Raw genomic sequence first — 72,089 nt, forward strand, 5'->3', positions numbered from 1 at the left:
CAAAACCAGATCAAAGACACTGCATCCCAAGCAATCCACACCCTTTCAGAGAGACAATCTCTTCTCCAACCTGGATATCTTCGCTCTCTTCTCTTCTCTTCCTCCTCCCTCTCCCTCTCTCTGCCACCACCCCCAAGGTTAAGCTGGTACACTTCTTCCACTCTACCCGGTTCACGTTCGTGCTCTTAACTCCCCCCTGAAGACTTCACTTTTTATCTCCCCATTCCCTCCCAGTTAATACTGGCATTGTCATTCCTCCCCCACCCAAAAGCAATGTTTTCAGCTTCTCCTCAAAGCACTGCTCCCAGCGGTGTCCCCTTTTCCTCCCCACTTCATTACCATCCATTTGCCCCTTCCCTCTATTGCCATCTCTTGACATCTTCACTGCCATCAATTTCTCCTTCATTTTCTGTCCTCTTTCACTGCCCTTCCCCATCGGCATTCATTATGTCTGCTCCACCTTGCCATTGTGTCATCAGGGATTCCCACTTGTAATATACAGGTGGAAATCCAGGCCAGTAGCTCTGGGTGCTGCACAAAGAGGAAGAGTGGGGCCTGTGCTGTGCAATTAGCCACTGGACTTGGATCAGAATGGGATAGGGGAAGAGGGGGAGCCAGTTGTGCTACTTTGTCTCAACAAACATGGACTTGCTCCTCAAATACGCTGACTGTTGCCTCCCTATCTCTGTAACCTTCGCCCGCCCCACAACTCTCAGAGAACTCTGCGTTCCTCCAATTCTGGCCTCTTGTTCATCCCCGATTTCCTTCACCCCACCATGCCATCAGCCAACTAGGCTCTAAGCTCTGGAATTCCCTCCCTAAACCTCTCTAACTCTTTCTTCCTTTAAGACGCTCCTTAAAACCTACCTCTTTGACCAAGCATTTAGTCACCTGTCCTAATGTCTCCTTTAGCTCGGTGTCGATTTTTGTCTGATTACACTCCTGTGAAGCAACTCGGGATGTTTTACTACGTTAAAGGCAGTATATAAATGAAAGTTGTTGTTGTTGGCATGTACGGTGATGGCAGAATCATGACTACCAACCAATGGACTGGACTAAAAACAGAAAATGCTGGAGAAACTCAGCAGGTCAGGCAGCATCTGTGAAGAGAGAAACAGAGTTAACGTTTCAGGTCGATGACCTTTCGTCAGAACACTGAATGGACTGGACTAACCTGGGAACAGTCTCACAACCCTTGGAAAACAAGCGTGCATGGTGGCCCTGCACATCCTTATCCTTTAACAGATTAAACTGCCCAAGACAGCTTTACTCCTCTAAAGCAAACTAAACCCAATCAATAATACTTCAAACTGCATTAATCCCAGATCAGCAGAAGGTGACCAAGGACTGCATGGACATTGAAAGCAAGGGTTGCCAACTCTGCTTGGACACAATCCTTTGTCTCTTTACTGGGCCTATTACCATCTTGTCTCGCCTTGAATATCTCCTCACCCCTCCCAAACCTTCCCTTTTGTTCTTTCATTCCCTCCCCCATTTCCCAGCCCCCAAACTTGCTTCTTAATCTGTTTCATTTCCTGCCTTTTTTCTCAGTTCTGACGAAGGGTCTTCGACCTGAAACGTTGACTCGGTTTCTCTCTCCACGGATGTTGCCCTGGCCTGCTGAGTTTATCCAGCGTTTTCTGTTTTTAGTCCAGTCCATTGGTTGGTAGTCATGATTCGCCATCACCGTACATGCCAACAGCTTGGACACAATCCTGCAGGTTTCATCACACGATCTCCAACCGCCACTTCCAGTCAAAGTCTCCCCTCCTCAATGTCCCAATATTGTTACAACTGCAGAAAAAAAAGTGGCCGAAAGATTTTTGTTTCAAACGCCAATGTTTTTTCATGATTTTTCTCCCGGGGTGGGGTTGGCTCGCAGCAGCTGTCCTGGGAGATTAGTCTTTGATCCCTGGAGAATCCAGGGCAATCGTGTGGAGAGTTGGCAACCCTGCTTTCTCGACCATTCAGTCCGTAAGGGTGACCCCGAGCTTCCGGTCGCCTGTCACTTTAATTCACCGCCCCATTCCCACTCAGACCTCACTGTACTCGGGCTCTTGCATTGTTCCACGGAGGCTCACCGTAAACTCGAGGAACAGCACCTCATCTTCCGATTAGGCACTTTACAGCCTTCCGGACTCAATATCGAGTTCAACAATTTCAGATCATAACCTCGGCCCCCATTACATTTTTACTTATTTTTTATCCACACTTTTGTTTTGGCCCTTCCCCCTTTTTTCCTCTCCCACATGGCAGCTGTCTCCCATTCTGCCAGCATATTTCACACCTAAACTAGAGCTGTCTTTTGTCTCCACTAGTCCTATCACCATCTCGTCTGGTTTTGAATACCTCTTAATGTCTCTTCACTTCTTTTGTTTTCTCCCAGCCCGGGCTTTCGATCTATTTCATTTCCTTTCCAGTTTTGAAAAAGGGTTAGACCCAAAACGGATGTTGCCTGGCCTGCTGAGTTTTCGCAGCATTTTCTGTTGTTTTCCCGGCACTCACCCACTCACCGCTGCTGCCCCCGCCGCCGCCCGGGGAGGCCGAGCGCCCCCCAGACACCAGCTCCCGGCACTGCAGCCCTGGCGCGCCCCGCCGCCACCTCGCGCGCGCGCGCGCGCGCGGCGCTACAACAGTGTGCGCGCGGCCGCCCACTCACTGATTGACTGACCTGTGTGTCTCGCGCGCTCTCCTTCGGGCAGACCACGCTTACTTCCGGCAGACACACGCAACCAAAAAAAAAAATTACCTCCTTCCCAAACCACCCAAAAAGAAAGGATATCGCGTTTCACTGATTGACAACTGGGTTCTGGCCAATCACAACGACGCTTTCGCCCCGCCCCGCTCGCTGACTGTGATGACTGATTGACAACTGGGTTCTGGCCAATCAGAACGACGCTCCCGCTGACTGTGATGACTGATTGACAGCTGGGTTCTGGCCAATCACAACGACGCTCTCGCCCCGCCCCGCTCGCTGACAGTGATGATGATGACAGTGGGAGCGGCGCGCGTGCTGTGCCACGTGACTGCGCCTTTCGCCCGCCGCTTGTCCGCCCGGGGCCGCAGTGCCGATGGAATCGCGCCTGACTTCACAGCACACAGCTACTGAGGGGGAATGATTGGGCTTTATTTTAAACAAAAAAGGTCTCTTTTTTTAGAAATTTCTCAGCATAGCGCTTCAAAAACTCAAGATTGAGGTGGAGTGGGGAACCAGCCTCAATATAGCAAATCATCCATTCTCTCTCAACAGAAGCAGCAGTTTTATGACCTGCAAACTCATTTAAAAAAAACACTCCTTCAGTGGGGCAGCCCTCGGACTGAACAAGCCAGTATCATCCACCGCATAGGTTGGGATTGGCCAGGGGTTACATAGAAGATAGGAGCAGGAGTAGGCCATTCGGCCCCTCGAGCCTGCTCCGCCATTCAATGAGATCATGGCTGATCATCCAAATTCAGTACCCTGTCCCTGCTTTCTCCCCATACCCCTTGACCCCTTTAGCCTTAAGAAATATATCTAACTCCTTCTTAGAAATATTTAATGAATTGACCTCAACTGCCTTCTGTGGTAGAGAATTCCACAGGTTCACCACTAGGTGAAGAAATTCCTCATCTCTGTCCTAAATGCCTTATCCTTAGACTGTGACCCCTGGTTCTGGACTCCCTGACTATCGGGAACATCCTTCCTGCATCCAGTCTGTCCAGTCCTGTTATAATTTTATAAGTTTCAATGAGATCCCCTCTCATTCTTCTAAACTCCAGCGAATATCAGCCCAATCAACCCAATCTCTCCTCATACGTCATTCCTGCCATCCCAGGTATCAGCCTGGTGAATCATTGCTGCACTCCTTCCATGGCAAGAACATCCTTCCTCAGATAAGGCAACCAAAACTGCACACAATACTCAACAGAACAAACTTGAATTCAACCCCATCTGTGGATGCTATGTTGCATAGCATTACATATTTACAGCACAGAAACATAAGCCCAACAGGTCCATGCCGGTGTTTATGCTCCACACAAGCCTCCTCCCACCCTTCTTCATCTCACCCTATCTGCACATCCTTCTATTCCTTTCGCCCTCATGTTCTTATCTAGCTTCTCCTTAAAGGCATGTGTGCTAGTTGCCTCAACTACTCTTTGTGGTAGTGAGTTCCACATTCTAACCACTCTGGATAAAGAAGTTTCTCCTGAATTCCCTTTTGGATTTATTAGTGACTATCTTATATTTATGGCCCCTAGTTCTGGTTTCCCCCACAAGTGGAAACATCTTCTCTACGTCTACCCTATCAAACCCTTTCATAGTCTTAAAGACCTCTATCAGGTCACTCCTTAGTCTTCTCTGTTCTGGAGAAAAGAGCCCCAGCCCGTTCAATCGTTCCTGACAGGTATAACCTCTTAGTTCCGGTATCATTCTAGTAAATCTTTTTTGCACTTTCTTCAATGCCTCTATGTCCTTTTTATAATATGGAGACCAGAACTGTTCACAGTGTGCTCTAACCAAAGTTCTATACAAGCTTAATGTAACTTCTCTGCTTTTCAATTCTATCCCTCTAGAAATGAACCCCAGTGCTTTGCCTTTTTATGGCCTTATTAATCTGTTGCTACTTTTAGTGATGTGTGTATCTGTACCCCCAGATCCCTCTATTCCTCTACCCCATTTAGACACTTATTTTCCAAGGAGTATGCCCTTTTTATTCCTACCAAAATGTACCACCTCACACTTACCTATATTGAAGTTCATTTTCCAATTACACGCCCATTCTGCAAATTTATTAATGTCTTCTTGTATTTAGTTGCAGTCCTCCTCTGTATTAACTAGACCCCCCAATTTGGTGTCAGCTGCAAATTTTGAAATTCTTCTGATTCCCAAGTCCAAATCGTTTATGTAAATGGTGAACAACAGTTGTTCCAGCACTGATCCTTGTGGAAAACCATTTCCCACCTTTTGCCAGTCTGAGTAACTAATTTAACCCCTACTCTCTATTTTCTGTTTTGTAGCCAGCTCGCTATCCATATGTGAGATGAATTTGAGGCGGTCAATAGCCCACGGCACAGGTGCATAGCACAAGCATCCCTTCACTCACCAAGATTAGGAACTCATCCCCCAGAGAATTACAGCCACAAACCTGCACTCTACTCTTCATCTGTCCACAAGCAGAACATTCTGAAGGAGGAGGGTGAACAGCTAGAGGTCATGGTCCATATCGGTACCAACGACATAGATAGAAAGAGGGATGAGGTCCTGCAGGCAGATTTCAGGGAGCTAGGAAAGAGATTAAAAAGCAGGACCTCAAAGGTAGTAATCTCTGAATTACTCCCGGTGCCACGCACTGGTGAGTATAGAAAAAGGAGGATAGAGCAGATGAATGCGTGGCTGGAGAGATGGTGCAGGAGGGAGGGCTTTAGATTCCTGGGGCATTGGGACTGGTTCTGGGGGAGGTGGGACCTGTACAGGCCAGACGGGTTGCACCTCAACACGGCCGGAACCAATATCCTCACGGGGAGGTTTGCTAGTGCTGTTGGGGAGGGTTTAAACTAATTTGGCAGGGGGATGGGCACCAGGGTGTAACATTAGAAAGGAGAAATAAAGTGCTCAAAAGATTGGGAGAGGCAGAGAGCACTAAAGTAATAAATAGTAAGGTATTAGGTGGGGTCAAACTAAGAGAGAATACAGGATGGTCTAAGATGGGTTTACAGTGTATGTATGTGAACGCACAAAGCATAGTAAACAAGGTAAGTAAACTGCAGGCACAAATAGCCACATGGGAATATGATGTCGTGGCAATAACTGAGACCTAGCTCAAAAAAGGGCAGGATTAGGTATTAAATATTCCTGGTTATAACGTGTTCAAGAAAGATAGGGAAGGAAAGATAGGAGGTGGTGTGGCAGTATTGGTCAAGGCGAATGCTACAGTGCTGGAGAGGGAGGATATCCTGGAGGGGTCAAGGACAGAATCGATATGGCTAGAGTTAAGAAATAATAGAGGTGCCATTACACTACTAGATGTATTCTATAGACCACCAAATAGTGGGAAAGATATGGAGGAGCAAATTTGCAGAGAAATCACAGAGAGGTGCAAGAACTATAGAGCAGTAATAATGGGGGACTTCAACTATCCTAATATAGACTAGGTTCATAATAGTGTTAAGGGCAGTGAAGGGGAAGAATTTCTGAAGTGTGTTCAGGAGAACTTTCTTGATCAGTATGTTTCCAGCCCGAAGAGGGAGGAGACATTGCTGGATCTGGTTCTGGGGAATGAGGTAGGTCAAGTGGAGCAAGTATCAGTAGGTGAACATTTAGGGAACAGCGGTCATAGTATCATAAGGTTTAGATTAGCTATGGAAAAGGACAGGGGGCAATCTAGAGTAAAAATGTTTCAGTGGGACGAGAACGGATCTGGCCTGGATAAACTGAAATCAAAGATTAGCAGGCAAAACTGTAATGGAACAATGGGCTGCCTTTAAAGAGGAAATAGTTCAGATACAGTTGAGGTACATTCTCACTAGGGGGATGACGAAAGAGATAGAGAATATGATGAAGCAGAAAAAGAGCGCATATGACAGATGTCAGGTTGCAAATACATCTGAGAATCAGGCTATATAGAGAAAGGTCAGAGGAGAAGTGAAAAATAAAATAAGAGGGGCAAAGAAAGGTTACGAGAATATAATGGCAGCCAACATAAAAGGTAATCCAAAAGTCTTCTATAGTCATATAAATAGTAAAAGGGTAGTAAGAGGAGGGGTGGGGCTGATTAGGGACCAAAAAGGAGACATATGCATGGAGGCAGAGGGTATGGCTGAGGTACTAAATGAGTACTTTGCACCTGTCTGCACCAAGGAAGAGGATGCTGCCATAGACATAGTAAAGGAGGAGGTAGTGGAGATGCATGATAGGATAAAAATTGATAAAGAGGAGGTATTAGAAAGGCTGGCTGTACTTAATAGATAAATCACCAGGAGCGGATGGGATGCATCCTAGGATGTGGAGGTAATTGAGTGCGGAAATCGTGGAGGTACTGGCATAATATTCCAATCCTCCTTAGATATGGGGTGGTGCCAGAGGACTGGAGAATTGCAAATGTTACACCATTGTTCAAAAAAGGGTGTAAAGATACACCCAGCAACGACAGGCCAGTCAGTTAGACCTCGGTAGTGGGGAAGCTTTTAGAAACAGTAATCAGGGACAAAATTAACAGTCACTTGGACAAGTGTGGATTTGTTAAAGGCAAATCGTGTTTAACTAACTTGATTGAGTTCTTTGATAAGGTAACAGAGAGGGTTGATGAGGGTAATGCAGTTGATGTAGTGTACATGGATTTATAAAAGGCGTTTGACAAAATGCCACATAATAGGCTTGCCAGCAAAGTTGAAGCCCATGAAATAAAAGGGACAGTGGCAGCATGGATACGGAATTGGCTAAGTGACAGGAAACAGAGAGTAGTGGTGAACAGTTGTTTTTTGGATTGGAAGAAGGTATACAGTGGTGTTCCCCAGGAGTCGGTTCTAGGACCACTGCTTTTCTTGATATATATTAATGACTTGGACGTGGGTGTACAGGGCACAATTTCAAAATCTGCAGATGACACAAAACTTGGAAGTATAGTGAACAGTGAGGAGGAGAGTGATAGACTTCAGGAAGACAGACAGGCTGGTGAAATGGGTGGACATGTGGCAGATGAAATTTAACACAGAAAAGTGTGAAGTGATACATTTTGGTAGAAAGAATGAGGAGAGGACATATAAACTAAATGGTACAATCCTGAAGGGGGTGCACGAACTGAGAGACCTGGGTGTATTTGTGCACAAATCGTTGAAGGTGGCAGGGCATGTTTAGAAAGCAGTTAAAAAGGCTTACAGGAACCTGGCTTCATAAATAGAGGCATAGAGTACAAAAGTGTGGAAATTATGATGAACCTTTATAAAACACTGGTTTGGCCCCAACTGGAATACTGTGTCCAAATCTGGGCACCGCACTTTAGGAAGGATGTGAAGGCCTTAGAGAGGGTGCAGAAAAGATTTACGAGAATGATTCCAGGAATGAGGGACTTCAGTTACGTGGATAGACTGGAGAAGCTGGGGTTGTTCTTCCTGGAGCAGCGAAGATCGAGAGGAGATTTGTTAGAGGTGTTCAAAATCATGAGGGGTCTGGACAGAGTAGATAGAGAGAAACTGTTCCCAGTGGCAGAAGGGTCGAGAAGCAGAGGACACAGATTTAAGGTGATTGGCCAAAGATCCAAAGGTGACGTAAGAAAAAAAAATGTTACGCAGCGAGTGGTTAAGATCTGGAATGCAATGCCTGAAAGGGTGGTGCAGGCAAACTCAATTACGGCTTTCAAAAGGGAGTTGGCTAAGTATCTGAAGGAAAGAAATTTGCAGGGCTACGGGGAAAGGAATTAGCTGAAGTGCTCTTGCAGAGTGCCGGCACGGGCTCGACGGGCCGAATGGCCTTCTGTGCTGTAACCATTCTATGATTCTATGAAGCAGTGTCCACTCAGATGGAGGGCATCTGTTTCATCAATTGGGGTGATGAAAAACTACCTGCCTTTCACATCATCAAAGACATCCCAAAGCATTTCACAATGAATTACTTTTGTAGTGTAATCATTGTAATGTAGGCAAACTTGACAGCCAATTTCTGCACAGTGAGGTCCCACAAACAGCAACAGGATAAATGACCAGTTAATATTTGTTTATGGTATTAGTCGAGATAAATGTTGGTCAGGGCACCAGAACTCCCTGTACTTCAAATAGTGCCATGGGGATCTCTTACATCCACCTGAATAGGCAGGTAGGGTCTCAGTTTAATGTTTCATGCAAAAGACAGCACCTCCGACAGCACAGTATTCCCTCAGTACTGAAGCATCAGCTGAGATTATGTGCTCAAGTCCTGGCTTGATCTTCTGACTTAAGAGTATTAGCTGGTACTTAACAGTATATACCACATTTCACCTGAACATTTATTTATATATACACACACACATCAGAACCCCATTGTTTCAAATGTTTCTGTTGACTTTTTGGAGCTACCTTTAAACTGTAACAATAGCATCAACTGGATTGTTAGCTTCAGTTGGTGAGTAGGGCTTTTGGTGTTGGGGAGCTGAATCATTAGTGCGGCCTTTAACTTAAAAGTACTCCAGCATCAATTGTGCATGGTAATTCTCTTGCCTGAGTGCCAAGTCTCAGTAACCTTTCCAAGTTATTGCCCGATGTCATCAGTATTCACTGATTAAACAGTTACACTTCCATCCCTCACCAGGACGGCCTGAGGGCATTCTGCTTCTTACTTGAACAGAGGCCCAACCAGTCCTCATCCTCCACTTGGCTGAATTTGTTCTCGCATTGAACAACTTCTCCTTTGATTCCACTCACTTCCTCCAAATAAAAGGTGTTGCTATGAGAACCCGCATGGGTCCTAGTTATTCCTGCCTTCTCGTGGGATATGTGGAACATTCTTTGTTCCAATCACCCCAACACGCCCTCCCCTTCCCGCGGCACCTTCCCATGTAAGCTCAGGAGATGCAACACCTGCCCTTTTACCTCCTCCCTTCCCACTGTCCAGAGCCCCAAACACTCCTTCCAGGTGAAACAGCGATTTATTTTGTACTTCTTTCAATCTAGTATACTGTACTCGCTGCTCACGATGCGGTCTCCTCTACATTGGGGAGACCAAACGCAGATTGGGTGACCACTTTGCGGAACACCTTCAGTCCGCAAGCGTGATCCCGAGCTTCCGGTCACCTGTCACTTTAATTCTCCGCTCCACTCCGACACCTCTGCCTCAGTGTAAGCTCGAGGAACAGCACCTCATCTTTCGATTCGGCACTTTACAGCCTTCTGGAGTCAACATTGGCTTCAACAATTTCAGACCACAACCTCTGCCCCTATTTTTTCCAGATGACAGCTGTTGATGATGGTCATTCCCATGCACACCTTTTCTTTTGTTTCTTTACCTGTCCCATTACCATCTCCTTTCGCCTTGCACCATCATCCCTTTTGTCATTTAATCTCTCCTGCCTTCCACCCTATCACAGACCTTCCCTTTTGTTCTTTCTTCCCCTCCCCCTGCTTAAAACCTTTTACACCTCTAACAAAAGGTCATCGACCTGAAACATTAACTCGATTTCTCTCTCCACAGATGCTGCCTGACCTGCTGAGTGTTTCCAGCATTTTCTGTTTTTATTAGAGCAAAAGTATGTTGGTTAATTGTTTTTATAAAAGGTGCTGATAGTGAAAGAGTCCAAAGTAGCATACACATCCTGTTGTGTATGTACCTTTAAGAGAGAACTGCTTTTATGCTGTAGTACCGGCAGTGACCACACCTGTATATAAAGCCGTAGCAGGCTTCTGTACTTTCAGTCTTGAGACTACCCTACTCCAGTAAACACCTGTTGTTGTTGTTAAGTTACAGCCTCCGTGTAGTTATTGGAAAACATCATACGTTACGAATCACGGATTCAACAGTGGTGACGAGGTCAATTCGAATCTGCCTGCAACTCTGCATTTCCCTTCAGGGATTCGCTCCGGGAGGGCGGTGGAAGAAAGTCGAGGCCAGAAGTACGGGCGTCGACCACGAGCAACCGCCCAGTCATCCGGCAGAGAGTGAACATCGCAGGAGAGGCTGTTGAGAGCCGGGCTTGGTTCCCCAGCCACGACGATCCAGCAACAGACTGGCAACAGGTACAGCGCAGACCCTTCCCGGACAGCGGCGGCTGGAGCCGACCGACGGCATAGAAAAGCCAAGCAGCGTCGACGGGGTAAGAGAGAGGGTGAAGCGCATAGGGCGCGGCCGGGGGTTGAAAACCGAGCGGCGTCGAGGAAAAACAAAGAGAGAGAGAGAGAGGGTAAAGCAGCAGCCGGGTTCAGGACCGAGCGACGGCAACGGGAAAGGCACAGGAGAACGCGCAGAGCACAACCAGGGCTCAAGGGCTGAACCGCGTCCGCGGAGAGAAGGGTGAGCGCGGGAGGCGCCATTAAGCTGCGGAGAAGAAGGGAGAGCGCGGGAGACGCCATTTTTTTTTAGAAGTCGCAGTGGAGAAGAAGGGCGAGCGTGGGAAGGAAGGAAAGCGTGGGAGACGCCATTTTGTGCCAGCGGAGAAGAAGGGAGAGCGCAGGAGACGCCATTTTAGACAGTTAAATCACACACAGGGATGCCGAAGAGTGGCAGTATCACTGCATTCGACAATGAAGTCGAAGATTGGGTGACATATGTGGAACGCATTGAGGTGTACTGCAGGGCGAATGAAGTGCCAGATGCTAGGAAAGCACTGGTTTTGTTAAATTCCATGGGTGCAAAAACTTATGGCTTACTGCGAAACCTAATAACCCCAGAGAAGCCCGTGGATAAGAATTTCGAAAGCATAGTAGAAATCCTACGGGACCACTTAAACCCCACACCGCTGCTGATAGCAGAAAGATTTAAGTTCCACAAAAGGAACCAGCATAAAGACAAAAGTAATGCTGAGTACTTAACGGAACTTCGCAAGCTATCGAAACACTGCCAGTTTGGAGGGGGACTAGCAGATACGTTAAGGGACAAGTTTGTGTGTGGGCTTCAAAGTGAAGGAACCCAGAAACGGCTTCTATCAGAAAAGGATCTTACGCTGGACAAGGCTTTCAGCATGGCAGTGTCACACGAAGCAGCTGCAAGGGGCGCTGCAGAGATACAACGGAGACCACAAGAATATGGCACCAATGAAATGTCCTATGGAACAGGGAAGTGTTATCGCTGCGGCAGAACAACACACGACCAGAAGGATTGTTGGTTCAAGGACCAAGTGTGCAGACAGTGTGGAAAAGCAGGACACATAGCAAGAGTCTGCAGGTCTGGGAAGAAAACCAACAGCAAGAAATCTCCACAGGAGAAGTACAAAAAGGTACATAAGGTGATGGACAGTAGTTCAGACTAACAGAAAAGTGATACAGACTCCGGAAGCAAGGAGCTGGGTTGTCTGAAACTACATAAGGTAACCAAAATGGAGGATCACCAGACTATCTGGGTTACACTCAAGATAGACGGAGTCCAAGTGAAAATGGAATTGGACACAGGATCAGCCCTAACAGTCATAAACCAAAGGGACTACATGCGGCTATTTTCACATATACCCTTGAAAGCTACAGAGATTGTCTTGAAGACGTACACAGGGCAAAAAGTCTACCCCAAAGGAAAAATAAGGGTGAAAGTGATATACAAAGGCCAGGAAATACCTAAAATGGACTTATATGTATTGTCAGATGGAGGACCACCACTGCTAGGACGTGAATGGATCCGGAAGATACAATTAGATTGGCATTCCATACAGGCATTGAAGGTTGAGGCCAAAAAGGATGATGACGCCACACCTGGACGACTGTCAAAAATGCTAACTGACGCAAAAGAAGTGTTCCAGGAGGGACTCGGAACACAAAGGCATAACAGCAACGATTAAAATAGAGGAAAATGCAAGCCCAAAGTTTCTTAAGGCCAGACCAGTGCCTTATGCAATCAGACCAGCCGTCGAAGCAGAGCTGGAAGGTTTGGAACGTTCAGGAGTACTGTCCAAAGTGGACTGGAGCGAGTGGGCTACACCCATCGTTCCTGTAATGAAGAGGTCGTTGAGTAATACGCCTGGGGAACCAAAGAAGGTCCGCATCTGTGGGGATTTTAAGGTGACAGTGAGCCCAGTCCTTCACACGGTACAATATCCGCTTCCACGAATTGAGGATATTTTCGCCTCGTTATCTGGAGGTAAACGCTTTACCAAAATTGATCTAGCCCAGGCGTACTTGCAAATGGAGATAGAAGAAGCCTCGAAACAATACCTCACGATCAACACTCATAAAGGTCTCTACCAATACAATCGGCTGGTGTTTGGAGTAGCATCGGCTCCGGCTATTTGGCAAAGGGCGATGGATCAAGTCCTGCAAGGGATTCCAGGGACCCAGTGTTATTTGGACATCATGGTCACGGGCGAAAACGACAGTGATCACCTCGCCAACCTGGAGAAGGTGCTCACCAGATTAAAGGAATATGGGCTACGAGCTAATCACCCCAAGTGCGAGTTTTTCCAGAAGCAGATCTCGTATTGTGGCCACGTTATCGATGAAGAGGGGTTACATAAGTCCCCTGAAAAGATTGAGGCAGTAGTCAAGGCTCCAGCACCGGAAAATGTGTCACAACTGCGGTCGTTCCTCGGGCTGGTAAACTACTACCATAAGTTCTTACCAAATTTGTCTACGGTATTACACCCACTGAACACCCTACTGCAAACAGGGGTACCATGGAGGTGGAATGACGAACGTAAACGAGCTTTCCAGAAGTGCAAAGAATTGATCACATCAAAAGAGGTGTTGGCCCATTTCAACCCAGCACTACCAATTCGTTTGGCATGTGATGCATCACCCTATGGTATTGGAGCGGTGCTGTTGCACAAATTCCCAGACAGGTTGGAGAGGCCAGTAGCCTTTGCGTCTCGGTCACTAACCTCAGCCGAGCGCAACTACGCCCAAATTGACAGGGAGGCCCTCAGCCTAGTATGGGGAGTAAAAAAATTCAACCACTATCTGCATGGGCAGAAGTTCACCTTGCTGACTGACCACCAACCACTTGTCTCCATCTTTAATCCTAAGAAGGGCATTCCAGTGATGACTGCACAACGGTTACAAAGATGGTCTCTGTTTCTAGGGGCGAATCAAAATGAAACAGAATATAAAGGCACGAAACAGCATGGAAATGCTGATGGGCTATCACGCCTGCCACTGCCTACTGTGGAGGAAGCACCAGCAGTGGACCCTATCGAGATATTTTATTCGTCAATAATTGAACGATTGCCAGTAACGAACGCGGATATAGAGAAGGAGACCCGCAATGATCCGACGCTGTCTCGGGTATATGATTTGACGGTGAGGGGATGGCCAACACATGGCGACTCACTGTTGCCAGCATTCTCATCCAGAAGAGAACAGCTGTCAGTATGCCAGGGGACAGTGATGTGTGGATCCAGAGTGGTGATTCCACCCAAGTTAAGGGAGAGAGTGCTAAATGAGCTTCATGAAGGTCATCTGGGAGGAGTGAAAATGAAAAGCCTTGCTAGGGCTCATGTGTGGTGGCTGGGAATCGATCAACAAATCGATGACCTAACCAAGAGCTGCTCAGGATGCCAGAAGGTCCAAAATGCACCACCACATGCCCCTCTACACCCATGGGAGTGGCCCTCCTCTCCATGGCAATGGGTGCATATTGATTTTGCTGGTCCATTCATGGACTCAATGTTCCTAATAGCAGTGGATGCTCATTCGAAGTGGCCTGAGGTGATAAAAATGTCCTCAACCACTACAGAGAAAACGATTGCAGTCCTACGGACCATATTTGCCAGGAACGGCTTGCCAGAGCAGATTTGCTCTGATAATGGACCACAGTTTGTGTCCGAAGAGTTTCGGAAATTTATGAGAAGGAATGGGGTAAGGCATTATACATCTGCCCCGTATCATCCCGCCACAAATGGATTGGCTGAGAGGTTCGTACAAACCTTTAAAAAGGCGATAAAGGCCATGTGTGACGATGAAATTCCACTACAGCATAAGGTGGACAATTTCTTATTAGCCTACAGAAATGCAACACATGCAGTTACCAACCAGACCTCGGCCATGATGTTCTTTAACCGAAGGTTGAGATCTCGTCTGGATTTGCTCAGACCAAATGTGTGAAGAAATATTGAGGATAAACAATTCCAGCACATCAATGAGAAGCCGACAAGGAGCTTCAACGTAGGACAACCAGTCTTGGCCCGTGACTACCGAACAGAGAAATGGCAACCTGGAACGATATGCACAAGGCAGGGGCCATTAATGTACACAGTGGATGTCGGGGAGAACATTGTGAGACGCCACGTCGATCAGATCTTAGCGTCACAGGAACGAGCCAACCCCATGTCTCGCGTACCTGGGGATGAACCCGACATACCGGTAGCATCTACCTCAGAACCAGTAGCAGTGGAAACCGATGAACTAACCGACGAAAAGGGGCCAGAATCGCCTCCACACCAAGAACAAGAACCTCAGGAAAGGCGCTATCCCGAAAGGATCAGGAAGCCACCCCAAAGACTGAATCTATAAACAGACTATTTTCAGTTAATGTTGCATGTTAAAAAGTGTTAATTGTTAAATGAATGTTATGGTACTGTTAATCTAAAAGGGGAGGAATTGTTGTGTATGTACCTTTAAGAGAGAACTGCTTTTATGCTGTAGTACCAGCAGTGACCACACCTGTCTATAAAGCCATAGCAGGCTTCTGTACTTTCAGTCTTGAGACTACCCTACTCCAGTAAACACCTGTTGTTGTTAAGTTACAGCCTCTGTGTAGTTATTGGAAATCATACGTAACGAATCACGGATTCAACACATCCCATTTTAATTGTTATCCTTCCCTTCTATTCTTTTGCATCATACCCTACTCATTATTCAGAGATTCAAGATAGTAGCCTTACTTAAGAGCAGGAGTAGGCCATTCAGCCCCCCAAGCCTGTTCTAACATCAGTTAGATCTGTACCTCAATTCAGTTTACCCACTTTGCTCCATATTCCTCGATACCCTTATCTAACAAAATATTGTCTTGAAGATTTCAATTGACACAGCATCCGCAGCCTTTTGGGGGAAGTATAGCCCAGATTGCCACTATTCTTTGTGGAAAAAGGCACTTCCCGAGTTCACTCCTAAATGGTCTAGCTCTAATTCTAAGATGATGTCCCCTTCTGGATTCCCTCACCAGAGGAAATAGTTTCTCTGCATCTATTCTATATAATCCCTTTACATTTTAAAGACCTTGATTTGATCATCCCACAACCTTCTAAAGTCAAGGAAATACAAAACCATTTTTTGCAACCGGACCTCAATTTAACTCGAAGCCCCAGTACCATTCTGGTGAATCTGCACTGCATCCCCTCCAAAGCCAATATATCTTTCCTGAGAAATGTTCACAGATGCTGCCTGACCGGCTGAGTATTTCCAACATTTTCTGTTTTTATTTCAGATTTCCAGCAGTATTTTGCTTTTATATATTTCCTGAGGTTTGGTGCCCAAAACTGAACACATGACTCCAGGTGGGAGTCTGACCATTGGCTCTGTACTGAAGCATCACTTCCTCAACTTTTGAATTCCAACCCCTTGAGATAAAGGCCAACATTCCACTAGCCTTTTTATACCTGTCCACTGGCTTTAAATGGTGTGTACATGGACACTTAAATCCCTTTGCTCTTCCACAGCTCCCAGTCTCCCCATTAAAATAGTCCTAGCTGTTTTCCTCAGCTCCAAAGTAGATGACCTCGCATTGAATTCCATATGCCTTAATTCTGACTCATTTGGCCTGTTTATGCCCTTCTGTAACTTTCTGCTGCCATCTACACTTGGAAATCAAAATTTCACAGAAGATCCGGCAACAAGAGACGAGCGTCAAGTTTTCTGACATTTGAACTTAAGGCCCCCAAGAGTTGAAAGGCCACATTCATCAACCATACATGATTAACACACCAGTTTGCACAATCAGAAATTTGATTCAGCTTTATTTAACAATTTTAAATACAGGCAAGATACTGTATTCAGTGCATGAAACAAACTGGGGGCACAGCAACACCGCAGTGGCTAGTGTTCTGCATTTTTGCAACGGACCACACAACATAGTTAGTAATTAGGATTGTAACAGCATCGTCGCATTTTCTGGGCTCTTTGCAAGTCTGGCTGTTCATAAACACCATTACATCTAACTGTGCTGGGAACAGCTCAATACTGCGGAGCCGGTCACGTCATCGTGATCCATAATGGTGCCACTTGGCAATCAGTACAATTACAGACTACTGGAGGGGAAATCGGTGGAATAAGAAATGGACTAGGTATAATTTAGACCAATTTGTCTTAAATGACACACAAAACAATGGTGCAGTGCAAATAAGATTGAAAACTTTGTTTTTGGGGAGGGGTTAAATCTGAATGGACAATAGTACTCACGTTGTATCAATTTTTTTTTTAAATTTCAGAACTTGGGAGCCCCTCGAGTGCTTACTAAATGTAATTTTACCCACAGCGTTTAGACTTGGTGTGAAATACCCCAACCAGCAAGAGCACAGTTCAATTACAAGTCAATTTGTAGGAAATGCAAAAGAAAGTCTACTTTGCACAACTATTACAAACATCTGCAATGAAATGGACGCCATACATGAAAACCGGGGCAATTTCTGCTCAATTGCCACCATAGAGGAGATGGGATGAACCCCACTAATCAGTCACAGTTACACTGCCGTATAATTCAGATTATCTGCAGGACCAGATACAAATTTGGTTTGGATAGTTGCACATTGGTAATGTAATTTGTTTTATATGGGGAAGAAAGCAAATTTTACAGTTAAGAGATTCAGAACATATATTTTGGGTAGCTGGAAGGGGAGGGGGAACTACAACCTAAACCATGTGGTCTGCCACTTTGGTTAAAAACACATCATAAATTATAAAAGACATCACCAAACCCAACCTCAAAAAAATAGCTGAGTGCGTCCTCCAGGGCACTTATCCATAAAAGGTGGCGAATTCATGTTTAGTGGAGACAGCACCATGCTAAACTCACCTTCTAACGAGAAGGAAGCTGCAGTAAAACAAGAGGGAAAATACTATACTGGTCAACCTGTGCGGACTGCCCTCAACAAACATCCGAAGCTTTCTAACGACCGTAAACTCCACTGCAGTATCTCAGTTGGCAGGTTGGGTGGGGAAGATGGGGAACAGAGAGAACGCAGCGGCTCAGATTCATGGAGTTCCATTACACATAAAACAGGTATCGGAATCTTACAAGGAGAGCGGAAGCCTGGACTTCTGTCGAGAAAAGCAAACCTTGGCGCAGTGACAACACAACACAGTTAACAGCAGCCCATTTAAAACATGCACACGGGTACAGCAGCTTTCAAGTTAGTTCACAGGTCTCTGCTTGTCCGGTAGACTTCTATAGCCCTCCCTCCCCACCCAGAAAAAGTCGCAGCGGAAAGGCAAGAAGACTGTTAACTTGTGCAAGTATTTATTAAGTTCCGGGTCACGATTGAAGAGCAAGGTGTCCCCTCCCCCACCACTTACTGTGTGGAACTCACCCAGCTGATGCATGCACAAGACCCTCGTGCTCTCCAGCGCAGTGGATATTTTTGCCCAGCAGGTGTTTCAAGCTGGATACCAGCCGTCTGCTGACTCCAATGAAAATAACTTAATATAAAAAAATATACTTAGCACTTGTAAATGTGTCAAAAGTTAAATATGATTTCTCGTGCTGCGTTAAAATGAGACCCTCAAACCCAACTGGTTTCAGATTGGCTTGCTGTCCAGAGGAGCAGGCAGAAGTCAACACCCAGCAGTGTAGTGAACATGTATTTGCCCACAAGTTACCCGACTTTCTTGGTCCACTTCCCAAAGAGGGATACATCAGCTTCACAGAGGCCAAGTCGCAGCAGTGCCTTGTGTGGCTGCCTGCTGAGATCACGCTGACCGGGACCAGACATTCTTTGGGAGGGGCAGGGAAGGAGTCCAGGGCAAAAAATCAGAGGCTTCGGCAGCATACGCGCACTATTTAGGACCTCAGCCATGCAGTCACTGTGCTGCGTGGGACAGCGGAGGGAATTAAGGACACAATATTTGTAAATGCAACAGAGCGTAGAATGGTACTGTGCACCTGAACCAAATCCCATCTCCAGGACCTGGATTTCAATTCGAGAAACGCCCTTGGTGAAGGAGCCCAGGCCAGTTATCAATTTCACCCTCCCACCCATACCCTAACAAGGAACATTCTGCACCAACTTCCCAGCATAACCACACACAAACACACATTAAAAAAAAACCACACGTTACCAAGTGGATCAACGGTATCATAACTCAATACCCGCCGTGTCCTTAAAAACTATGTGCCTCATGTAGGTCTTGAATTAAAATTGTGGGAATAACTCAGCTAACGATTGTGTTCCCCGATAGTTCCGATATGACTTGGAAAAAAAAAATACTGATTTAAAGCACCACCACACCCAAGCTTTGACCTGTGCTACGTTGAGCTTAACCTCCAGTGCAAAGTCAAGAAGTGGCAGACTGTAGTGTGCTTGGACTGGGTTACGAGAATGAAACCGCAAAGATGCTTATTGTGAAACCCGCTCACTCCAGCAGCCATCACTATAACCTAACAATCAGTTCTCTTTCTCTGTACAAGGCTAAAATGTTTTTTTTTTCTCTCTCTCCCCGTCAAGTGGACAAGATCCAGAGACCTGGCGTTAGTGTAATCCCTGGAACGCACAGTAAGCTGGGTCTTTTTTTCTTCTTTTCTATAATCACATTAGCAGCAAGCTGTCCCAGAGTCACATAATGCTACCAGAGCAAATCTCTTTTTTTTAGGTAACTCTGTTCAGCTACACGTTATCACCGAACTTCAAACAGATCAGATTTTACAACATAAAAAACTGTACATAAGATTTTGTTCAAATACATATCAACATATAAATAGAGACAGAAGCTTCCGGCTAGGAACCTCCACAGTCTTCGTTAGCGATCGATCGTAGGAAGGGAAGCCCCAGCCCCCTCTTCTCACAGAGACCTCCTCAAGTCCGTTCTGGGGGGTTTTCTTTTTCTTTTGTTCTTCCTCAGTGCTTAGGGAACTTTATGTCCAGTCTGAATTGTGCAAAAACAAAACTGACGCCACCGTTGATCCATGGCGAAAGCATGCGGGGCGAGGGTGAGGAGAGGCGGTGGGGGGAGGGGGAGGAGGGAGGGGGTCATCGCTCTGGCTCGAGTTCCTGCTGCAGCGGGCGCCTCTTCTCGTGGCAATGCTTCTTGTGGGCGGGCCAGTCTTTCTGCTGGCACTGGGAGCCGCAGTATCGCGCCACCTGGCAACGGCCGCAGATGTTGAATTCGCGCAGCTGAAACATTTACAAAAAAAAAGTCAGTAAAGGGGAACAGGCGGCGAGAAACGCTGCAGTCTGATCACTTAGCGGTAGAGTCGCTAATGTTATTCCCTTGATAATGTTGCTGAAGTGCATAGGGATCTGTGCTGTAATTCCTATGTATAAATCCCCATTTGTAGTCAACAGGGTGGCCATGCAACCTTATCAGAGCCGACATTGCCTTTTTGAACCCTTTCCCTCCAAAGGCAGTGACTCTAGCTGGGTTGACATGCCACTCGTTCCAATAGCCTCTCTGGTACCTAAACGAAGTGGATCATTCCCATGTTTAGGCAACTGCTGCTTACAGGCTATTTGTCTGCTGGCTGCCAAAAGGAGGCCCATTGTAACTAACAGTGTAACAACCCAACGCGCTGAGTTACATCGCCAGTGGGATCAGAACAATTCTTACAAACTAACGTCAGCATCAGCCACAATCACTGCTCTACTTGGTATGTCACTGGACTGATAATCTAGAGGCCGGGACCAATAATCCAGAGAATGTGAGGTCAAATTTCACCACGGCAGTTTGAGAAGTTGAATTCAGTTTGACAAAAATAAAAATCTGAAAATAAAGACTGTTATCGGTAAAAGTGACCATGAAGCTGTCGGATCATCATAAAAATCCGCTGGTTCACTGATGTCCCTTTGAGACGGAAACCTGCGGGCCTTACCCAGTCTGGCCTATATGTGACTCCAGTCCCACACCAACGTGGTTGACTCTTAACTGCCCCCTGAACTACGTCCCCCGTAAGCTGTGCGGCCAGCCTCCCCCACTGCGCGGCCATTTCACATTTTTGCGCTTGCGCGATATCGACAACATGGAAGCCGGTGAGCGGCCTTCCCGGCTGTGCAGCTTAACAGGAACATTGCCTCTGAAGTGTTCCAGCAAGCCACTCGGTTGTTATCAAACCGTTACAAAGTATATGGACTGCAGAGGCTCAAGAAGACAGCCCTCAACTAGGGATGGATAATAATTAACAATCTTGTCAGCGACACCATGATTTTTTTTTTTAATATATAAAGTGTAGTACAGGGAGAGTAAAGCTCCCTCTACTCTGCCCCAACCTCAAAACAAAATCCTCTACCTTCCCAGTGGGATTTTGTTTTCCACACCAGTCACCCGTGTGCCCTCAGTCCGCCAGTGTCGTGCAAGTCGTGGCTGAATTGTGCTTCAGACTCACACCCACTAATACTGCGCTGAGCCTGCCCAAAACCAATCCACACAAGGGCCCTACAACCAGTAGACTGGGGTGGGGAGGGAAGAAGACTTCCTTTCCAGCACATCAGTCTGGGCTAGCTTCAAACCCAGGGCCAAGGAGTGAAAGGACAGCATTTTAATCACCTACCACCAGGGGGGGAAAAAAAATAAAATCGCTCTCGCATTTTAAAACAGAAGTGTCATTAAACATAGAAACCAAAACGCTGCGGGGAAATATTAGTTAATGTTTAATGTAAAAGTGTGACATTAATTCTGACACCCGGCGGAACCATGACTATCTGCCATAACAGAGCAACTCTCACCCTGAGGCCGAGTGGAACATAGGAACAGGAGGAGGCCACTCTGCCCCTCGGGTGGATAGCAGAAAATGGAAAATAGGCAGCCCCTTCATACTCATAATCTGACAGTGATAAGTTTTTAACTGGTCTATTTAAAGTCCTTAATTAAGTTACCAGCTCAAACAGAAAACCCCCACGATTTTTCCCTTTTAAAATGTTTTAGATTTGTTTGGGGGAGGAGAGGGGGGAAGCTGGCAATCCCGCTCCTGCTGCTCTCCTGGACCCGATGTCCCACTGCTATTCAAACCCAAATATCAAAGCAGCTTGCATAGCAGATTCTGCTAGGTGCTAGGCATCCAGCTCTCCTACTGGGTGAAAAACCCAGAGTCCATGAAAAGTTAGTTAAAAATATTCAATTGTATTTTATGCAAAACTCAGCCCAGCTCCTACAAATATCCCTGTGGATTATGGGAGTGCAGATATTCAAGGTCGCATAGTATAGCACAGGCCCCAAGTGTCATCACATGTAGGTTAAAGCACCATCTGAAGGTGCCACCCGCATCCATTTCCCATTCTATAAGTTAGAATAGTTGGGCATGAGTTGAAAGATCAAGCGGACGAACATTTGGTCCATCAACCAGAAGACAGTGCTTTCAAAGCCCAAGCGCACCGACTGCGCTAATCCGCCCACTTTAGTTGGGCACTTTGGGTGTTGTTCGGGTTATTAGAAAGAGCAGTTACTGACTGCCCAGCTCGTTGTGCTGGAGTCACACTACCTGCCGATGCATCCCACGCCATCGCTGAGCAGCTTCCATGAAGAAGCCCACAAGCCAAAGGCAATCCACGCCCCCAGAGCTGGGGCTGGGAGTGAGACAGTGGGGTTGAAATGGTAGAACGGCAAGCAAAAAGAAAAAATCCCAAATCAAAAGGAATTGACTGCATCAAGTAGACTGAACCAACATTTTCTTTGCGGCACCCTCGGTAAGCAGGACTTGAGCACAACACCTAGGCTGATATTTCAGCGCAGCACTGAGAGAGTGCTGCATGGTTGGAGGTACAGGAAACTCTTAACCGGCAGCTAAATAACCGGAAATCTCTCTTAACCGGCAGAATTCCGGAGTAGGTTCAGGTAAGTTTCACTTTATATTAGTGGCCGTGTAATCGGGGTTCCTGAATCTGTTGCTGTGCAACAGGGACTCCTGGATCTGTGGCCGTGTAACCGGGACTCCTGCACAAGTGCCGTGTAACCGGGGCTCCTGCACCTGTGGCCGTGTACGGGGCTCTTGTACCTTGGTAAGTATACCTCTCTGTAATCCGGACATTTTGATCAACCGGCACCACGCCGGTGCCGGATTAAAGTTTCCTGTACCAGCTTCCTGCCCTGGTGGATACACATCCCATGGTATAATTCAAAGAGGAGCAGAGGCTTCTCCTGGTCTTCCGGCCAACATTCCTTCCTCAAAAGCAGATTATTTGGTTATACATCTAGTTTGTTCTTTGTGGGATCTTGCCATCTGCAATCTGATTGCCATGCTTGCTTACATGATCACTGCAGTTCAAAGATAATCCACTGGAAGAGATGCGCATCGGGACATCTTGAGAATGTAATAAGGCTGCACATCAAATCAAGTTCTTTATAAACTACTAGCTGGGGAGCCCCGCGTTGCGAGGGCAATTTTGGGGCGCTTGGTCTCCCTGCCCGTGTGTGTCCCCCCTCTCCCTGTCATGTCCTCTCCCTGTCCTATCCCTCCCTCCCCTCCTCTCCCTCCCCTCCTCTCCTCTCCCCCACACCTACCCTCCCCCACCCCCTCCCCTCCCCCACACCTACCCTCCCCCACCCCCTCCCCTCCCCTCGCCCACCCCTCCCCTCCTCCCCTCTGTCCCTCTCTCCAGCCCCTCCCCCTGCCTAGCGCCCGAGGTCCGGTGCCGTTGCGATAGCGGCCGTGCGGGGCCTAGCGCTTAAGGCGCAGTCGGGTTCTGAGGCCGGGACGGACCGGAGCTGAGGTCCCCCGCGTATCGCGCGGCTGATGGACGGCCGCTGCGGGCGGGCGGCGCATGCGCGGTCAGCGCGAGGCGGCCCGCAGGCAAGGGCGGCTTGGCGGCCGTTAGCGAGCGGGAAACTTCGGGCGGCCCGCCCGCGCTCCGTCCGCGACACCGTGAAACCTGAGAGGGGGAAGTAGAGAGAGACAGAGAGGGAAGAGGAGAAGGAGAGAGAGGGAAGAGGAGAGAGGGAAGAGGAGAAGGAGAGAGAGGGAAGAGGAGAAGGAGAAAGAGAGAGAGGGAAGAAAGAGAGAGAGAGAGAGAAATTTTTTGAGCTTCAGGCCCCGAGTCCCCCCTGCGCGAGGGTGAGGAGGAGGGGGGGGGGGGGGGGGGGGGGGTTGCTAAACACAATATAAAACTCAAATAAATTGTTAATTAATTCCCTAACACATAATTCAAATATTTACCTTACTTCCCTAACACACTGAAAGTGTGGGGAAAAAATCGTGAAAAATCAAGATGGCGGCCACTCACCTCGGTTCAGAAGGATAAGGCCCACCCACACACGCACCGATTGGTCGACTGGTCAGGTCACCGAAGCGTAGGATTGGTCAATCGTCGAGTCACTCGACACAACTGTAGGAAGGAACCCGCCGTCCGATTGGTCGACCTCGACGTCACACGGTCGCTAATGAGATGCTAATGAGCGGAAGGCTGAACGTTTTTCGGATACCGCGGGCGGGATTTTTGTGCGGCCGAAACGTAAATACGCCTATGACCGGTCCGGAATCGCAAGCTTTCTTTTGAGGCGACGCGCGCGTCGGTACGCTCTAACTTTCAAACGTATAGAGAACGGACGGACAGACAGACAGACATCGGGACAGACAGAAGAGCCGCTTTATATATATAGAAGGTAGATAGAATAGATATACTATCAAGCAGCTTTGCCTTGGGTGTAATATAACAATCTTGTCACTAGATGGCAATAGATACAGCAGAAACAAAGTTCGGAGACAGAATAGCACAGCACATCCACCTGGGTCCACCACTGGCGACTGGGCCTTCAGCTGCCTAGGCCCCAAGGTCAGGAATTCCCTCCATAAACCTCCCTCTCCTCCTTTAAGTTGCTCTTTAAAATCTACATCTTTGACCAAGCTTTTGTTCACCTGTCGTAATATCTCATGTAGCTCGGTGTCAAATGTTGTCTAATTACGCTCCAGTGAAGCACTGTGGGACATTTTTATCCACGTTAAAGGTGCTACATAAATGCAAGTTGTTGTTGGGTGTATCGTAAGCCGAGCGAATGCTCGCCTCCATTATACCTTGCACACTCACCTGTTTCTCCATCATAGTGCACGGCGGGTAATGGCACTCGTAATACGTGCACGAGTCCTCCTCGTCCTCCACAATGTCACCGTTGGCGTTGTAGTAACGGGTGAGGTTCAGCTCAGGGAACTGCTCCTCGATGGGATCCGCAGGCACCTGCTGGATTGCCAGCCAATAAAGACTCTGCTCCCTGCACACAAGAGGAGAAGCCGTTAGCGCAGCAACCAGGCACAACACTACGCAAAGCGGCACGGCTTTAGTGGCTCACTGCAGTGGAGGGGAACGCTCCAACTAAGTTGCATCCGAAGCGTTAGAAGAGCATGCAAGCGCGGGGGACATTTGCTCAAATGTCCTGGGCAAATTTTTTTAATTTTTGGGCATGTGGTGGAGAAAAGACAAAGAGAAGCGCTGAGCTAACAATGAGTAATGTTGGTGTCTGGGAACGAAGGACTTCTCGCTTCTTGCTGCCAGTCTCAGAAACAAGCAGTCCCAGATCACAGAGCACAAGCTCCCTCTAATTCAGCCTCTCGAGCCTGTTCGCCATTCCGTTAGATCGTGGCTGATCTGTATCTTACCTCCATCTACCTGCCGTGATTCCATAACCTCAATACCCTTTGTCTGACAAAAATTTATATAGAAGATTTACTTATTTTATGTTGTTTACTAACTTAACATGTATTTTTCATATTGACCCCCCAGCTTTTTGGAGGAGTGTGTTCCAGATTTCCACTACTCTGTGTCAAGAAATGCTTCCAGTCATCATCCTTGAACAGCACTCCTCTACCCTGCTCTCCCCTCCCATATCAGTTTTGAGTAGGTTAGTAAAGTTTTATTATTTATTACCTCCCGCTAGGAGTTATTCCCACCCTTGTTTAAATGGAAGCACAGTATAAACTGCCTGGGGACAGCTCCGCGCATGCAGGTTTGCCCGATATCCGCTGGAAACAAAATTGACCGCAGAGCGGCAGTTGGGGGGGGGGGGGGGGGGGGGGTGGGAAGTCGCAGTTTATCAACCGTTTTGCGCGGCCTTCAGAGAAAGCGTCCACTGCTTCAGGACAGCCCACCCAAATCTGGTCGCACACGGGGCACTCCAATCACCTCCTAGCTACCCGCTCCCCCAGCCACCTCAACCTTCACCGCAAAGAAGCTCTGCCCAACCCAGGTACAGTTTATCTCGAAACGCACTGCCTTTAATCTAACTGGTTCGGCCAGCTGCAGTTTGCCCAGGCAAGCCGTGTATTCTGTATACAAGTGAAGGGGAGTGCACTGTAACACTAAACCTGTGAACACCACTTACCCCATTAATGCAAATAGATAGCACCCACCCCCATCCACAGCTGTGACTTGCCTCTGTTTACTGGAGATCTCCTCTGCCTTTGGCCTCCAGCCTATGGGGACAAGCTTGAGGTTGTCCAGTCGGTTGTCCACGGTCACGGCGTTGATGTGAACCACCTGGAATCCTGGAGCAATCCCTCCTCTGTGCCGCTCCCTGGGTGAGTAGAGAACGGACAACAGTTAGCAAAGCTTCCACACAAAAAAAACCTACAGCCCCCAAGTGCTATGGGCACCAGTGGGCTTGTTGCCAGAATCGCTCCTACATTGAGACACCACTCTCTCGGCACTGCTCCCCCCCGCCCCCCCACCTCACCTGGTTTACTTTCCCACTCAGCATCATACACCAGCCAGAAATAGGGGGCCAGGATAACCAACGATAATTCACAAGACCCACAACAACAACAGTGTGCCTTGCTGCTGCCAGAACCAGGTACGTTGGCCCATCTAGGTTACTGTGCCCGGCAATGGGCATTTACCTCCAGCTGTACTTCTACACTTTAAAAGAAAGAACTTGCATTTATATAGCGCTTTTCGTGACCACCAGACGTCCCAAAGTGCTTTACAGCCAATGAAGTACTTATTGAAGTGTAGTCACTGTTGTGATGTACGAAACACAGCAGCCGATTTGCGCACAGCAAGCTCCCACAAACAGCAATGAAATAAGTAACTTGGTCATTTTTTTAAATAAAAAAAATAGCAAAATACCACGGATGCTGGAAATCTGAAATAAAATAAAAAATGTTTCCAGCATTTTCTGTTGTTAAGATGTTGGTTGAGGGATAAATGTACTTTTGAAGTGAGCGAAGAAATGGAAAACATCTTTGTTTCATGGTTCAGGGCATCTGAATCTCTCAACGTGTTGCAGGCCGCTTATTGCAAGTGGTTACAATGTACCAGAGACCACCATAGCATACAGCAGTTAATGGAATCCTTCAGACACTGACACATCTTGTCTAATTAGGATTGCCACCTACTAACTGGCGTCATCCCCTCAGGCAGACAAACAGAACACCTTCCGATGGTAGCAGACTAGCGATCGGCCTCACAGTACCATTAGCAGGCCAATGTAAATGGTTGGCCTGCTACCTGTGTGAGGGCAGCACAAGAGGAGAGGTTTTGTAAAGACCCTCGTTTGCCCTGGGGAATAGAGTCACTGCTGAAATCAGCCGGAAAGCTCACAAAGCGGCTGCTCACAGTGCGGGAAAGGAGCACGGAGTCTGAAAAAAACCAACAGTTTAGTCGTAAGCTGTTGGGAGGATTCGTGTTATAGGCTGCAATAGGAAAGCACTGCGGCTGAGTGGGCCTGGAAGCCCCCCACTCCCCGGTAAGTGGGGCAATTGCTGCAGAGCCAATTCGTCCTCCATTAATTCTAGTGCTCTGCGCGCATGATCTTGGACTCACTGAGGGCCCTGGAGCGTGGGTGGTCCTGTTGTCAGTCATGCATCAGATTCCTGTTAGGTTTTGACTTCCTAGCACATTGGCCCAGGTTTACCTGTTAAAAAAATAACAGCGAGGCTAATGGCATTCATCGTTACTTATGCACAGGGGCAGATGCGCGGCTAAATTTAAAAATCCAAAAGTTGCTGTCTGAGTTGCACCGCTCCGCCGTGAGCTTCACGAAACCGGCATCTCGTTGTCTGGTTCACCATTGACATGTATTTGGTGGTGTGATGTTGCTGTATTTATGCAGTAGATACAAACTAAAGTCACCACAAAAGTTAAGTCTTGTCCATTCCAGTCTAAGTACCCTTTTAATTACTGCCAAACAACTGCTCTGGCTCTGAAAATTAACTATTACAAGTGTGGAGTCTCATTCCTTCAGGTTTTAATTGTTGTTGGAGATTTTTTAAATGTCAAATTAAAAATTTATATTTCTTTTTACTTTACCATTCTATCGTTTTTTCCCTCTCAAACCAATCTTTCTTTCCCTCTTTATTCCTCTTTCTGTACCTGATTTGACACTGAATCGACCCACTCTAATTTACACTTCATTCTCAGTTCTTGCGCTGTTAATTTCACAATCATTCAATCTGATTGGTTAAGGAGATACACAGTTGCTTGACCTGTTCACTCAGATCCCAGATGCCCAGTTTCCCTCGCTGCGACATTATCAGCCCGCACTTTCAGCAACTTGCCATGCAAAACATTTAAAACTCTAAGCATGAAGGGGCAAGTCTAACTAACGGCAGACACTGTTAGATGCCCTGCCACAGCAAGTTATGGCCCATTGCTGCAAACTGAGAAGGGGGAAAAATTCGTGTAGATTGCGCCACAAGATGGCGTGAAAATGCCGTTGAGAGCTTTAATGCCACCTGATGCCGGTTCCAGTGCCGCATGCCATATCAGTGTTGCTGGTAGCACTGCCGCTGAACGCGATTGCCGGGAACCTCACCATCACGGAGATTGTGACGTCAGTGATTGTGCAACGCTCACTTGACGCCCGATCTCCCAACTTCATTACAGCCGATGAACTTACCGGCTGGAGACAACGACAGCTTCAGGTGGCATGCAGCAGCAGGAAGCTGGGTCCAGCAAAGCTATTTAAAGGGATCATCACTGGGACCTGACAGGTTTTTGAAATGTGAGTGGCTGTGTGCTACTTCCTGCTGCTGGAAGAGTTTTCTTTATTCATTTCAAGGTTCTTTGGTATCGGAGTGTTGTGGCAAATACAAAACTCCATAATTATTTTTGAAAAACTTCAACCTACAACAGTAAACGGGAAGTAAGAGGCGGGGTGGGGCCTATTAGAGACAAAGAAGGTGGTATATGCTTGTAGGCGCAGGGCAAGGCTAGAATACTCAATGAGTACTTTGTATCGGTGTTTACTAAGTGGGTGGATGCTGACAAAATATCGGTAGAAGTGGAAAAGGTAGAAGCAATGGAAGGGGTGAAAACTGATAGACAGGATGTACTAGAAAGGCTAGGAATGCTTAGAGTGGACAAGTCGCCTGGTCCAGGTGGCTTGCATCCCAAGTTGCTAAGGGAGTTGGGGGAGGAAATAGCGGAAGGGCTTGCCATAATTTTCCAATCTTCCCTAGATGCGGGGGAGGATTGGGAAGTGGCAAATGTGACACCATTGTTCAAGAAAGGGTGTAAGAACAATCCTAGTAACTACAGGCCGGTCAGTTTAACATCAGTGGTGGGTAAAGTTTTAGAAACAATAATCAAGGAAAAAATGAACAGGCATTTGGAGAGGTTTAAGCTAATTAAGGAGAGCCAACATGGTTTGTAAAAGGAAGATCATGTTTGAATAATCTAATTGGATTTTTTGATGAAGTAACAGAGAGGATTGATGAAGGGAATGCAATGGATGTTGTCTACATGGATTTTCAGAACGTGTTTGACAAAGTACCACAGAGAAGGCTGGTTAACAAAATTGAGGCTCATGGAATAGGTCGTTCAGTGGCAGCTTGGATAAGGAATTGGCTTAAGGACAGAAAACAGCAAGTTGTGGTAAATAGCTGTTTTTCAAACTGTAGGATGGTAGATGGTAGACGGTAGACATGGTGTTCCCCAAGGGTCAGTGCTGGGGCCACTGCTTTTTATAAATGTCCTGGATATTGGAATACAGAGCAGAATTTCTAAATTTGCCGATGACACCAAACTTGGGGGTGTGGCAAACAATAATGATGATATCAATCGACTGGAGAATGGGCAGATGGAATTGAGAAGTGTGAGGTGATGCATTTTGGCAGAAGGAACAGGGAGAGGCAATATACACTTAATGGCAGTTTTAAAGAGTGTGCAGGGACAGAGGGACCTGGGAGTTAATGTGCATAGGTCCCTGAAGGTGGCAGGACATATTGAGAGAGTGGTTAGCAAAGCATATGGGATCTTGGGCTTCATAAATAGAGGTAATGAGTACAAAAGTAGAGAAGGTATGCTGAACCTTTATAAAGCGCTGGTTAGGCCACAACTGGAGTATTGCATCCAGTTGTGGTCACCACACTTTAGGAAGGATGTGAAGGCCCTCGAGAGGGTGCAGAGGAGATTTACCAGAATGGTTCCGGGGATGGGGGATCCTAGCTACAAGGACAGGTTGGAGAAGCTGGATTTGTTTTCATTTGAGCAAAGGAGGTTGAGGGGTGATTTGATCGAGGTGTACAAGATTATGACGGGTTTGGATAGGCTAGATGGGGAAAGGCTGTTCCCACTAGTTGATGGTACAAGGACTAGGTGACACAGATTTAAGGTTTTGGGCAAGAAATACAGGGGGGGATGTGAGGAAAAACCTTTTTTTATGCAGCGAGTGGTGAGGACCTGGAACTCGCTGCCGACAGAAGTGGTGGAAGCGGAGACACTCGATGTTTTCAAGGGGAGACTGGATAGGCACTTGAGGGAAATAAACTTGTAGGGCTACGGGGATAGAGCGGGGGAATGGGACTGACTGGATTGCTCTACAGAGAGCAGACACAGACTCGATGGGCCGAATGGCCTCCTTCTGTGCCGTTATGACTCTATGACACTCTTCCAGCCACCACATCAAGCTCGCGGGTGGCTGCTCGGAGACAAGGGATAGCCGCTCTCCACCTGGCTCATGACTCCCCTCCGCAACCCCAACACTCAATGAGAGCCATGCTGCCACCAGGAACATCATCAAGCAGACCATCGGCCCACTGAAGCAACGGTTCCGCTGCCTTGACTACTAGGGAGGAGCCCTCCAGTACTCGCTGGAGCGGGTGTCTCATTTCGTGGTGGTCTGCTGCATGCTCCACAACTTGGCCATCATGAGGGCGCAGCCCTTGCCAGCAAGGATTGCGATACCACCTCAGGAGGTCGATGAGGCAGAGGAGGACAAGGAACAAGAACAGGAGAGGGGGTGGCGGCAGCGAGACAATCGGCCTTCCGGACGGGCTGTCCGTGACCGGCTCGTCAGACTCCGATTCGCATGAATGAAACCCCAGATCCCCGTAGCTCACCACATCCCCATCATACAATCCCTGTCTCACGCCATATCACAGCGTCCTCCTGGGCGCAAAGGTAAAATGAGAGACCCCACAAAATATTCCAAACACAATTAATATATTTATTTATAAAAAAATCACGAATTCTAATAACACTTGTGCCTGCCATAGTTGAGTAGCTGTCATTGTGTGGAAGGTGAGAGATGTGGATGTGAGTGTTGCTAGGTAGAGATTGTTGGTGGGTGAGTGCTGGGGGTGTGGTGCATTGAGCTGTGTATGAAGCTTGTGGTACAGATGGTGGTATGTAGTATTTATGTATGTGTCACCTCCCTCCACATAGTCCGGCAGACTTGTGGCGAGGGCCTCCCACCAGTTGCTGGGTACAGGACCGCCCGCCTTCTCTCCACGGTTAAAACCAATGCCTCCAAAGCTTCATCAGAAAACCGCCGGGCTCTCTCTCCCTGGGGCGGCGATCTGCCATCAGTGATCCTTCTCCTTGTCCTTCTTATGGTTGTTGAGGCAGCTGCACACCCAACAATGCTGAGAATGAAGTGCTGCAGCATCAATGAACCTCCCCTTTTAGTGAAAAAAGCCTGTGGCAATCATTACTTGCGTTTAGACGGCCCCAGATATTCGTCCATCTTTTCAGTGCAACGCCAATGAGCTTGGGTTTTTAGACAAGAATCATGACTTGCAATCATTTTAACGAGGAGGATGAATTTTGCGTGCAGCCTAGACGATTTTCAGGTGGCGCAACTTAACCATTTTTAGTCTAAACACTGCCCATTTCTTGGCTATAACAAATTTCTAGTCCAAAGAGTTTTCTGCAAATATAACTTTTTCCTTTTGATTGCTGCCTTTGTGAAGTTACAGCAGAGGATCCTGGGGAGCGTCTCAGTGTTTAAAGGGGGGGGATGTTAAACTGAGGCCCCGCCTGCCCCCTAAGGTGGATGTAAAAGATTCCATGGCAATATTTGAAGAGGAGCAGGGAGTTCCTTCTGGTGTCCTGGACAATATTTTTCCTTCAACCAACACCACAAAAAAAAAATCAATTTTCCATTTATTTGTTGTTTGTGTGGAATTATCCAGTGCATGAATTGGCTGCCATGTTTACCTACATAACAATAACTACACTTCAAAAAATACTTCACTGGTGGCAAAGCATTTTGGAACATCCTAAGGATGTGATAAAATACCATACAAAAGAGAAAGAAAGTCACTGTTGTAATGTAGGAAACGCAGCAGCTAATTTACGCACAGTCAGGTCCCACAAACAACAATGATATAAATGACCAGATAATCTGTTTTTATTGATGTTGGTTGAGGGATAAATGTTAGCCAGGACACTGGGAGAACTCCCCTGTTCTTATTTCGAATAATGCCACAGGATCTTTTACGGGGGTCTGGGTTTAACGTCTCATCCGAAAGAACGCACCTCTGACAGTGCAGTACTGCACCTATAAAGTGCCAGCCTGGGTATGTGCTCAAGTGCTGGAGTAGGATTTGAACCTCGACCCCATGGCCCAAAGGCGACGCTGATACCACTGAGTCAAGGCTGACTATAAATCGGAGTCTTTCATTTAATTGCACTGGAGTGCCAACTGAGGAAATCTACATGATATAAGGGGTTAATTTCAAGTGCTTGCTGGGTAAAAGTTTTCAGACTTGACACTGGGCAAGTGTCGATGTGTAACTAGAGCTATTGTAAGTACTCGGACTGCAGCCAGGAACAGATGTCTACCCACCTAATGAGAATGTAGAAGTGGAATAATGAGTTTCTTTGATGTACCAATGACCTGATAACTTGTGACCGAAAGCAAAGCTTGCCTCCCTTATATATGATTAAAGAGGACCTCCGGTTACACGATTCATGCCCTGTTATAGATTAACGGTTGACTTATGTGTCCAGGATCCTTCTGTCAATATGTTATTTCTACCTGATGATTAATCTAAAATGTATCCTGATAGAGGAACAAAGGGATTTCAATCAAACTTGTTTGTTACACTGTATAAATATAGAACGTTTACACTGTATCATTGGAATAGTAGCCTCACCCCTTGAGTGGAGGTACTGATTCCCCTTGCAAGAGAAGTTAAATAAAAGGCCTGTCCGTCTGACGAATCCAAGTGTGTATTGAGTCATTACCCAGAGCTAAGAAGTAAGGCACTTCTACAATTTGGAGGTTCCACCGAGATGGCTTGTTGTACCAATTGGTGAGTTAACAGACGCCGAGTACGTTGCTCGGTTGGGAAAATCCCATCGGCCGAAGGTGGTGTTTTGCCACATTTTTGGGACTTTCCCTGCCATAAGCATAGCTGCGCACAGTCTGTTTATTCCATTGGACAGCACTGCCATCGGGTAATTGACTCACAAGGTTCGGGGGTTAAACTGCCGTTGTGACTGCTTCCCTTTCAGAAACGGAACAGAGGACCAGCCATGAGGCGCTGACGCCCCGCGAACAGGATCGTGCAGAAAAGGACTGTAGGAAGCGCTGAAATAAAGGTACCAGAGAGAGAAGGTTAAGTCAGGAATTTGATTAACTAAGGAGCTAGCGATTTATTGGAAATTGAACTAGCAAGGTTCCAGCTTGCTGAGAGAGAAGGTTAAGTCAGGAATTTGATTAACTAAGGAGCTAGCGATTTACTGGAAATTGAACTAGCAAGGTTCCAGCTTGAAGTTAGCTGGGACAAATTGAAGGCCCTTTTTGCTAAAGATTTGGCTAAAGGGAGTAGGGTAGAAGGAGAGAAGAGCTTGAAGTTAGCTGGGACAAATTGAAGGCCCTTTTTGCTAAAGATTTGGCTAAAGGGAATATGGTAAAAGGAGAGAAGAGTGGGCGATTGTCTGAAACACAGTGTCAATGTTTAATGTTTATGAGAGTGAGTATTTAACTACTTGTTATTATCAATCAACTTTGCAGCTTTGTCCAGTAAGGCTGCATAGGTTGGGGATTTAGTAACACTTTGGTTGTTGTTTAACAAGTGTATTGTTTATTGTTTATTGTTATATGTATTAATGTTTAGTCATGTCTGATCTGTAGAGGCGTCCCACGCAGATCATAGAGTGTTACGGAATTGTTGTATGTTTTAACTAAAATATTTAAGCTGAAAAAAAACTGCAGAAGGGGTTGGAAAAGACCCAAGCCGGGGAAGTGAGTCCCGCGGCGGAATGTATGGTTGAGAAAATAGTGATGTCTTTTACATGATCCACTAAGCTATTGTGGATTCAGTATTTTCCCCAGTTAGAAATACCTTCCACGAGGGTTGAGAACCCTCGAGTTTTATACGTATGTATAGTTTATTAATCTGATCTGTAGGGGCGTACAACGCAGATCATGGATTGTCACGGGAGTTTAGATTGTTTTAAGTGAACCATTTAAGCTGCTAAAATGAGTGCTAGCGCCAGTAAGCCACCCGAGAAAGGCACGCCAGCAGCCTTTATGTTAAAGAACTGGTCAATCATCCATTGATCACCTACCAAATTGGTCCAAATGGACTGTAAATAAGACTAGACCCTTTCCCTCAGATAGTCATTTAACATAGAAAGAATTACTTGCCTCGAGAAATGTTTAACGGACGAGAGAGAAATAGAGAACAGCCAGATAAAAAGACTGCCTCTATGTTTGTTGAGTCAGAAAAAAAAATTACCCCGAAGAAACACCTTTCTCCTCTATTATGGTAGGATAACAAGGTAACTATAGAAGGATGAATAGAGGGGAATATAGAGGAAGACGTGGTAGAGTAAGAGGGTATGGACGATCTGGTAATTGTTACAATTGCGGACAACCCGGACATTGGGCAAACCAATGCCCTGTGAAAAATCGTCAGAACAAAACCTCCAATAATGGACCTCCGTTAGAGAATAAAGGTCCTAATTTCACTGTCCATAACCCTTTTTCGGACCAGTCAGGAGGTTACCCTACAAACGGACAGGGATTTAGGAGAAATAGAGATCAGAATTACTGACTGACACCAGCAGCCCCAGGCGCCACAGACCACCAAATGCCCGTTGTTTCTTTAAATTCACGCAGCGAACCTGAAATTAAAATGCAAATAGCTGGGAGACCTATGTCATTTTAGTAGATACAGGAGCAACCTTTTCAGTGTTAGGGAAAGGATATTCTGAAGGAATGCCTATTAATGGGAAAAAGACCCCGATAGCTGGATTGGCTGGAATACTACAACGCTTGAATCAATCGACTCCCCTCACAGTAAAAGTAGAAGAATTTGAGGAAGAACACTCCTTTCTGTTATCAGGAGATGTCTCTATGAATTTATGTGGAAGAGACTTGCTGTGCAAAATTAATGCTACAATTATTTGCTCCCCAGGAGTAATGGTAGAAATCCAAGTAGATAAGGCATATGCGTACCCAGTAACAGAAATAAAACACCCTGTTCTTTACGCATGGGAAATTGCCGACCCAAGTTTGAGTCCCAAACTTGTCAGTCTGTTAGGAGCGTGGGGATTCGTTACAAGCTCCATAAAACAACACCAGGAATCCCTGAAACTAGGGAAATGGCATTCAAAATTGCACTGCACGGCCTGCTATGACAAAACAGGACAAGATTATCAGCCGTTTTTAAATTTAAAATACCTCCTAACTATTAGACTGCACAGCCCTATAAAGTTACAATTAATCCAGCTGCACCATTACCCAAAAGGTCACAGTATCCATTGTCAGAGAAAGCAGAAAAAGGAATTGAGCCAGTGATGGAATCATTGTTAAAACAGGGAGTTAACGCCGGATAGAATAAAGGTCGTTTGCAACACATCGTTGCCAAAAACTAAAAGAGAAATGAAGCATTTTCTAGGAATGACTGGCTATTGTAGACAATGGATATTGAACTATTTAGAAATAACCAGACCACTATTGGACATGAGCATGACAAATTTGGAAAATTCGCGGTTACCTGACTTCCTCGGGAACCCAGATTAAAAATGCACAAGAAGTGAAAAATCTTTTACTAGCTATTCAGAGACGTAAACAGATTGCAATTATTAAGTGCCAAGCGCACACGGGGCATTTGGACAAGGTTGCGCTTGGAAACGCTGCTGCAGATAGCGCTGCTAAGTCAGTAGCTATATCAAGTACTGAACGACAAGTTTCAGCCTTCCCTGTTAGGGAAAAGCCAGAGATACCGCAGCCCCCGTCCTTAGATGATGTGCTGACCCATCAAGATAGGGCCAGTTCTGATGAAGTAAAGGAATGGGTTGTTAATCATTGTTTTAAAAAACACTGACGGCTTATGGGTTCATCATGACGGCCGCATGGTGGCACCCAAATCATTACTATCACCAATTGCCCGATGTGTTCATAAATTCACCCATGCGGGCAAAAGGGGGATGGCGGACTATATCCTCAAGACCTGGTATGCACCAGGAATCTCAAAGTTGGCAAAACAAATATGTGAAAATTGTACTATCTGCCAGACCATAAATGCAGGGAAAATAAAGAAGGTACAGCCCGCATCCCACCCAAACCCCATGGGCCCTTTTGTACACTTACAAATGGATTTTATTGAATTACCTGTATGTATGAGCTTTAAATATATATTAGTTATTATTGATATGTTTTCAAGATGGATTGAAGCGTTTCCTTGTAGAAAGAATGACGCTACTACTGTTGCTAAATGTTTATTGAAGGACATTGTACCTCGCTTTGGGATACCAGCAAAACTGTCAAGTGACAATGGGTCCCATTTTACGGGAACAGTGATTAAGGAACTATGCAAAGCTTTACAGATTAACCAGCACCTTCATTGTAGTTATCATCCACAGTCGGCTGGACTAGTGGAAAGATATAACGGGATGCTGAAAAACAAGCTTGCAAAACTGTGTAAAGAAACTGGACTTAAATGGGTTGATTTGTTACCCATAGCTTTAATGACAATGCGGTCTGCTACCAACAGAATTACAGGATTGTCGCCTCACGAGATCGTCATGGGAAGACCACAAAGATTGCCTTTTTCGGCACCTTTAACAGCTAAACAAATGGACATTCATAAAATGGAGGAAGAGATGTTGAGTTATTGCATTGCACTAACCAAATGCATTTCTAGTTTCCATCAACAGGTGAAGGAAGCCCAGGTCGATCCCGCTGAAGGAAAGTGCCATACTTTCGAGCCAGGAGATAACGTTTACATAAAAATCTTCAAACGAAAGAATGGCCTTCAACCCAGATTTGAGGGACCCTTCCAAGTACTCCTGACCACAAACACCGCTGTAAAAGTAAAGGAGCGACCAACATGGATACACGCGTCCCATTGTAAGAAGGCATCAGTTGAAGACAATACACTACCAAGATGAACTGGATTTGGACTCTGATGAGATTGTTCCTTTTGTTAACGATAATTGAAACTGCCATATGGATTTACCCAGATCCTCTGAAAGGCAAACTATGTATAGAAGAATGTGTACTTTTAACCAAAAATCTCTTTTATGTTATATGCTATAATGAGACCATGAAAGTTCAGCTTCAGGACCATACTATGCAGGTACCCCCGTATCAACCCCTAAATCTTAGGGTAAGACAGGGTAAGATAGTAGAAGAAGATAGTGGACAGAGGCTTGATAAGCTGTGGGTCACATGCCCTGATACTGTATTACCAAGTGACAAAACTGCGAACGGAGGGGTTTTCTGCAATGGTAATTCAAGAGGAGGACTGGCCCTGACAGCTAAGTTAATGTTTTGTGATAATCCTTTTACACAACCCCTCGTTTCAACATCAATTACTCAGAAAAGAAAAATTAATAGGACCGCTAGGAAACAAGGAGGGAGAAGTAGAAGACTGTTAAATAAGCATAACTATCATCAAGTTAATACCTTTGTATACATGAGCTATCTGTATGCTAAAAAAACAGAACCTTGCCAAATGCTGGATATGCAGCCACATCCCTGTGCATGCAGAGGGTGGAATACCTCTAAGGCCCATTCCCTTCGAGATAGAAGAGATGGTAGGGTGGTTATTACAGTCTAATACCACCTGGAATAAGGAGGCAGCCAGTACATTTCAGACCCAAAATAGTTTAAACCCAGATCAGTTGGAAAATGAATGGAAAGATGCAGGATACAACCTTATAAAATTTGAAGGGTGGTTTCATCCCCTATATGATAATCGAAGGAATCCAGAGAGTCTATTAGTTACGTCAATGGGAACCATAAATAAAACAAAAGGAGAAGTCTGTCTTGTAAACGACAATGGAGAAGGATTGATGGTTGGATGGAGTGAGTGCAAATGTAACTACACTTTGACTAAAACTACTACTAAACCACCAGGTGCAATCGAATGGCCTTATTGGGGATGGTGGAATCTGTCCACAGTACAAAATTTGACTAGCAAAAAAATCTGGAAAGGAGAATACGGAATAGGAATGATGCACCAGATATGGAACAAATTTGAAGCCTATAATTTCATCTGTGGGCATAGAGCATACCCTTGGTTACCACAAAATTGGACTGGGTCATGTTACTTGGGATATGTAGTGCCCTAGATACATCATATTTCATCTTTGGATAGCCACCCTGGGACACGAGTAAAACGAGCCATTACAGAAACTGAAAGGTTCTTTGCTATAGCATTTCCCTGGTATGGAACAGGGAAGCTGGCAAGAGAATCTATAAACATGGCAGCAGTGCTGGAACAAATAGCCAATGATAAACGCAGAAATGGTGGCTATGCGCACTGTTGCTTTACAAAACCGCATGGCTCTGGACTAATTGTTGGCAAAAGGGGGCACATGTGCAATCATAAAAACCGAATGTTGCACCTATATCCCAGATAGCTCAGAAAATATCACCAACCTGGTAAACCACATAAAGGAGGCTGTAGAGAAACTACGTCAACCTGAACCATGGTCCATGTGGGATTGGATTTCAGGATGGGGAGGAGCACTAGGAAAGCAAATTTTGGAAACCTTAATCGCAATTGTGATGATAATAATTTTAATTAGTTTATTGATTGGTTGTTTAAAATTATTGTGTACAAAAGTCCTTTCCTTATTAACGTCAACTCCTCCAGTACCAATGATGTCTGAATATGAGGATATTAAGGGTGAGACCTTTGATGTAGAGTTTCTTAAACTTAGCGAAATAGATTGTCCTTAGAAAGGACAAAAGGGGGGAATGAGGAAATCTACATGATATAAGGGGTTAATTTCAAGTGCTTGCTGGGTAAAAGTTTTCAGACTTGACACTGGGCAAGTGTCGATGTGTAACTAGAGCTATTGTAAGTACTCGGACTGCAGCCAGGAACAGATGTCTACCCACCTAATGAGAATGTAGAAGTGGAATAATGAGTTTCTTTGATGTACCAATGACCTGATAACTTGTGACCGAAAGCAAAGCTTGCCTCCCTTATATATGATTAAAGAGGACCTCCGGTTACACGATTCATGCCCTGTTATAGATTAACGGTTGACTTATGTGTCCAGGATCCTTCTGTCAATATGTTATTTCTACCTGATGATTAATCTAAAATGTATCCTGATAGAGGAACAAAGGGATTTCAATCAAACTTGTTTGTTACACTGTATAAATATAGAACGTTTACACTGTATCATTGGAATAGTAGCCTCACCCCTTGAGTGGAGGTACTGATTCCCCTTGCAAGAGAAGTTAAATAAAAGGCCTGTCCGTCTGACGAATCCAAGTGTGTATTGAGTCATTACCCAGAGCTAAGAAGTAAGGCACTTCTACACAACCTAGATTAAGCACTCAAGCCCTACTTTCAAGCTCAAATCCACAGGCGAGAGAATTAAAAGGGAAGATTAGAGAAAAAAACCTCTAAACGGAAGGTAGTTAGAATGTGGAATTCAGTTTAAGCAGAGTCCATTATTTCTTTCATGAGGGAATCAGACAGTCGCTGGAAAAAGATTATTAAAGGGTACGGGGAACGAGTAGGAGAGTGGGATTAGAATGGTGGTTCATGTGGAGAAAAAGCACTGGGGGCAGACTTGCTGTGCGGAACAGCCCATTTCTGCATCATAACACTCTCTGATACTTACCAACCGGGGCAAACAGACACATTGTACAAAAGGAAAATTAATGTTTAGCTCTCTCAGACCTGTTCAATAGTTATCTCTCTGTAAATTGTAAAACTGACAACATTCTTATTCACAGCACAATCTTCAACACATGCTAATCACTTGGCTCTATATCATACGTTTGTAGCCACACACAATGAATGCCATCAGCTCTTATTCACTGAATATAAAGGGGGCTTTATTCACGGGATCTGCTGACGAACGCACCTTCGTATGGGATGCAGATTGGGAGAATTACTTTCAAACCACTAGTCAGCAACTGCATTTGCTCTCCCAGAAATTTGGTGGACTTTGTGTCTATACGGTGAGGTGCATCGACGTTGTATAGCTTGGGCACAGTCAGAATACAGTCTAAAATTCTCTAAAAACTGCCCCAACAATGAGCTGTAATCCCGACCTTAGAACGGCCCCTGCCCCCATTACCTAAACAAATCACCCCTGCGCCGGGTTGAAAATCCCCAAACTCGTTTCCCACAGGACCCTTCTGAGGCAAGCAATCATCCTGGGCTGGATTCATATCCAGGCCTTAGGGATAAAGAAAATGTCCTAACCCACTGTACCACTCCCCATAAAGAGGATCTTGAAAACGTCCCCAAGAGTGGGTTGCCCGGGGGGATTCTCGAGCAGCGCCATGTTGTTACTGCAGTACTCACCAGAGCAGCTCGTGCAGAGGACGCCCAGAGCCCCTCCGCTTGCTGATGTCAAATGCGTACGCAAATATTTTTGCACCATTTCCATCGGCATCTATTTCCATCCGAGCCTATGGGGGAAAGAGGCAGCAACTTATTAAAGAGTGCACAGCAGAGTCATAGGAACAGGAGGAGGCCTTTCAGCCCCTCGAGCCTGTGCCACTATTCAACTGGATCACGACTGATCTGCAAATCAACTCCATTTACCTGCCTTTTCTCCATATCCCTAGGTACCCTTAACAAAAACTCATTGACCTCGGTCTTGAACATTTCAACTGGCCCCCAGCATCCATAGCCTTTTGGGGGGGGGGGGCAGGGGGCAGGGAAAGAATTCCACGACCCCGTGTGTGGAAAAAGTGCTTCCCAATTTCACTCCTAAATGGCCTAACTCTAATTCTGATGGAAGGATTCTAGTACTCAGTCCCAGGGCACCTCATGTTTTCAACTGTTCCACTGCAGCAACAATGGATTGGATTGGGTTCCATGGTATTGGTGTGATGCCCAATTTGATTGAATTGTGCTCAATAAATCAACACAATTACAAGGACACACAGACCTTCCCACACAAATTGGAGTTTTGTACAAAAACTATTGACATCTGTCCAAATAAACGAAGACCTAGCAACAAATTTAAGCACCCAGTATGTGGCAGTAAATAAAATCAGCTGTAGCCTGACCAATCATTTCTCTATAAAAATGATTTTTTCCTGTGCCAACCAGTCAATGATCCAGGTCTCCAAGACCTTATAGATACAGCAACTCTGTGTCTTGGATTGGCTACAGCGTTTCCTACATCTTTATAGAATCTTAAGTGTATCCCTCTCTCACGGACTTGCTCAGACCCCTCTCACCTCTCCCTTCCCCAAACAACAACAACAACGTGTAATAATATGGCACCTTTAACGTCGTAAAATGTACCAAGGCGCTTCACAGGAGCGTTATCAAACAAATTTGACACTGAGCCACATAAGGAGATATTAGGAAAGACTTGCTCAGAGTTGGTTTTAAGGAGCCTCTTAAAGGAGGAAAGAGAGGTAAGAGCTGCGGAGAGGTTTAGGGAGGGAATTCCAGAGCTTAGGGCCTAGGCAGCTGAAGGCACGGCCGCCAATGCGATGAAAATTAGGGACGCACAAGAGGCCAGAATCGGAGGAGCGCAGAGATCTCTGAGAGTTGTAGGCTATGTTCCCTGTTTTTACATACGCGGTCTTTACACTGAAATGCCGGCTGCACGGGTTCCCTGGAACAGTGCACTTTACTGGGAACACCGGTTGTAGAAGGTTACAGAGATAAAGGAGGGGCGAGGCCACGGAGCGATTTGAAAACAAGGATGAGAATTTTAAAACTGAGGCGTTGCCAATGTAGGTGAGCAAGCACCGGGGTGATGAGTGGGCGGTTCGTGGTGCGAGTTAGGATACGGGCAGCAGAGTTTTGAATGAGCTCAAGTTTATGGAGGGTGGAAGATGGGACGACGGCCGGGAGAGCCCTGGAATAGTTGAGCCTCGAAGTAACAAAGGCATGGGCGAGGGTTTCCGCAGCAGGTGAGCTGCTGCAGAGGCGGAATTGGGCGAAACAAGGCAAACACACGACACAACACAGGATAACCCTGCAAGTCCCAGTCTGCAAACTGCTCAAAGACCAAAGAGCAGTCAGTCCTTTATATGGCAAGCCTGTCATTATTTGCAGGCAACCCAGGATGCCCTGACATCATGTGACAACCAGACAGACGATGCGATAGAAACAAAAGGAAGGTCTAATCTGAAACGCCGTCTGTAATGACCATGTCTACTGATGGTAATCCAGCTCCCTTTTCATTGCTGGGCTCAGTAACTCCTCCCAGCTAGAATCCCAATGTTACTGACTGGATCGAAGATGCAGTACTTTCCCCTGCAGTTATTAAAACAGCCAAGGATGTAAAGAACTCAAATTCCTCAGACACTATTTACACCGGCCATATAATCCTGTCAAAAGCTCAGGGCTTCCAGAAAGGTGGGAAGTGATGATGGTGCTGAATTAGCGGGAGTACGCTTTTCTTTAGAGGATCATCTTAGATTAACAATCGCATCCGATAGTCAGGACGAATGATTCGCTGCTGCCCAGGTACAATCAGAAGCCTCAATTTTCACCGGCTCCCAAATTTAGACAAAGTTGCAGTCGTCGGGCAGCAGATCGTCATACAGGAAGTGTAGAACTGTTTGCTATGGGATGTTAGTCACCCAGTCACAATGCTGGGCTCCAGCTTCTGGCCAGCTCTCGGGTACCATGTACAAAGACAAAACGAGAAGTTAACGTTTCACCTGATTGCAAAGTAAACTGACGTGAATGGTCAGTCGCCTTATTAAAGTCAAAGGTTTGGAATTCCAACAGTGCACTACAAACCCCAAAATAAAACCAGTAATGAATCCTGCTACAAAACAAAGCCCGACTCAAACCCGGACAGGTTATTACCAAGCCAATTCCCCAACCTTGAAGACAATGTTAGCCACGTATTGACTGATTCATTCCTCACACACCGTTCAACTTAGAATTCAGCGAGATAGTTCACTCAAAAAAGTGTTCGGTGGTATCTCAATTCCAAACCCGTGAAACTCCTGCAACCATGTCCATTTGCATTCTGGGAACACCCAACAGTACCAGAATAGATTCTGTGCAAAATAACAGAAAATACTGGAAAAACTCAGCAGGCCAGGCAACATCCGTGGAGAGAAAATAGAGTCGATGTTTCGGGGATTCTGTGCAAGTTTGGGTAGTGTTTGCAGAGATAGTGCAAGCTACATAACACTAGGGTGAAGCACCAGTAGTTGCAGACGAGTAGTAAATTAAATCCATCACATTAATACATTGGTCTGGAATTTCCTGAAAACATACGTCATACCCTGAATTTCCTCGATCTTTTACACCGATTCTGCAAAACCCCAACCGAAACCTGCTGCCACTCATGAACATAGCCCCGGCCTCCCGCGGAAAAAACACAGCGCATTCAAATTTCCTGAATCCACGCCAGCTCTGAACAGGCTGTAAATTTGCCCGTAAAAACTCTGATTTCCACCTGTTATACGCGTTTGCTAATGGGATTGCCGGGAAATTCCGGCGTAACTCGCCAACGGGAAGATCGGCATAAATTTCGGTACAACTCGCCAGTTACACTGTTTCAGGAAATTCCAGGCGAACTGAAGCAAACTGACACAAGTGCAACACGTCGGTGTGACAGGCGAGACCCAGGTGCAGATTCAAACCCCGGGGATTCAGTAAGTAACCCATTAACCAGTCGTCAAACAGGCTTCCTAATGGGCAGCTAATCGCTCAGCTGAGGGAACTTCACATCCGTCTAGCAGACAGCCTGCGCTCTGCAAGCAGGTGCAACTTCAAGTCCAATGTGGGGCAAGCTTCTGCTTTTGATTCACTCTCTCAAATCACCAAATAGAAGATGGAATGGAAGCCTCGTTTCTGTGCAGGTGCTGTCCCCCACATCAGCCCATGAAAATCTACCCTCCCGTGCTATCTGCAACTGAGTTGTTTCAACTGAAGTAACATTTCCTGCAGTCTGTCGGCATGCCTCCTTACCTCAAAGGTATAATTCTCCACCAGCGGGATGTCCTGCTCGTCTATTAGTGTGTACTTAGTCTGAAATCAACAGAGAAACAGATTTCCTGTTAAACTCCTTTTAAAATCACAGTGCAGACAGCAGAAACAGTGCTGTAACATTAACCAGACAGTGAACCCACCTGTGGAGGCAGGCAATTCCCCGTCTCCACAACGATGGCCACTAGCATTCGTAAGGCCAAACTACCAATTGCCGGAACGTGCAGTCATTCTATGGTTGTCTTAAATACAATCACAGAATGACTGCACACTTCCAAGGTTACAAGTAGCTCGGACGTCACCACTCATCTCCAAATCCGCCCCAGCGTAAACAGGTAAAAGAACGATGGGAACTGAATCATACTGCCGAGTAACTAACACTAGGCAACATTCACCGACTAGCTTTACTGATGTGACCCAGCTCCTTCACAGTATCACTCAGCAATACCTCCCCCCAGCGCCCCGTGCTACTGACTGTATCTCTACTGATGTTAATCCAGCTCCCTCACTGTCCCTCAGTAACCCCACTCCCCCAGCGCCCTGTGTTACTGACTGTATCTCTACTGAAGTTAATCCAGCTCCCTCACACTGTCACTCAGTAACTCCTCCCCCAGCACCCTGTGTTACTGACTATCTCTACTGATGTTAATCCAGCTCCCTCACCTGTCGAGTTCAGTAACTGCTTTCAGAAAGATCCCAAATTAAATCATGTTACAATTCCTTCCAAAATACTCTTGGGGGGGAAAAAAATAAATAAATGCCAGTTTGTTCTAAATTTGATGTTGAGGTACAGGCCCTGACAAAGTGGGATATTGGCACGCTGCACCAGCTGTGATCCAGAAGCACACTGCCAGAAACATTGACAGTGCCATCCGCCAGTCCCTGGTGACACATTGCCAGCAATGTCCAGGGCTCCGCGCTGTCACATCTCAACCAGGGAACACTGAGCTCAACCAGCTGACATAAAAAGGACCAGCCAGCACACCAACAGCCACTGTATCATTCCACACCACCCGCAGGCCCAGCACACACCATCGCACACCACCCGCAGGCCCAGCACACCAGCAGACACTGTATCGCACACCACCCGCAGGCCCAACACACCAGCAGACACTGTATCGCACACCACCCGCAGGCCCAGCACACCAGCAGACACTGTATTGCACACCACCTGCAGGCCCAGCACACCAGCAGACACTATCGCACACCACCCGCAGGCCCAACACATCGGCCTCTTAAAATGCTCACGGTGAAACGCAGGCAACAATAGGACCCAAGAAAACAGCCACCCTTAGGAACAGGAGTAGCCCATTCAGCCCCTCGAGCCTGTTCCGCCATTCAATTAGGTCATAGCTGATCTGCATCTTAACTCCATTTACCTACCTTGGTTCCATATCCCGAATACCTTTGCCCAACAAAAATCTATCAATCTCAGTTTTGAAATGTTCAATTGATCCCCCCACCCCCACCAGTCTCAACAGCTTTTTTTTTGGGGGGGGGGGGGGGGGGTTCCAGACTTCCACTAACCTTTGTGGGAAGAAGTGTTTCCTGAACAGCCAAGCTCTAATTTTAATGTGATACCCTCTTTGTTCTGGACTTCCCCACCTGAGGAAATAGATTCTCTCTATCTACTCTATCAAAACCTTCAGAGCTCGTCAACCGCCACTCGCTCCACTTTCACCAGCACTGGGATTCTAAGCTACCAATGAAACCCCCCGGTTACAGACGCCTCCTGTTCGAACGAGCGCCGGTTAAGCAAAACCATCCAGAGTATCGGGAGGCAGCCTGGAGCCGTGTGCACTCCCTGGTGCCTGGCTGGTCAGTGTTTAATATTCTCTCAGCACAGGCAGCAGAACCTGCTTTCTGATTTAAAAAAAAGATACTGTGAGTTAATTCTCTCGAACCTTGCGCCATACCGTGTCAGGTGCCGCCACCTCCCACCCGTGCATTTCAGTCAGACTAGGACCTGGAGTTATACTGTCAGTTTCACACCTCTGTGAGGTGGAAACCACTTTGCACAGATACAAACGAGGCAGTATAACTGCAGCCTCAATCTCACGCCTAAGGCCATTTATGGGACAGTTTTGCAGTCCAGTTAAATCCCATCTGATTTTGCTGCACTGTACAAACTAGTTCTTTCCTAAAAAGCTGATGAACGAAAGAAACCCGTCACACACGGCCTTCCCTGCACCACCTGCTGCACCGGCAAAGCCTGTTGCCACAGAGATTGGTCCTAGTGATGCTCGGGTACAGTGTAGTGTGCTGGCCAGCACAAGAGCACGCACCACGGCTCTGTGTACTGCATACAGACTCAGGAGCTTCTCCAATGGGACAAACCTCAGGTGACAAGAACATAAGTAGTAGGAGGAGTCGGCCACGCGGCCCTTCGAGCTTGCTCCACCATTCAACAAGATCATGGCTGATCTTCTACTCCACACTACCCCGTATCCCTTGATTTCCTTAGTACCCAAAAATCTATCGACCTCAGTCTTGAATATACTCAACGATTGAGCATCCACAGCTCTCTGAAGTAGAGAGTTCCAAAGATTCACAATTGAGTGAAGAAATCTCTCATCTCAGTCCTAAATGACTCCTAGCGGATTAACCTCCACTCCTGTTTCAACCAGATTCCTCCGCCTCTCTTCCATACTCATGTATCTCTCCACCGTCTGCCTGCTTCCATTCCTTGTCTCTGGGGCCACTGATTTACCGTCACTCAAACACAACAACTTTTTTTTTGGAGTCCTCAGTCTGGAAATCGGCGGCAGGTTTTGCACGCTGCTGTGCTGCGCCTAATCCTTTGCCCTACCCTTAGCCACACCTGCAGCCCCGCCAGGCAGCACCAATCCCACCAAGCCACTCGATCTCATATTACCAGGGCACTCATGGCCTCAACTAATGAGATGCTCCAGAGTGTAGTAGGACACAAGCCGGCATCTGTGATTTCCTATACGGTTAAACTCAGCGATCAAAGCCTATGGGCAAGATCAGCACCCGCACCTCCCAAAGCATCAACTCACTTTCAGGGTTCTTTTATGCTCATTCAGATGAGGGATGGGACACTCCCACTCCCCCCCCCATTTCAGACATCCATCCAGTAGCAACGTCAAGCATTCCCATGTCAGGTGCAACACAGCCAGCTACAGAGCGGCGCTCCCTCCATTGTGCCTCAAGAACATACCTTTACTCCAAAGCAGCACAGAATACTGAGTCTACCACACCAATACCACATCTCCATTTCTCACACCAGCTATTGTTAATCGACTCTATAAATGACAATCTCCAACCAGTTGTAAATCAGTGCACCTAGGTTGAAACTGGCCAGTGCCATTACGGAAAGCAGAGGGGAACTTTCATCCCTTTAACCTGGATTGGACTGACACCACTGTACAGAGCTTAACCCAGGCCATACTGTACAAGGCGCACAGGCTCCTATTTAAAGACTGGGTGAATAAGGCCCAATAACTCAGACCTCTTGTCATTTGGAAGCAAGTTAAATTGTCTGACTCACGGCGCTTTCCTGTGGACACTTCATCCCTAATAAGGTTCTCAGATGAATGGTGGAATGTAAACAATGTGATGGCGACCTACAGTGGGTGGTACCTGGTGCCGACAAGATGCCCTGCAGCGGCAAAGGCAGCAATGCCAGCGCCAATGCTGCTCCCGTGCAATTGCTTTTAAAAAGGTAGCTCATCTCAATCTTTGGAGTGAAAGTAGCAGTTATGCCCTGCGGCAGCTGCAAGGCCTCACACCACTTAATGGGAAATGCCTGGCAGAGTAAATCATCTTTATGCCAGTGGAGTAGGGCACTCACCCACCACACAGAAGAGCAGTAAACCAGGCAGAGGGACATGCGCCCTGAGCCCCAATACCAGGCTAAGGCACATCCTTCACATGGCCATGGCAAGTAGCACACCCTACACATGGCATGGGCAGGCAGCACACCCTACACATGGCATGGGCAAGGCAGCACACCCTACACATGGCATGGGCAAGGCAGCACACCCTTCACATGGCCAGGGCAGGCAGCAAACCCTTCACATGGCATGGGCAAGGCAGCACACCCTACACATGGCCAGGGCAGGCAGTACACCCTTCACATGGCCAGGGCAGGCAGTACACCCTACACATGGCCATGGCAAGTAGCACACCCTACACATGGCATGGGCAGGCAGCACACCCTACACATGGCATGGGCAAGGCAGCACACCCTACACATGGCATGGGCAAGGCAGCACACCCTACACATAGCATGGGCAGGCAGCACACCCTTCACATGGCATGGGCAAGGCAGCAGACCCTACACATGGCCAGGGCAGGCAGTACACCCTACACATGGCATGGGCAAGGCAGCACACCCTACACATGGCATGGGTAAGCAGCACACCCTACACATGGCCAGGGCAGGCAGCACACCCTTCACATGGCCAGGGCAGGCAGCACACCCTTCACATGGCCCAAGGCAGGCAGGGCGCTCACTGGCCAGCAGCCCCTCCATGCCAGCAGGATGACCGCGGACTCTCGCTCACCATGGCTGGCGGAGGGCGAGCCTCCCACACCGGCCACCGACTGCAAGGGACCCGAGGCAGGGCTGCGATCCACTCGGCCCGAGGGAGGGAGGGAGAGCGGCTCGTCCCGTCCCATCAACTCGCTCCGGGAGCCACATGGTCGGAGTTGGGCCCGGTGCCCGGGGGGGTTCAGCCAGAGCCGAGGCCGCGGTGCCGCCCAGCTCGGGTTTTGGCGGGGCGCCCTCCGCCGCTCCACGCTGGGCTGAGAGCCGGCTCCGAGCGGGCGGCCCAGGTGCCTGGCTCCCGGCCCGGATCGCGCTCGATCCCCCCCCCTCCGCCCCCCGGCCTCGCTCCCACCGCAGCACGCCGCCTGACACCAGCCTCCCCGTCGCTCTCACCTTGCCGGCCGCCCGGCCGAGCCGCACGATGCCCAGCTTGAAGTCCGACATGGCTCCCGCTGCCGCTGCGCTCCGCCTTTCCCCCCGCCAGAGCCTCCGACACGCGTACACGGACACCGGCCCCCCGCGCGCCTCCGCACAACCACTTCCGGAGGGCGCGCCGGGGTCAGCGGCGGCGCCGCAGCCAATCGCGGCTCGCCTCGCGCCGTCACGCGGGGCAACGGTTGCCAAGGTGACGTCAGTTTCGCGGGAAGCGGGGGCCCGTGGGGCGGGGCTCCTGCGCAGGGGCGGGCGGCCCGCTGACGTCACTGCGTGCCTCACGTCAATCCGTGCGGGACAACCTGGCGCTGGCGCAGGCGCAGGCGGGCGGCTGTCAATCATCATGCCTGGACCCAGGCCACTGCTCTGTGCTCCAGCTCTGGATACCCACTGCCTTTAGAACAGGGAGGGCGCCAGCTTTTGCCATCAAGATAGAACGATAAGAACTTGCATTTATATAGCTCCTTTCACATCCTCAGCACTTTACAGCCAATGAAGTACTTTTCTGAAGTGCAGTCGCCCTTGTAATTGGCGGCAGCCAATTTGCGCACAGCAAGGTCCAACAAACAGTAGTGTGATAATGACCGTGTGGCAAAGTCACTAAGAGACTCTCAGTGATTTGTATAATTGCCTTTAATCATGCTTATTACCTTTCAATGTTAGCTCTGGTTAAACAGAGCTAGATCGACAAAATCGCGATCTGACGCGATGACGTCATCACATGGGTCATGTGGCATCCCCAACGGCGGGAAACGTGATGACGTCATGACGTCAGAGGTAGAGGGCGTTTCCAGCCAGTCCTCGTGTGGAGTGATAGAGAAAAGACCTGTTTAGAGCTTCTCCTGCATTTTCTTGTTTTGTAAAGTTTTAATACATTAAACTCAGTTTGTTAACTTCCAATGAGTTTATAGATTCTTTGCTAGGAGTGCGGAGACTCCTACATTGGTGACCCCGAATCCACGCGATCGTTTTTCGCGGTGAACGCAGAGAACGGGCCAGTAATGGAGGCCAATGCAGTGGCCTTGAAGCTCCCCCAATTCTGGGAACAACAGGCAGCCTCTTGGTTTGTGCAAGCCGAGGCGCAATTTGAGCTCCGCAACATCGTACAGGACCAGACCAGATATCTCCACGTGGTCTCCGCCCTCGAGAGCTCGACGGCGTCGAGAATCATCAGCCTTCTGGAGAGTCCCCCGGATGCTGACAAGTATGTCACCATCAAGACACGATTGCTGCAGGTATTTGGTCTTACCAAAGCGGAGCGCGCTCGCCGTTTACTGACGCTACCAGGGTTAGGTGACACCAAACCCTCGGAGCTTATGAGTCATATGCTGACTCTCCTGGGGTCCGAGCCCCAGTGCTTTCTGTTTCGCGAGCTGTTCCTTACTCAACTCCCCGAGCAAGTCCAGGCGGCCCTCACCCGAGCAGAAACCGCAGACTGCGTCGCGCTCGCCAAAGAGGCGGATAAGATTTACGCGATCCGGCAACAGAACTGCGCCCTCGCGCAATGCCCCGCCACGAGGAGCCCGGCCCCGACTCTGACCACGGCGCCTCCGATGACCGGTTACTGCTACTACCATGCTCGTTTCAGACCGAAGGCCCGCTGCTGCCGCCCACCGTGCAGTTTCCTTACCAGACCGTCGAATAGACCGCCACGAGTCAAGCATGCCGGTCCCGGTACTCCCCCCATGGCCACGATTGCGATCGGCGCTTCCGGGAATCTCACCTACTTAACCGACTCCATCTCGGGCTGTCTATGCGACACGGGGGCACAATGCAGCATACTTCCCGCCTCGGTCATCGAACTTCGCTCCGGCGGACAGGGTCCCCCTATGCAAGCGGCCAACGGGGGTTTGATCCGCACTTGCGGAACGCGGCTCGTCCAAGTATGTTTCGGTGGACAGTTTTTCACCTGGAACTTCGCCACCGCTCAAATCTCGCAGGCCCTGTTGGGTGCTGACGTTTTGGGCGCCAACGGCCTGTTGGTGGACGTCAAAAATCGACGCCTCGTTCGCGCTGCCACACGACGAGATTTCAGGGGCACGCAGCACGTTTGCGTCACACACGATTTCATGTGCGTAGCCACAGCCCGACGATTTCGCCCGTCTCCTCGAGGAGTTCCCTGAGCTGACAAAGCCCACCTTTTCGGCTCCGACCATCAAGCATAGGGTGGAGCATCATATTTTGACTACCGGCTCTCCCGTTTACGCCAGGGCGCGACGTCTAGAGCCCAGCAAGCTAGCGGCAGCGAAGGCGGAGTTCGCCGTGATGGAGAAAATGGGGATCATCCGTCGGTCCAGTAGCCCCTGGTCCTCCCCGCTCCACATCATTCCCAAGCCCGGCGGGGGATGGCGGCCCTGTGGTGATTATCGCCGCCTCAATGAAATAACGACGACCGACCGCTACCCCATTCCCCATATACAGGACTTCGCAGCCCATTTGGCGGGGACGTCGATCTTCTCGAAAATCGACCTCGTCCGTGGTTACCACCAGGTGCCAGTGCACCCTCAAGATGTCGAAAAGACAGCGGTAATTACCCCCTTTAGACTTTTTGAATTCCTGCGAATGCCCTTTGGGCTTAAGAATGCGGCGCAGGCGTTTCAGCCTCATGGATTCAGTCCTGCGGGACCTTGACTTTTTATTTGTTTATTTGGATGATATTCTGGTTGCCAGCACCTCCAAGGAGGAACCTCGAGCACCTTCGGGTCCTTTTCCGACGGCTTCAGCAGCACGGCCTCATCGTTAATCCGGACAAATGCCGTTTCGGCCTAGCGCAACTTGATTTCCTGGGCCACCGCATAACCCCCACTGGGGCTATGCCACTTCGAGTCAAGGTGGAGGCAATCGCGGCGGTCCCGAAACCGAAATCCGTGAAAGCCTTACAGGAGTTCCTGGGTGTATTGTCCGTGTATAATAAGACACAGACTGCGGATAACTGTACAACAGGTGCTTACTCAACGTGGCTCACAGTGGAACTGATCTGTACAGATTACTACTCAGGGCTATATACAGGTGTGGTCACTGCCGGTACTGCAGTATACATGAGCTGTCTTTGGGGAGGCTTCCTGATCCTTTCTGGATAGCGCCTTTCCTGGGTGTCTTGCTCTTGGTGCGGAGGCGATTCTGGCCCCCTGTCGTCGGTTGGTTCATCAGCTTCCAATGCTACTGTTTCTGGGGTAGATGCGACCTGTACGTCGGGTTCATCACCAGGTACGTATGGGCGAGGCATGGGGTTGACTTGTTCCTGTGACTCTAGGATCTGGTCAGCATGGCGTCTCACGATGCTCTCCCCAACGTCCACTATGTACATTAGTGGGCCCTGCCATGTGCATATCGTTCCTGGCTGCCATTTTTCTGTTCGGTAGTCACGGGCTAAGACTGGTTGCCCTACATTGAAGCTCCTTGTTGGCTTCTCATGGATGTGCTGGAATTGCTTACTCTCAACATCTCTTCATATGTTTGGTCTGAGCAAATCCAGGCGAGATCTTAACCTTCGGTTAAAGAACATCATGGCTGGGGCCTGGTTCATGACTGCGTGTGTCGCATTCCGGTAGGCAAACAGGAAATTGTCCACCTTGTGCTGCAGCGGAATGTTGTCATTGTACATAGCCTTAATTACCTTCTTAAAGGTTTGTACGAACCTCTCAGCCAATCCATTTGTGGCTGGATGATACGGGGCGGATGTGTAATGCCTTACCCCATTCTTTTTCAAGAACCTCCGGAACTCTTCGGACACAAACTGTGGTCCGTTGTCCGAGCAAATCTGTTCTGGCAAGCCATTCCTGGCAAAAATGGTTCGTTGGACCGCAATAGTTTTCTCCGTGGTGGTGGAGGACATTTTGATGACCTCAAGCCATTTCGAGTGCGCATCCACGGCTATTAAAAACATTGAGTCCATGAATGGACCAGCAAAATCAATATGCACTCGTTGCCATGGAGATGAGGGCCACTCCCATGGGTGTAGAGGGGCCTGTGGTGGTGCATTTTGGACTTTCTGGCATCCTGAGCAACTCTTGGTCAGGTCCTCGATTTGTTTATCGATTCCCGGCCACCACACATAAGCCCTGGCTAGGCTTTTCATTTTTACCCCTCCCAGATGACCCTCATGAAGCTCATTGAGCACTCTATCCCTTAACTTGGGTGGAATTACCACTCGGGATCCACACATCAAGGTCCCCCGGCTCACTGACAGCTGTTCTCTCCTTGTCGAGAATGCTGGCAACAGTGAGTCGCCATGTGCTGGCCATCCCTTCACCATCAAATCATATACCCGAGACAGTGTCGGGTCATTTCGGGTTTCCTTTTCGATACAAGCGTTGGTTACCGGTAGGTATTCAACTATAGTCGAATGGAATATTTCGACAGGATCCACTGCTGGTGCTTCCTCCGCAGTAGGCAGTGGCAGGCGTGATAGCCCATCAGCATTTCCATGCTGTTTCGTGCCCTTATATTCAATCTCATAGTGGTGCGCCCCTAGAAACAGGGACCATCTTTGTAGTCGTTGTGCAGTCATCACCGGAATGCCCTTCTTTGGATTAAAAATGGAGACAAGAGGCTGGTGATCCGTCAGCAAGGTGAATTTCTGCCCGTGCAGATAGTGATTGAACTTTTTCACTCCCCACACTAGGCTGAGGGCCTCCCTGTCAATCTGGGCGTAGTTACGCTCGGCTGAGGTTAGTGATCGTGACGCAAAGGCTATTGGCCTCTCTGAGCCGTCCGAGAATTTGTGCGACAGCACTGCTCCAATGCCGTAGGGTGACGCTACACATGCCAACCGAATTGGTAATGCCGGGTTGTAATGGGCCAATACCTCTTTCGATGTGATTAGTGTTTTGCTCTTCTGGAAAGCTTGTCTACATTCATCACTCCACTTCCATGGCACCCCAGTTTGCAGTAGGGTGTTCAGTGGGTGTAGTATTGTAGACAAATTTGGCAAGAACTTATGGTAGTAGTTTACCAGCCCGAGAAACGACCTCAGTTGTGACACATTTTCCGGTGCTGGAGCCTTGACTACTGCCTCAATCTTCTCTGGGGACTTATGTAACCCCTCTTTATCGATAACGTGGCCACAATATGAGATCTGTTTTCTAAAAAACTCGCATTTGGGGCGGTTAGCTCGGAGCCCATATTCCTGCAATCTAGTGAGCACCTGCTTCAGGTTGGCAAGGTGATCACTGTCATTTTCGCCCGTGACCAGGATGTCGTCCAAATAACACTGGGTCCCTGGGATCCCTTGCAGGATTTGTTCCATTGCCCTCTGCCAAATGGCCGGAGCTGATGCTACCCTGAATACCAGCCGGTTGTATTGGTAGAGACCTTTATGGGTGTTGATTGTGAGGTATTTTTTTGATGCTTCTTCTACCTCCATTTGCAGATACGCCTGGGCCAGATCAATCTTAGTGAAGCGTTTCCCTCCAGATAGCGAGGCGAAAATATCTTCAATCCGCGGAAGTGGATATTGTACGGTGTGAAGGACCGGGTTCACTGTTACCTTAAAGTCCCCACAGATGCGAACCTTCCTTGGTTCCCCAGGCGTGCTGCTCAACGACTTTTTCATCACAGGGACGATGGGTGTAGCCCACTCGGCTCCAGTCTACCTTGGACAGTACACCTGAACGTTCCAGACTCTCCAGCTCTGCTTCGACGGCTGGGCGGATCGCATAAGGTACCGGTCTGGCCTTAAAATATTTTGGGCTTGCGTTTTCTTCAATTTTAATTGTCGCTGTCATGCCTTTTAGTGTTCCGAGTCCTTGCTGGAACACTTCTTTCGCGTCAGTTAGGATCTTTGACAGTCGCCCAGGTGTGACGTCGTCATCCTTTTTGTCAGCCACAGTCAGTGCCTGTATGGAATGCCAATCCAGTTGTATTTTCCGGATCCATTCATGTTCCAGTAATGGTGGTCCTCCACCTTGTAATACATACAGGTCTAGTTTTGGTGTTTCCTTACCGTTATATATAACGGTCACCCTTATTTTTCCTTTGGAGTAGACTTTTTGCCCCGTGTACGTCTTCAAAATAATTTTTGTGTCTCTCAAGGGTATGTGTGAGAATAGCTGCTCGTAGTCCCATCGGTTTATGACTGTTAGGGCTGATCCTCTGTCCAATTCCATCTTTACCTGGACTCCTGCTATCTTGAGAGTGACCCAAACGGTTCGGTGATCCTCCGTTGTGATCACATTATGTAGTTTCAGACAACTCAGTTCCCTGCTTTCGGAGTCGTTATCACTCTTTTGTTCGTCTGAACTATTCTCCGTCATCTTATGTACCTTCTTGTACTTTTCTTTGGTAGGTTTCTTATTGCTGGTTTTCTTTCCCGACCTGCAGACTCGTGCTATGTGTCCTACTTTTCCACACTGTCTGCACACTTTGTCTTTGAACCAGCAATCATTCTGGTCGTGTGTTGTTCTGCCGCAGCGATAGCACTTCTCTGTTCCATATGACATTTCGTTTGTACCATATTCTTGCAGTCTCTGCTGTATCTCTGCAGTGCCCCGTGCTGCTGCTTCATATGATACCGCAATGCTGAAAGCCTTTTCCAGCGTAAGGTCCTTTTCAGATAAAAGCCGTTTCTGGGTTCCTTCACTTTGAAGCCCACACACAAACTTGTCCCTTAAGGTATCTGCCAGTCCCGCTCCAAACTGGCAGTGTTTCGATAGTTTGCGCAGTTCTGTTAAATAATCAGCATTGCTTTCATCCTTATGCTGGTTCCATTTGTGAAACATGAATCTTTCTGCTATCAGCAGCGGTGTGGGTTTAAAAGTTCCTTTAGTATCGTTACTATGTCTTCAAAACTCTTTTCCATTGGCTTCATTGGGGTTACTAGGTTTCGTAATAAACCATACATCTTTGCACCCATTAAATTTAACAATACCGACGCTTTCTTGTCATCTGACACCTCATTTGCCTTGCAGTACACCTCTATTCGACATATGTAGTCCAATCTTCGACTTCATTGTCAAATGTGGTGATACTGCCACTCTTCGGCATTTTGGGTGTGGTTTAAAATGGCGTCTCCCAATGGCTTAAAATGGTGTCTCCCGCACTTTCCTTCCCCGCTGCTGCCAACGCCGCTCCCGGCGGTTCTCGTGGCAATGGCGGCGCCCTGTAGGTTTCGCGCGCTTCTCCTGCGCTGCTGCCAATGCCGCTCTCGGCGGTCCTCGTGGCAATGGCGGCGCCTCGCGGGTTTCTGCGCGTCTCTCCCTCTCTCCGACGCTGCTCGGCCCCTGAACACCGGCTGCGCCCTGTGCGCTCTGCCCTCTCTCTCCCCCGTCGACGCTGCTCGGCCCTTTGCTGTGCCGCTCGGTCGGGCTCTAGCCCGCCGCTGTCCGGGAAGGGTCTGCGCACTACCTGTTGCCAGCCTGTTTCGCTGGACCACCTCGACTGGAAAGCCAAGCCTGGCTCTCGACAGCCTCCCCCGCAATTCTCGAGTCTCTGCTGGATGACTGGACGGTTGCCCGTGGTCGACGCCCGAGTCTCTGGTCTTGACCCCCAATCCACTGATCTCCAGGAACGAATCCCCGGGAGGTGATGCAGAGTTGCAGGTAGGTTCGAACTTGCCTTGTCGCCAATGTAGTGTCCGTCTATAATAAGACACAGACTGCGGAGAACGGTACAACAGGTGTTTACTCAACGTGGCTCACAGTGGAACTGATCTGTACAGATTACTACTCAGGGCTATATACAGGTGTGGTCACTGCCGGTACTGCAGTATACATGAGCTGTAAAAGATAGTTCCCCACTTAAAGGTATATACATTACACTGGGGATGGTGAACTTCTATCATCGTTTCATCCCCAGGGCAGCACAGCTCATGCGTCCGCTCTACGAGGCCCTCAGAGGCACGACGGGAAAGGAGCCAGTGGTATGGTCGCAAGACATGGATCGCGCCTTCGAGGAGACGAAGGCTGCGCTCGCCAATGCGACCATGTTAGCACACCCCCTGCCGGGAGCCACCATCGCCCTCACGACGGACGCGTCAGACTACGCGGTGGGGGCCGTCCAGGAGCAGTGGGTCGACGGCGCGTGGCAACCTCTGGCCTTTTTTAGCTGCCAGCTACAACGGCACGAGCGCCGGTACAGTACTTTCGATCGAGAGCTGTTGGCTTTGTTTTTGGCCATCCGCCATTTTCGTTTCCTCCTCGAAGGACGACGCTTCATCGCGTTCGTGGACCACAAGCCATTGATGTTCGCAATGGCCAAATCTGCGGAACCATGGTCGGCTCGGCAGCAACTGCAGCTGACGTACATATCGGAGTTCACCACCGACATCCGGCATGTGGCCGCTAAGGACAACGTCGTCGCCGATTGCCTCTCCCATGCCGCCGTCCAGGCCGTCCAATTGGGCATTGACTACACACAGATGGCGGTTGACCAAGCGGCCGACCCGGAGACCCAGGGTTTTCGTTCGGTTCCAGCCAGCCTCCAGCCGAGGGATGTGCTGTTCCATTCCGCAGGTACTACTCTGCTCTGCGATGTTTCGCTGGGTGCACTCCGTCCGATCATTCCGTCTAAATGGTGCCGAGTGTTTTTCGATGCCATACACGGCCTATCGCATCCTGGAGTGCGGGCATCGCAAAAGCTGCTGGTCTCCAAATTCGTATGGAGGGGAATACGCAAAGGCGTCAGAGACTGGGCGAACACTTGTGTTGTTTGCCAACGGGCCAAGGTGCAGCGGCATGTCAGGGCGCCGCTCGCCATCTTCGAGGTCCCGGAGTGGCGATTCGATCACATTCACATTGACTTAGTGGGCCCGCTTCCACCTTCCCGGGGTTTTACGTACGTTTTGACGATGGTGGATCGCACCACGAGGTGGCCGGAAGCAGTCCCCATGACGTCCACCACCTCTGCGGATGTTGCTTGAGCTTTTGTACAGTACGGTTCAATGGGCAACGTGGAGAAGCTCATGTGTGGGCTCAGACTGTTCATCTGTGGACATCAGCCAGCAACCAATCAACTGTGGAGCGCATCGCTGTCCAATCCTGTCTTCATCCAGCTTCCACACACATACACTTTCCTGAATAGTAGTCAAGACCAGGAACCTTGGTTGATTCCCCACCCCTCCCCTCAGCTCAGTGGCACTGAGGCCAATTACAGCAATCTAAATGCTGCACCAGCTGAGATCAGCCCCTCTTCCACTACTTGAAAGGGCTGCTCTTCGATTTTTGGCTGCACTTCAGTCCCACGCTCCTGATCTTTGGTCACCCGCTGCGGGGGAGAGCTGGCGGATCGGGGGACCTCTTTGTAGGACTGCTCTTGAGCCTAGCCAAGGTGGCCATTTACAGGTCCGCAAGGGACGGTCGAGGGGGTCATTCGGCCCGACTGCCAGCCTCTCTTCCGCGGCTACGTTCGTGCCTGGGGGTCCCTGGAGATGGGAGCATGCAGAGTCCGCCGGCATGCTCGAGGCCGTCCATGACTGGTGGGCACTGGCAGGACTGGAGTGCATCATCACCCCATGGTATAACATTTTAATTTAATTTGTTAAGTTTCCTTTAAACTTTTTTTGTTAAGTTACAGTTTTTATTGGTTTTGCCCCTTTAAAAAGGGGGCACATGCTTGACTTTTAATAGGCAATGGCCTGTAAGAGGAAGAGTCAGCTGAGCTCAGCTAACTCAGTGCACACCAGGCATTGACAATTCTGTATCTATGGGTTAATACCTCCTTGCAGTGCATTTGCCAATTGAGAGATCAGGGTGCTTGGCAGTGCCTTTTTAAGTGACAGTAATATATACCCAGGCTCAACACCCCCACACAGGTCAGGAAAGGATCCAGATTCGATCCCGTATCTGTGCTGAGCTGCTGAATCTCAACGGCAGCAATACTGGGGGCCACTGCAGTAGGCCTCGACACCCCAGGTGTAGGAAGAAGAAAATCAGCCAGGGTTCCCGCTCTGACCACTGTCCAGTGACCCCCCGCTACAAGTGCAGCAGTCGGAGCATCAGGTGACAACAGAATCAGACTCAACTGTGAGGCCCCTCGTTGTCGAATAGCCTACTGCCATTCACTGTTGAGGCTCACATTGAACAGACTGCGGCTCTTTTCTCTAGAAAAGAGATGACTGAGGGGTGACCTGATCGAGGTCTTCAAGGTTATGGAATGGTTTAGTAGGGTAGACGTAGAGAAGATGTTTCCACTTGTGGGCGAGACCAGAGCTACGGGCCATCAATATAAGACAGTCGCCAATAAATCCAATAGGGAATTCAGGAGAAACATCTTTACCCAGAGAGTGGTTAGAATGTGGAACTCGCTACCACAGGGAGTGGTTGAAGTGAATAGCAGAGATGCATTTAAAGGGAAGTTAGACAAGCACGTGAGGGAGAAAGGAATAGAAGGATATATTGATAGGGTGAGATGAAGAGGGGTGGGAGGAGGCTCGGGCGGATCATAAACACTGGCACAGATCTCTTGGGGCGAACAGTCTGTTTCTGTGCTGTAAATACCTGGTAATACCTTCAAACTGGTGAGGTACTGGAGTGCAAACCAGTACCATGGCACTGTACCACAGCCTCAGGAGAGGGGTGAGGGGTGAGGGGTGACATTCAGCTGCTAAAATAAATAAAACTGGCCTATTGGCTTTGATTTTCCTGGGTCTGTTGCAGAAATGGTGGACTGTCTGGCACCTGACTGCATTTTCCATTGGAGGGGGGGCGGTGGTAATATAGTACATACGGTGGGTTTAGAGTGAGAATCCTGCTTCGGACTGGTTCTCCACCTCTGGAAAGGAGGGAAATCGGTCTTGCTTGCTTCAAAGGCTGCTGCTTACATGCCCAGAAGAGACAGATGGACAGACAGAGATGGAGAGAGAGCGACAGAGAGAGAGAGAGATGGAGAGAGAGAGAGAGAGACCGAGAGAGAGAGAGAGGGACAGACAGAGAGAAAGAGACGGAGAGAGAGAGAGACAGAGAGAGAGAGAGGGGGCAGAAACAACAAAAACCCAAAACAAACTCAATTGCTACTTGGCCCTAAACAGACAATACAACATGGCTGATTACCTGACCATGGTAAAGGATAGCAAACTGAGAAAAACCTTGACAATGTACAGACTTAGTGAACATAGCCTGGCCATCAAAAAAGGCAGACACAGACAGACCCGGCTGCCAAGAGAGGACAGGATATGCTCTCACTGCAGTCAGGGAGTGGTGGAGACAGAGATGCACTTCCTCACAGCTTGTAGAAAATATCAGGGCATAAGGGAGAATTTCTACCCAAAATTCACAAAAATATGCCCTGAATTCAGAAATTTGAATGACGACCAAAAACTCCCATACCTACTAGGGGAAGAGAGAAATTGTGTAACCTTAGCGGCACACTATGTTACAGCTTGCCATAAACAGAGGGACAACCATTAAATCTAAGAAAAGAGTATATACAAATTATATGAATGTATATTTATACACTCAGGGATATATCTGTTTATACACTGTATGGATAGACCTACGTTTATGTGTTCAACCATAAATGTTTTTTGATGCTTTGGCAACATAAGATGTACCTTGTCATGCCAATAAAGCAATTTGAATTGAATTGAATTGAATTGAGAGGGACAGACAAAGAGAGAGAGACGGATCAAGTAAGAATTCTAATGGTAGAAGGAGAACCAACATTGGGAGGGTCCTCAATGGCCACAGCCCCGAGATTTTCTGAAGCTGTAGAGATGATCTTCACCGCGCGTCAACTACAAGAGAAATGCAGGGAACAGCACCAACTGCTGTACATGGCCTTCTTTGACCTCACAAAGGCCTTCGACACCATCGACCGTGAAGGATTATGGAGTGACCTCCTCAAATTCGGCTGCCCTCAAAAGTTTGTCACCATCCTCCGCCTGCTTCACGACGACATGCAAGCCGTGATCCTGACCAACGGATCCACCACAGACCCGATTCACATACGGACCGGGGTCAAGCAAGGCTGTGTCATCGCATCAATGCTCTTCTCGATCTTCCTGGCTGCAATGCTCCATCTCACCCTCAGTAAGCTCCCCGCTGCAGTGGAGCTAATCTACAGAACAAACGGGAAACTATTCAACCTCCGTCGCCTCCAGTCCAGATCCAAGCTCGTCCCATCCTCTGTCACCGAATTACAGTATGCAGACGATGCTTGTGTCTGCGCACACTCTGAGGCCGAACTCCAAACCATCGTCAACACCTTCACCGAAGTGTACGAGAGCATGGGCCTTACACTAAACACCCGTAAGACAAATACGATAGCAAAATACTGGGGATGCTGGAAATCCGAAATAACAACAGAAAACGCTGGAAAAACTCAGCAGGCCAGGCAACATCCGTGGAGAGAGAAACAGAGTTAACGTTTCAGGTCGAAGACCCTTCGTCAGAACTGGAACAAAAGCAGGAAAAGGGATAGATTTTAAAGCAAGTGGGGGCTGGGAAAAGGGGGAGGGGATGAAAGAACAAAAGGGACGGTCAGTGATAGGATAGAAAGCAGGAGTGATTGAGAGACATTGAGAGATATTCAAGGAATAAAGGATGGCTCTCGATGAAGTGTGAATGGCGCTGGCAGAATGAAGGACAGCTGCCTCGTGGGAGGGAAGATAAAAGCCCAGACGAAAGTGTGGATTAAAAAAAAAAATATATATATATGATAGGGGCCGAGGTTATGATCTGAAATTGTTGAACTCTATGTTGAGTCCAGAGGGCTGTGTAGGGGGATGGGGCTCTGCTCTGCCCAATTGCAGGGGTCTTTAGTGCCTGTTGATGTATTGGGCCTCGGTCTCCTTTATACCCTTGCAGCTTATGTTAGCCTGCAGGTAGGGTGTCACTAAACACCCTCTAAGAAGATAGAGAACAACAGCTTATAGAGGAGGACTAAAATACGGTGGCGACCCGCACAGTTTATACCTAATCTGTGGGGTACTCCTGAGCCCAAGTGCTCCTGGAGTCCTCTCTCTTTTCCCTAGTCTGCTGTTCCCTTGTTTGGCGGGTTCGAAGCGCCCTAATGCCCCTATCTGGTTCTAACTCAAGAATTTGGGTGGAGAACGATGCACTTTAAATAGACACTCGGAGACAAGTAGTCCTTGGAAAAAGAACAGGTGACAACCAATTTTATTTGCCACGGTAAGTTCTACCACAAACGTAATAAACACACACACACATTTATAACTATAAATAAAATATGAACCATAAATGTTTTTCGATGCTTTGGCAACATAAGATGTACCTTGTCATGCCAATAAAGCGATTTGAATTGAATTGAATTGAATTGAATTGAATTGAACGGACACAACGAGAATGTTTACACCGTTTTATCTTTACCAAGTCCAATCCCACCAACCCACTTTCCTACCTAAACTAGACTGACAGTTGCAGGCCCTTGGATTATACTCACAGCCTCCTCCCTTGACAGATGGAATTTTGAGTGTGGTTGTTGGGTTGTTGTTGTTGCTGTCATCGTCGGAATTCGACCTGTGCCTCGGGGTTCGCCATACCCCGAACCTCGGAGAGGACCTTGCTGCGTCTGGTCGGGTTTTCTCGAAGTTTGGTTTTGTTGATTGCGCTTTCGGTCGGTTGTCGTTGGTTGGTTTGTGCTTGATGGAAAAGGTTCCCAAAATGACTGGAGTGAATGCCGTCTTCCACAGCCACTTCGGTCGTTGGTGTCTTCTTGTCGAGGTCCCCGGAACAGGAGTCGGTATACGGTACAGCTTCTTGCGGTGATGTTGTGCCGTCTGGTAGCGGAGTAAACCTTCAGTATACCGATTGAGCCTGGAATCCGATGGTGGATCTTCTCCTCAGCGCGGTTGGAGTTCTTTAGATGTTAGTTTGCCCCAGCTCGTCCCTCCCGGGCTCGTCTTTTCCCTCAGCATCTTAACTCGCTCTCCTGTTCGTTCTTCTGGTAATAGTTCTCTCTCAGCGTTGGTCCTTCTTGTGTTCCATATTTATACAGGTAGGTGTGAGGACAGGGGTATTGTTTTGAGTGCACATCGGCTCCTCCAAGTCTGCTGCCCCATTGTGTCAGTCCTGGGACTTGATTAGTTTGGGCCACCTCTTAACTGTAGTGATCCCAAGACTATTGTCCCTAGTCCGAGTTGATTAAGGTGATGATGGCTTGTATTCATAGCCCGATTAGGGGTGAGTCACATATTCAAACCCGGACTGGGTGGTCCCCATTGGCCGGGGGTTTCCTCGCTTCAGGTCTGACTCGGTCCACTGATTGGCCTTTGAGAATGCACTCTGCTTTGATTGGCCGACATCTATGGCTCACCTCTGAGCCACAGTCCCCTGTATTCGGATGTCCCAGGCATATCCCAGCCTGCTTGTCGGGACCTCTGCCTTGGCCGAAAATGTTGGTTTTAAACTGTATAGGGCAATCCAATTTTTGGTAAAACGTGGTTGTGGATTTTCGAACCCTACAGCTGTAGAGTGCCTAATCAAAAGATGAGGTGCTGTTCCTCGAGCTTACGCTGAGCTTCCGTGGAACAATGCAAGAGGCTGAGGACGGTGAGGTCTGAGTGGGAATGGGGCGGTGAAGACCCGTAAGACAAAGGTCCTCTACCAACCTGCCCTCGCCACACAGTACTGCTCCCCGATTATCAAAATCTATGATGAGGCCTTGGACAACGTGGACCACTTTCCATACCTTAGGAGCCTACTGTCAGCAAGAGCAGACATCGATGAAGAAATCCAACACTGCCTTCAGTGTGGCAGTGCAACCTTCAGTCACCTGGGGAAGAGAGTGTTTGAAGACCAGGACCTCAAACCCGGCACTAAGCTCATGGTCTACAGGGCAGCAGTGATACCCGCCCTGCTGTATGCTTCAGAGACATGGACCATGTACAGCAGGCACCTCAAAGCACTGGAGAGGTACCACCAATGCTGCCTCCGCAAGATCCTGCAAATCCATTGGCAGGATAGGCGCACCAACGTCAGTGTTCTTGCTCAAGCCAACATCCCCAGCATCGAAGCTTTGACCACGCGCGATCAGCTCCGATGGACGGGCCACATTGTCTGCATGCCCGATACAAGACTCCTAAAACAAGCGCTCTACTCGGAGCTCCGACACGGCAAGAGAGCCCCAGGTGGGCAGAGGAAACGCTTCAAGGACACCCTCAAAGCCTCCTTGAAAAAGTGCAACATCCCCACCGACACCTGGGAATCCCTGGCCCAAGACCGCACAAAGTGGAGGAGAAGCATCCGGGAAGGCGCCAAACACCTCGAGTCTCTTCGCTGGGAGCAAGCCGGAAGCCAAGCGCAAACAGCGGAAGGAGCGCACGCCAACCTAAGCACCCCACCCACCCGCCCCTTCAACCACCGTCTGCCCCACCTGTGACAGAGACTGTAGGTCCCGCATTGGACTCATCAGTCACCTGAGAACTCATTTTTAATGTGGAAGCAAGTCATCCTCGGTTCCGAGGGACTGCCTAAGAAGAAGAAGTAAAGGTCCTGTTGTCAGAGACACAGGCAAGAAGACAAAGGCTGTTTGCAGCAGTAAGAGGCTAGGGTCACACGTGGAAAGAACTTTAGACACAAGGGGTAGTCACGCCGATAAGAAGTAGTTGTAGTAGGGCATAATAAAGGGATCACATGGAAGAAAAGATGTAAATATTTGGCAATTCATGATATTTGTGTATTATTTCAATGGAAGTCTGCTGTCTTTTGATTTGGGGTTAGTGTTTGCAAGTGTCCTCTCCCTGAGAGGATGTTAGAGGTATTGGCTGAATGGCTGTGTTAGAGCATGGCAAGGGATAATCAAGGGCGTTTGTGTTATGTAGATAAAGTTCAACCTTTCCACTGGAAAGTTGGTGAAGATTTACTACTTGATGGCCTGTGCCGCTGCCAGCGGGTTGTCCTGTGCCACCTCCTCTCTCTCTTGGATGTCTTCATCATGGCCAGTAGATTGGTTCCCTCTACCTTCTTTCTCTTCATCTTCTGTGCGTGGAAAATCCAACCCCTTAGTAATGGCCAAAATTCTGGAGGATGCAGTGAGCCCCTACAATTCTGGAAATTGAAACATGCAAGATTCTGAGGGGGATTGACAGGGTAGATGCTGAGAGGTTGTTTCCCCTGGCTGGAGCATCTAGAACTAGGGGGCGTAGTCTCAGGATAAGGGGTCGGCCATTTAAGACTGAGATGAGGAGGAATTTCTTCACTCAGAGGGTTGTGAATCTTTGGAATTCTCTGCCCCAGAGGGCTGTGAATGCTGAGTCTTTGAGTATATTCAAGGCTGAGATCGATAGATTTTTGGACTCTAGGGGAATCTAGGGATTTGGGGACCGGGTGGGAAAGTGGAGTTGAGGTCGAAGATCAGCCATGATCTTATTGAACAGCAGAGCAGGCTCGAGGGGCCTTATAGCCTACTCCTGCTCCGAATTCTTATGTTCTTATGCACTATCTAGGCAATGGGAACGAGACTTGACAATCCCGATGGTCTGCTCAATTATTGTTCGTGTAGCACTCGATGTATCATTTTCTCGGCCTCTGTCCTTGGATGAAAGAAACGAGTCATCAGCCATAACTGTAGTGGATACTCCTGGTCTCCTATCAGTCATCCTGACACTTAACTGTGGCTGAGCAGTGCAGGCATCCTGGATTGTCTGAGAATAAAAGAACTAGTATTGTAATATATGTGGGTAGAACAAATGAAGGACAGAGACACCATGAGCTGCTGGTCCATGTGCTAGGCCAGAGCGAACCGAGCATGCTCATACCAAACCATGTGATAACACATTACAAGTATGCTTAAAAGGAGTTTACAGTTTTCTTTGCAGGGTGGCTCAGTTCCTGAATTACCAAGTCAAATATCCTCCAAGAGACTGATAGCAAAATAGCTCATGTCACAGAAGGCACAAGATTTTTAAAAATGTAATCAGCGATTACGGTCTCTGATGTGATGATATCACTGTGTTCATCTTTGATTTGAATTCTCTTAAAGGGCAAGGCACACCATCAGACAAGATACTCCTTTAAACAAGATCTTCCAACAGGACAACTCTCAATCTAAAAAATGAAAGCGGGAACGCTGCAGTTAAATGCTGCACAGTGTATCCGTAGGATAATTCTCATAAATGCATTCACATTACACACATTGGAGGTTTATCAACAACATAAATACAAGCACCAAGTGGTGAGAATTCAGAAAGGTAAAATCAATAGCCACAATTACTCAAACTTCCAGTGTAATACAAAGTAATAGAAAAGTTTTCATTAAAGGAACATTTGAACAAATGAAAACATTGTACAGGAAAAGACCAGCTGGTCCAGCTTGCCTGTCCAATAGAGTTGTGATGCCTTATGCATTATGTCAAGAGACTCCTTATCCCCTGGGTGCCATGTAGTCTCCTGGGAGAGGCAAAAAAAAACAGATAAAAAACCCAACGGCAAATAGGGAAATAAAAATCTGGAAAATTCCTCTCCGATTCCTCTATACAATCGATGCTAGTTCAGGAGACACATTGGCCCAGAAATTCGGGTCGGGGGCTTCCCGCGGGTGCAAGCCTCTAACCTGCACTTACCTAGCGCGCCAGCCATTGAGCTGTGGGCCCGCGTGGGATTCCGATCCTGGGCCTCCTCCAACTGCTGGCGCGCAGTGCTTGTGTGTCCCAGGGGCGCAGTTAGTTCGATGCGTCCCCTGGGATCACGTGGGCCATGGAGAGCCAATGGTAGCAGGGAATGCTTCATTCATAAGTTTGACAGGAAGAGCTGTCAAACCTATAAATACTATAAGCCCCAAAACATAACTAAAACTTCAAATAAATTTTTAAAAAAGCATCACATTTTTAAAATAACTATAAATTACATGAAATAACTATTTTAAACAATAATTTGAAATTTTGAAAAAATTAATTACATTTTCTAACGGAGCTAAAAATAAACTTACCTTTCTTTAAAGTATTTAAAAGTAATAAACCTGTGGAAAAAATGTTTTAATTTTAATTAATTCACCACTTACCTTGTTAAAAGCAGGCCTTGTGCCTGCTTTTTAAAAGTGTAACTGCTGGAGACTTACCCTCCTGGAGAAAGCTGCAAAAAAAACCGTAAGTTCGATGCGCACGCGCTGCCTCTCCGACGCATGCGTTCCACCTGTCAACCCCTTCTTTCAAGGGAATGGAAGTTCCGGTATCCCGCGCATTTGCAGTGCATGCATGAAACCGGCACTTTCGTTGGGCCTACGTGTGTAGTACCCAGCACGTACTCACGCGTGGGGACCCCAATTTCTGGGCCAATGACTTGTGTTACTTGGTACCTACCTCTTCCATGATGTGATCTCTGCTCCATCCAGGACCCGGTCCAACTCTTTTTTAAAGATATAGGGGGAGAAATTCGGTATTTCCCCATTTGGGGCGCAATTATCGGCCGGGTGCAAAGATTAACGCCTGGCGCTAATTATTGCCTCCGACTGCAAACTTGGCTTTTATCGCCCCTGGAGGTGATTGGAGCACTAAATCAGGCGCTTCACATCTGTCTTAAGGTGCAAAGGCCAAGGAGCGAGGCGCTACCTCAGAGCGCTGGCGAAGCTCATGTGATGTCAGTCAGCAATGGAACACAGACACACTGGCACCGGCCAATTCTTAAAGGGGAGTTCTGATGAATGGTCATCGACCTGAAACGTTAACTCTGTTTCTCTCTTCACAGATGCTGCTTGACCTGCTGGGTTTCTCCAGCATTTTCTGTTTTTATCTTATAGGGGAGGGTTTATCTTGGTCTCCATCCACATCCTGTTCATTGCAGCCTTGCGTCTCGGCCTGGAGAGACCTGTACATCAAATCTGCTGGAAAGAACAATGGAGAGACCCAGGGAAAGAGCTCAGAGTGCAGCCCCCACAGTCTCTTCTAAATAGATACAAGGAAGGGCAAATCAAAATGAACCTGCGAGGTGCTGCTCAGTACCCAAAACTCCTTCACACAGCATAGAATCTCTCCAGAAGAGTCTCTCTCTCTCTCTCTCTCTCTCTCTCTCAGAATGCGTGGTGAAAAATGTCACCAACAAAAAAAGGCAGGAAGCGGTCGCCTTTAAATAGCGCTCCCCCAGTCCCTTCCCGACTGCAAAACGTTCCCCTCAACCTGTCGTTGCTAGCGGCAGGCGTTAAGGCAGGGGGCGCCACTCAATTTCCAGTTCGGGGCGCTACCGGGGCGTTGCGCACTCGACTGACGTCATGTACTGCCGGCGCAGGAGATCGTGGCGGTATTGTTTAGCGCCGCCGCAAAATCTCCGGTCAATTTCGCGAGAGGCGCAGATATCTCCGCGCCCGGGCGCTAGTTGGTTTGCGCCCCACTTAGCGCCCTCTTAAGGCGCTAACGGGTGGCGCTACCAACTGAATTTTTCCCCCGGAGAGCAAATCAGCATTCACTGCACAAACCAGCAACGTGTTCTATTGGTCTACTATTCTTTGGGAAAAGAAGTATCGCCTTGTAGGAATGGTCAAATTCCTGTCTAGAGATTGAGTTCGACGCAGGCAATCAATCAAAAAGGTTTTTAATGTCAAACTAACGAGTTTAAACAGATTGATGCAAGAGAACTATGAATACAGGTCTTAACAGGTCGGATGCTCCATGAGGACTGCCTGGGCGGTCTTGTGGATGGCGTCATGACGTCATGACGTTTTTCCCGCGTTTGGGTGATCACGTGATTAGCGGCATGATGTCATCACGTTTGCCTGCGCTCTTAAAGCGGTCGTGCACTGTACATGCAAACAGTATATACAATGGTACAGATTTAGTCTGTAGCTAACACATCGTTAAAGGGAATTATGTACAGTTGTTCAGAGTCCCTCAGTGGCTCTGCCACATGCGCCCCCCCAGAATTGTCTTTAACGGAAAAAGTCAAACGGTGAGGGGGTCTGACAAGCCTGACAGAACGACTCCTCTATTCCCGAAGTGGAAGCTGTTGGACGGCGGGCGGACTGGCGGGTGGTTGCACTTGTTCTGGCGTGACGACGGTGGGCGGCCGACCTCGTCTCGGTGGCTGTGCGGTCTCGACGGGACGGTCAAGGTCCAGGTGTGCCGGCTTCAAACGGTCGACCGAAATGTGGTCCGGTTTACCATCGACATCCACCTTGAAGGTTTTGTCTCCTGCCTCTAACATGCGGAAAGGACCAGTGTATGGGGCCATGAGCGGATCCCAGTGAGCATCGTGGCGGATGAACATGTAGTCGGCTTGTTTCAGCTCCGCTGGAACGTGAGAGCCCTGAAACCAGTGATGCGATGTGGGAACCGGTGCGAAACATCTGGCTGCTTCCTGGTGACTGATAAGCTGGCGTGAGGCGGACCATGGCTCCGTTGGTGTTGGCAAGAAATCCCCTGGCACTCGCAGTGGCTGACCATAAATGGGCTCTGCCGCGGAAGAGTGAAGATCCTCCTCGGGGGCCGTGCGAAGGCCCAACATGACCCACGGCAGCTTGTCTGCCCATCCAGCGTCTTGGAGGCTGGCCCTCAGTGTGGCCTTAAGCGATCTGTGAAAACATTCGCACAGACCATTCGCTTGTGGGTGGTAGGCTGTGGTGCGGTATAACTTGACACTGAGTCGTTTTGCCACCGCAGTCCAGAGTTCAGAGGAAAACTGCAGTCCCCGGTCCGAAGAGATGTCAGCAGGCACTCCAAAATGGGCGACCCATGACGAGATGAATGCCCTGGCCACGTCCGCCGAAGTAGCAGATGACAGGGGAACCGCCTCTGGCCATCTGGTGGTGCGATCTACTATGGTCAGGATGTGCGTAAAACCATGGGAAGGTGGAAGTGGTCCTACCAGGTCCACATTAACGTGGTCAAACCGTCGCTCAGGAACTGCAAAGGTGGCCAATGGAGCCTTGATGTGACGCTGTACCTTGGCCTTTTGGCAGACCACGCAGGTGTTGGCCCAGTCGCGGACATCTTTATGCATGCCCCACCAAACGAACTTAGATGACATTAGCTTCTGAGAAGCCTTCATTCCTGGGTGTGACAACCCATGGGACCTTGCGGCGCCAGGCGACCGGCGCAATAGGGCGAGGGTCCCGAACGGAGACGTCACACAGCAACGTGGTACCAGCTGAATGGAACTTGACGCCAGCCAACTGGAGGCTAGTGGTGTTGGTGCGGTAAGCCTGCACTTCTGGGTCTGAGACTTGGTCTGCTGCCATGAGGGCGTAGTCGATGCCCAGCTGGACCGCATGCACGGTCGCGCGGGAGAGACAATCTGCCACCAGGTTGTCTTTACCAGCCACGTGCTGAATATCTGTGGTAAATTCGGAGATGTATGTCAGCTGACATTGTTGTCGAGATGACCATGGTTCGGCGGTCTTGGCCATGGCAAAAGTCAGTGGCTTATGGTTGACGAAAGCGGTGAAAGGACGCCCTTCCAACAAGAACCGGAAATGGCGGATGGCCAGAAAAAGGGCTAGCAACTCCCTGTCGAAAGTACTGTACGCCCGCTCGTTACGCCGCAGTTGACGGCTGAAGAATGCCAACGGCTGCCATGTCCCGTTTACCCACTGCTCCTGAATGGCGCCGATTGCATAATCTGACGCGTCGGTGGTGAGGGCGATGGTGGCTCCTGGTAGCAGGTGCGCCAGCATGGTCGCGTTGGCCAAGGCGCTCTTGGTGTCGGTGAATGCCCGGTCCATGTCAACCGTCCAGCCAACCGGATCCTTGCCAGACTTGCCCTTGAGGGCCTCGTACAGGGGCTGCATGAGCAGTGCTGCCTTAGGCACGAAACGGTGGTAGAAGTTTACCATGCCTAGGAATTCCTGCAGAGCCTTTATGTTCTGCGGGCATGGGAAGTGTGTCACCGCCTCCACCTTCGCCTGCAAAGGAACCTCTCCCTCTGCGGTGATGCGATGCCCCAGGAAATCGATTTGTCGCAGGCCAAACTGGCACTTAGCCGGGTTGATAATCAGGCCGTGTTGGCTGAGGCGTTGAAAAAGGGTGCGTAGATGGCAAACATGCTCCTCTTTGGTGGGGCTGGCAATCAAAATGTCATCCAGATAGATGAAGATGAAGTTGAGGTCACGCAGCACGGAATCCATCAGGCATTGGAAAGCCTGGGCAGCATTCTTTAAGCCAAAAGGCATGCGCAGAAATTAGAAAAGGCCGAATGGGGTGATGACTGCAGTCTTCTGGACGTCCTGTGGGTGCACCGGGACCTGGTAGTAGCCCCGGACGAGGTCGACCTTGGAGAAGAAGTTGTTTCCAGCCAAATGGGCAGAGAAATCCTGAATGTGGGGGATCGGGTATCGATCAGGAGTGGTGACGTCGTTTAGGCGCCGATAGTCGCCGCAGGGTCGCCAGCCGCCGCCAGGTTTCGGTACGATGTGAAGAGGCGAAGACCAGGGACTATTCGACCTGCGAATAATCCCTAAGCGTTCCATTGTAGTGAACTCCGCCTTCGCGACCGTTAGCTTGCCAGGTTCGAGGTGCCGGGCCCACACATGGACTGGGGGGCCGGTGGTGGTGATGTGGTGTTCCACACCATGTTTCATGGCTGTGGAGGAGAACGTGGGCCTGGTCAGATCTGGAAATTCGCCTAGCAAGCGAGCGAACGCATTCGGAGTCGGGAAAGCGCAGGAGACGGTGCGCGGCATGGTGTTACTACGGTGGCAAGGGATAGAGTGAAACGTGGCCGCGTTGATCAGCCGCCGGTTCCTTACATCGACCAGCAGGCCGTTGGCGCACAGGAAATCGGCACCGAGAATGGCTTGCGACACCTTGGCCGTAACGAATTCCCAGACAAACCGCTGGCCGCCGAAGCACACTTGGACCCGCCATCTGCCGAAGGCCCGAATAGCTCCGCCATTAGCTGCTTCGAGGGGGAGACCGTGCCTCCCAGCCTGTACATCAAGAGCTGACGCGGGTAAAATGCTGCACTGCGCTCCGGTGTCGCACAGGAACCGACGACCGGAGAGGGTATCTGTAATGAAGAGCAGCTTGCCTGCATTGCCGATTGCCATTGC

The 72,089-nt window shown here is 48.3% G+C and overlaps 2 protein-coding genes across 5 annotated transcripts in view; both read right to left on the reverse strand.

Moving 5' to 3' along the window:
* dph7 (diphthamide biosynthesis 7) overlaps positions 1-2,771 on the reverse strand; it is a 27,266-nt gene extending 24,495 nt beyond the window's left edge. Inside the window, exon 1 of one of the 4 annotated variants that reach the window (XM_085965852.1) lies at positions 2,672-2,771. The gene's annotated coding sequence lies outside the window, so the exon portion shown is untranslated. The other 3 variants (XM_085965855.1, XM_085965853.1, XM_085965854.1) reach the window with 3 other exon arrangements.
* A 13,747-nt stretch (positions 2,772-16,518) lies between these two features.
* zmynd19 (zinc finger, MYND-type containing 19) lies at positions 16,519-49,499 on the reverse strand. Its single transcript, XM_085965861.1, has 6 exons — positions 49,185-49,499; positions 44,261-44,320; positions 40,664-40,770; positions 26,080-26,220; positions 24,741-24,921; positions 16,519-19,904 (listed from the first exon to the last, which is right to left on the reverse strand). Exons 1-6 carry the CDS (start codon positions 49,233-49,235, stop codon positions 19,761-19,763), a joined length of 684 nt encoding a protein of 227 aa, XP_085821987.1. The 5' UTR covers positions 49,236-49,499; the 3' UTR covers positions 16,519-19,760.
* Positions 49,500-72,089: the final 22,590 nt, after the last annotated feature.

Source organism: Somniosus microcephalus, chromosome 23 (genome assembly GCF_052327205.1).
Source record: "Somniosus microcephalus isolate GS21.2 chromosome 23, FLI_Smic_1.0, whole genome shotgun sequence".
Lineage (NCBI taxonomy): Eukaryota > Metazoa > Chordata > Chondrichthyes > Squaliformes > Somniosidae > Somniosus > Somniosus microcephalus.

Excerpts from the sequence above, each read along its gene's own strand:
- zmynd19 (XM_085965861.1), bottom strand. The coding sequence starts at position 49,235 with ATGTCGGACTTCAAGCTGGGCATCGTGCGGCTCGGCCGGGCGGCCGGC. Across the intron at positions 26,221-40,663 it reads CCTCTGCACGAGCTGCTCTG|GGAGCGGCACAGAGGAGGGA; the intron begins GTGAGTACTGCA and ends CTACTCACCCAG. Across the intron at positions 24,922-26,079 it reads GAGATCTCCAGTAAACAGAG|GGAGCAGAGTCTTTATTGGC; the intron begins GCAAGTCACAGC and ends TCTTGTGTGCAG.